Raw genomic sequence first — 72,089 nt, 5'->3', positions numbered from 1 at the left:
CCTCCTGGGACCAACGGGCCCGCCCAGGCATGTTCATTCCAGAGTGAAAGGACAAATGCCAAAGTGGAATCCCAAGTGCATTGGACATTTTAAACTTTCAGTATCTATCATCCCAAAGGCCAAGGAAAGTGACTGCCGCACCCAGTGTTGGAGGGTAGAAAAGTACACTTCATCCATGGAGGGTGGAGGAAGGGACAACAGTGAGAGGAACATATACTTCTGAACAACAATCCACCGGCCCTCAGGTTTTAAAACTTTTAGAAACAATGAGGAATGAAAAGAAAGATCCAGAAGGCAAGAACAAAGGTAGGTCTGATTCCATTGCTACTTTTGTCAGACAAACCACAGGTACTCCAACTTCTCCTCCAAGAGAACAGGGGACAGAAGTCAGATGTGAATACCTACTTTTTTCTTCCCATAACTGAGACCACATGACCCCCATGTGCGCATCTAGCTTTGCCCTCAAGAGAGACTTTAAAAGCTAACCTCACTTTCCCAACTCAAACATCCATGGCAATCCTATGATGCAAACTGCTCAGCTGTCACCATCCAAATAGTTGGCCCATTTCCCAGAAATAATTATTCTTTAAGTGTGGAGTAGAGATACATTTTTAAAATCAATTAAAGGTCAAGTATGAATAGAAACCATAAGGACTTGAGACCAGGGTAACATAGTGATCAGTGCTAGAGAAGTACTTCCACACACTTGCTTGGATCAGAATACTTAATGGTGATAAAGTGTAGAAGTAGGTATGTCAAATGACATTACTCAACTCACAATGAAACAAAAGTCTCCATGGATTAAAAGTAGAACAGAAGCCTAAGATACTGAACAGAAATGAAGTGGAGGAGCTGTTGGGCTTCAGATCCAAGAGACGATAGCAGTAAAAATGAAGGAATATATGGGACTTCTCTGGTGGTCCGGCAGTTAAGAATCCACCTTCCAGTGCAGGGGGTGGGAGTTCAATCCCTGGTGAGGGAACTAAGATACTACAAGCTTCGGGGCAACAGCCCACACTCTGCAACTATCCAGCCTGTGCACCATAACTGTGATCCGGCATGCAGCAGTGAGGACCCAGTGCTGCCAGACAAACAAATAAATACTTTTTAGAAATGAATGAATATGTGCATCAACATGGACGGGTCTTAAAAATATAATGATATGTGAAAGAAGTCAGACTCAAAAGTATATGAATGGTAATAATCCAGTATAAAATGAAGTTCAAAAGCAGGTAAGACCTATCTGTGGAAATCAGGATCATGGTTTGCTATTGTTTAGTGGCTAAGTCATGCCCAACTCTTTTATGACCCCATAGACCGTAGCTTTCCAGGCTCTTCTGCCATGGGATTCCCCAGGCAAGAATACTGGAGTGGGTTGCCATTCCCTTCTCCAGGGGATCTTCCTGACTCAGGGACTGAATCCACATCTCCTTCATTGCAGGCAGATTCTTTACCACTCTGCTACCTAGGAAGCCCTAGAATCATGGTTACCTTGGAGAGAAGTGGAGAAGATAGTGGCTGTTGGAGGCATAAGAATGATTTCTTGAATGCTATTAAAGTTCTGTCATGCTTAGTTGCTCAGTTGTGTCTGACTCTTTACAACCCCATGGACTGTAGCCCACCAGGCTCCTCTGTCCATGGGATCCTCCAGGCAAGAATACTGATGTGGGTTGCCACTTCCTTCTCCAGGGGATCTTTCCAACCCAGAGATCGAACCCACTTCTCCTATGTCAACTGCACTGTTGGCAGATTCTTTATCTGCTGAGCCATCAGGGAAGCCTCCTGGGTGGTGGTTACACAGGAATGCTCACTTCATAAAAAGTAATTTGTCGTGTACTGAGGATTTGCCCAATACACTATATGCACATTATGCGTCCATCAAAAAGTCCACCAAAAATTATTAAAGTGTAACCATTCTGCTTTCAGCAATTATGAACCATGTTATTTCAGGTTGACTAACTCATCTGCTGAACAATATTTATTTTTAAATCTAAATGCATCAGAGACCTCCCAAGGCAGAGGCTAAGAGTAAGCGCTGTGTGAATTTGGCACTGCACTCCATTGGTGTCAGGAAAGTGGTTAAAGAAAGCATTGAGTTCTATTATAGTTTAATAAGTCAGGATTCCATGCTGTGCATGCTAGAGTAACAACAAAAAGTATAATAAATTGATTGAATAGTCCAGTCAAGAGACAAAGATTTAGAGGCAATATCAGTTGCATCTCACAGATTTGGATTCTCATTTGTGTAGGGAAAAAAAATGGTAGAGGGCAGCAGGGAGACTCTAGTTCAAAACACTCTGTTGTATACTTGAAAGTTGCTAAGTGAGCAGATATTCAATGTTCTTACCACAAAAAAATGAAAATAATTATGCGAGATGATGAGAGTGTTAATGAACTTTATTGTGGTAATCATTTCACAATATACACATGTCACTGAACCTTGAGTTTACACAGTGTTTTCTATCCACTATATCTAAATAAAGTTAGGGGTGGATAAAGCAGTAGAGATGGGAATCTAATTCGAAATTGCTAACTCATTGTAGGTTATAAAAAGGTGAGAAGCCCATATGAATGGGTAGATGGATGGGTGGATGGATGGTGGATGGATGGATAGATAAAAAACAGTTACAGATAAAACTAAAAATTTTCCATTCATAAAATAATGCACTGAAGACTGTACAGAGGGAAGCTTGCAACGCATGTACTGTAGACTGAGGAGCCAAGAGTTTAGAATCTTGAGAACTAAAGAGTCAACCACAGGTTACACCATCATTGCTTGTCGGCACCTCAGAACCATTTTTACTGAGCAGTTTGTTGGTTTAATAATAGTTTCTTCAAGCACTACTGAAAAATAGCCTCCGGAAACACTTCATTGATAAGTACAAGAAGAACAACAGTGTTTTCTTTTATTCAGAATGAACTGGGCAGGGGCGAAATAAGGAGAAATGACTTCAGAAAGTATTACAAAGTAAAAACTGAAATTACATGATCAGGTACTATGTAGGAAGCATAATTCATGACTTCTGTGAGAACAAATGGAATTCAACATGTGGCACCAGCCACCCCTCTGTTCCAGGAAACAACACGAATACTCTGGTCCTTCTCATGTCAACACTGCAGACATTCCCACACATGCTACAGCACAGAAATGTGGAGAGCCTGTTCCTCTAAAATCGTTTAGCACAACAGATGCTCACATGCAAGCAATATTATAAAACATGAAGTTTAGCTTTGTGATAAATCTATCAGAACAGGCTTAACAATGACCACAGACTTTTATCTGTCCAAGCTCAGATTATTTGGCCACGTTTGTGAAATAGTCATGTTTCTTTTCAAAGTGCTTACAATTCTTAACCAGATTTGTGTTAAAGAAAAAAAAAATGTAGCTCTTGAGCCTCTCATCTTCCCATCTATCCCCAACTCATGTAGGATCATAGCCCATGGTGAAGTCTACCCATCTACCCCTACAAACATCATAAACACATTTGCACAGGGATTTCCCTGGTGGTCCAGTGGTTAAAAGTCTGCCTCGCAATGTAAGGAATGCGAGTTTGATCCCTGGCCTGGGAGCTGAGATCCTAGATGCTACAGAGCAGCTAAGCCCGTGCACCACAGCTATGGAGTCCGTGCGCTGTGGAGGTGGTGTGCCACAACTAAGACTCAACACAGGCAAGGAAATAAATATTTAAAAATAAGTAAACAAACACATTTACACACCCAACATGCCCATTCGTTTTGGAAGAACCCGGGAAGGTTCTCGAACATATTTGCAAATTCCATGTGTTATCACGTGGCAGCTGCAGTTTCAGCCCTCTTGTCCTGTATCTGTCTTTCCTCTTGAGTATGTCCAGACAAACCCAGTACCTACGAAGAAGAATCCTGTCTCTAATTATGTTGTGCTTCCTTATCTGTTATGCCCCCAAATGTCTTGCAGAGCTTTGTCTGAGCCAGCACTCTCAGATTTTAAGACCGGTCCTCTACCTTCCTCACTAGCACTCAGCTGAATGAACTGGGAGCCAGGTCTAAGTGAAAATAGAGCAGGCTTGACTCAGAATGGCCCTTCCTCACTGATAGGTTTTTCTTACTTGGCCGAGATTATTCTGTTTCTTTAAAGCGGATGCTCATCCACTAGGGTATGTTCTGTGCCAAGGAGCTTCTACATCTCTCAGGCACACTGGTTCCTGGAAGGGCTACCTTGTGGTTCTCCAAGTGGACAGGGGCTGAAACCCATGGGCTGAAACCCAGGGATGGGCATTTGCTTTAAAAGTAGCTCCTGCTTCAGTTTTATTAATGACTTGTTTTGGGTCACAATCTTAGTCCTGAAGGTATTTAAAGTATCTATTTACAGTAGCCAGGATATGGAAACAATCTAAATGTCCATTGACAGAAGAATGGATAAAGATGTGTTACATATTATAGACAATGGAATATTACTCAGCCGTAAAAAAGAGTGAAATAATGCCATTTGCATCAACATGGACGGACCTAGAGATTGTCAAACTGAGTGAAGTAAGTCAGAGAAAGACAAATATCATATGATATCACTTATATATCGAATCTAAAATAATGATAAAGAATAAATAAAATAACAAATGAACTTATTTACAAACAGAAATAGAGTCACAGATGTAGAAAACAAACTTACGGTTACCAGGGGATGGGGGAAGAGATGAATTGGGAGATTGGGATTGATATGTACACACAACTATATATATAAAATAGATAACTAATAAGGACCTATTGTATAGCACAGGAAACTACTCGATACCCTGTAATGGCCTGTATGAGAAAAGAATCTTAAAAGAGTGGATATGTGTATATGTATAACTGATTCACTTTGCTGCATCTGAGACTAGCACAACTACACTTCAATGAAATTTTAAAAAAACCTCTTGTGGGAAGACTTTTAAAACCTAAAATAGACAAATTACACTGGCCTACTTTTCACCAAATCCTAACAAGTCACCGACAATAAAACTTACAATTTTCTTCTGTTCTTCACCAGACTAGGGGAGTATTGAGGCTTGGTTTGCAATTTTCCACTAGTCAAAAAGATCACTCTCTTAAATGACAGCCTAGAGGTATGGGCACCTATGGGATCCTGGGCTCTGTGGCTTCCCTCCCCGCCCCCCAAAAGGGGAAGGACTGTAAGTGATCTCTCTGCCCGTAGCTAATAAATTTATCATCTAAGAGAAATATATCTTTGTTGGTCGGGTCTATGATTCCCCTAATGAAAAGCACATTTCTAGACCTGTTCTTAACAAGATCTCATGGAGGGCCTGTGAAGGATGGAGCAGCCAAAGCCTGCACAGCTTTCAAAGCTAACCGCCTCCAGGTGCACGGAAGAATATGACTTGAACTCAGCGAGCGCTATTTTCAACCTAGTGCCTGAGTGTCTTTGTTCCTACAAGTGTAAAGTTTCCCTCATTCCCCTTTTTATGGCCACAGGTTTCTGGGTTGCATAACACCCAATAAGAGAGCACCAAAGGGCTTAGTTTTATTGTTCTGTTGTGTTTTATTGACTCCATGTTTTATTCAACTAACGTGTGCAGTAGAGGCAGGCAATAACAGTTCAATTACACTGCTAGGGCGCTTCCTCTCCTCCCAGAGCCCGACCGCGACCCAGCATACTTTTATTACATCCACATGCAGACGAGAAAGGGAAGAATAAAGAGATGAAGGAGGACTGGGAGGTGCTTGGTTAAAGTGTTAAAGCTGGAACCTCTCCTGTCCCAAATGATCCTTGAAGGCCAAGAGCTTTACAAAGAAGAGCACTTTGTTCCTGCTGTGGCCATGGTGTCACTCACCCAATCTCTTCTTGGGAGCAGAATGCTGTTGCTCTTTGGAGAAGAGCCAGAGGAAACTATTTGGAGGGTTGGGGGCATTGGGATTGTGCCATGAGGGCCCAGCAATCCCTGAGCCAGTCTCGGAACCAAAGGCATCTCATTGAACATGGAGGAGTTCATTCACACCTCCTTAGGTTTTGCTAATACTAATTTTTATGATTTTTTTAAAAAAATTTTATTGGAGTATAGTTGCTTTACAATGTTGTGTTTTTTTCTGCTGTACAGCAAAGTGCATCAGCCATATGTATACATGTCCCCTCTTTTTTTGGTTTCCTTCCCATTTAGGTCATCACAGAGCAGTGAGTAGAGTTCCCTGTGCTGTACAGTAGGTTCTCATTAGTTATCTATTTTACGTGCATTCGTGCTAAGTCGCTTCAGTCATGTTCGACTCCATGTGGCCCTATCCTCTGCCCATGGGATTCTCCAGGCAAGAATACTGGAGAGGGTTGCCATGACCTCCTCTAGGGGATCTTCCCAACCCAGAGATGGAACCCACATCTCCTGCATCTCCTGCATTGGCAAGCAGGTTCTTTACCACTAGCGCCACCTGGGAAGTCCCATCTATTGATAAATAATATTAATAGCATTTATGCATTAATCGCAATCTCTCAATTCATCCCACCCTTTTTTGCTCCCACCCTGGTGTCTGTATGTTTATTCTCTTTGTTTGTGTCTCTATTTCTGCTTTGCAAATAGGTTCATCTGTACCATTTTTCTAGATTTCATGTACATGTGTTAATATACGATTTGTTGTTTTCTCTTTCTGAACTTCTTCCCTCTGTATGACAAGTGATGATCTCACCCTAACTTGAACTAATGTTTGAAAGTAATTCACAAGCGTCCATAGGCTTCCCTGGTGGCTCAGATGGTAAAGAATCTGCCTGCAAAGTGGCAGACTCAGGTTTGATCCCTGTGTTGGGAAGATCCCCTGGAGAAGGTAATGGCAACCCACTCCAGTATTCTTGCCTGGGAAATCCCATGGACAGAGGAGCCTGGTAAGCTTCAGTCCATGGGGTTGCAAAGAGTCAGATACCACTTATCAGCTGAACAACAGCAACAGCTAGCAGGCCAGGAACCAAATGCATCCAGCAGTCTGTTTTGATGGGGTCTGTGAGCTAAGATGATTTTTACATTACATCTTAAATCAGGTTTATGACTTCAGTTTCTGTAAAGGTTGGGGGGAAAAAAAACCCATAAAATGTGAGAGACATTATGGCCCACAAAGACTAAAATATTTGCTATCTGACCCTTTACCAAAAAAGTTTGCCAACCCCCCAGTAGATGATTTCTCAAGACTGATTTATTAAGCATATTTTAAAGGCTCTGACTCTGTTTTTGCATTTTAGATTCCCGCTTGCTTCTCAAATGTATGTACATTCTCAGTTCCATCTGACTGTGACTCCATGGACTATAGCCCACCAGACTTCTCTGTCCATGGGATTCTTCAAGCAATAATAATGGAGTGGGTTGCCATTCCCTTTTCCAGGGGATCTTCCTGACCCAGGGATTGAACCTGCATCTCCTGCATTGCAGGCAGATTCTTTACCATCTGAGCCACAAGGGAAGACGTGCTAGGAATAACATCACAAGCCAATTTGGATATACAAGAATGGGGTGGCACCCTTTACCACGATAGAAGATATGTGCAATGACATTTTATTAAAAAAAAAACAGAAGTGTTCTGCATAACTAATATTTAACCAAAGGAGCCAGGGCTGGGTGGTAAGTGAGAACATTGCAGAATATTTCCAAGAACAGAAGGAGCCCAATGATTCCAGATTGAAGCCCTAGTTTCATGGAGAGACATGCTGTTCCAGGAGCAGAGTGAGGTGAGCTCAGAACAAGACGGCTGCTCATTAAGGAAAAATTAAAAATAACAAAGGATGCAGTAAAAGAGTTCAGCGATTACATTTCCTATCATCTACATCTCTGTTCATATGCCTTCAACATATTCTTTTCAGAAATATGTATTTCTCATGTATGATGCTTGAGGTACAAGTGGAAGCAGGGAGGGGCTGCAGAGGGAGAGGATAGTAAAGAAGGGAACTGGAAGAAGAAATTTCTGTGGAAAATAAAACTAGAAGGATGAGTAGGTGCAGAGAGACTTCTAGAAGGGGAAATAGCTCCTAGGTGATGGTGATCTGGGTCTGCATTCAGAGGCATTCCCATCTCCCTCTGGTCTTCCAGAGGGATCTATATATATGGATCTTCCATCTATATATATGGATGTGAGAGTTTGGCTTTGCCAGGTGGGTGAGAAAGGCCAGGACCGACAATCTGACCTCCTCTTAGAGGCTTGGGCTTCCTAGGTGGCATTAGTGGTAAAGAATCTGCCTGTTCTGCAGGAGGCACAGGAGACCCCTGTTCAATCCCTAGGTCAGGAAGATCACCTGGAGAAGGGCATGGCAACCCACTCCAGTATCCTGGCCTGGAGAATCTCATGGACAGAGGATCCTGGCGGCTACAGTCCATGGGGTCTCAAAGAGTTGGACATGACTGAAGCTACTTGTCACACATGCATAGAGGCTCATCTTTAGTTTCAAGGAGATCTGGAGGTCTGAGTCTGGTCATGTCACTTGGAGTGCATATTATATAAACAACTTCCTGCTATGGAAACACTACTGAAATTTAGTGGAAGGGAACCTCATCTGAAGTTAGCTTCAATTGTCTTCCTTGAAGATGCAAATGCCCCAGGGGAGCATCTAGTTAGCCTCCTGTGGGTCCCATGCTCACCTGCTCACCAAGAACTCCAGCTTTGGCAGTCCCATTAAGACTGAAAAAAAAATTTTTTTGGAACAGTGACAGCCAGAAATGGGGTCATTAAAAGGCATAATGAAGGCTGAGTGCCAAAGAACTAGATGTTTTTGAACTGTGGTGATGGAGAAGACTCTTGAGAGTCCTTTGGACTGCAAAGAGATTAAACCAGTCAATCCCTAAAAGAAATCAACCCTGAATATTCATTCACTGGAGAAGGGAATGGCAAACCAGTATTCTTGCCTTGAGAACCCCATGAACAGTATGAAAAGGCAAAAAGATATGACAGTGAAAGATAAACTCCCCAGGTAGGGAAAATGATCTCTGTTCATTTCCAAGGCAAACCATTCAATATCACAGTAATCCAAGTCTATGCCCCAACCGTTAATGCTGAAGAAGCTGAAGTTGAACAGTTCTATGAAGATCTACAAGACCTTCCGGAACTAACACCCAAAAGAGATGTCCTTTTCATCATAGAGAACTGGAATGCAAAAGTAGGAAGTCATGAGATATCTGGAATAACAGGCAAATTTGGTCTTGGAGTACAAAATGAAGCAAGGCAAAGGCTAATAGTTTTGTCAAGGGAACACACTGGTCATAGCAAACACCCTCTTCCAACAACACAAGAGAAGACTCTACACATGCACATCATCAGATGGTCAATATTGAAATCAGAAAGATTATATTCTTTGCAGCCAAAGCTGGAGAAGTTCTATACAGTCAGCAAAAACAAGACTGGGAGCTGACTGTGGCTCAGATCATGAACTCCTTATTGCCAAATTCAGACTTAAACTGAAGAAAGTAGGGAAAACCACTTGACCATTCAGGTATGACCTAAATCAAATCCCTTATGATTATACAGTAAAAGTGACAAATAGATTCAAGGGATTAGATCTGATAGACAGAGTGCCTGAAGAACTATGGACTGAGGTCTGTGACATTGTACAGGAGGCAGTGATCAAGACCACCCCCAAGAAAAAGAAAGGCAAAAAGGCAAAATGGTTGTCTGATGAGGCCTTACAAACCTTCTTCTTTGCTGAGAAAAGAACAGAAGCTAAAGGCAAAGGAGGAAAGGAAAGATATACCCATTTGAATGCAGAGTTCCAGAAGGAGAGATAAGAAAGCCTTCCTCAGTGATCAATGCAAAGAAATAGAGGAAAACAACAGAATGGGAAATACTAGAGATCTCTTCAAGAAAATTAGAGATACCAAGGGAATATTTCATGCAAAGATGGGGTTAATAAAGGACAAAAATGGTATGGACCTAACAGAAGCAGAAGATATTAAGAAGAGGTGAAGAATACATAGAGGAACTGTACAAAAAAGATCTTAATGACCCAGATAACCAAAAGGATGTGATCACTCACTTAGAGCCAGACATTCTGGAATGTGAAATCAAGTGGGCCTTAGGAAGCATCACTACCAACAAAGCTAGTAGAAGTGATGGAATTCCAGTTGAGCTATTTTAAACCCTAAAAGATGATGCTGTGAAAGTGCTGCACTCAATATACCAGCAAATTTGGAAAACTCAGCAGTGGCCACAGGACTGGAAAAGGTCAGTTTTTTCATTCCAATCCCAAAGAAAGGCAATGCCAAAGAATGCACTCATCTCACACACTAGCAAAGTAATGGTCAAAATTCTCCAAGCCAGGCTTCAACAGTACGTGAACCGTGAACTTCCAGATGTTCAAACTGGATTTAGAAAAGACAGAGGAACCAGAGGTCAAATTGTCAACATCCATTGGATCATTGAAAAAGCAAGAGAATTCCAGGAAAACATCTACTTCTGCTTTATTGATTATGCCAAAGCCTTTGACTGCGTAGATCACAACAAATTGTGGAAAATTCTTCAAGAGATGGGAATAGCAGACCACCTTTTCTGCCTCCTGAGAAATCTGTGTGCAGGTCAAGAAGCAACAGTTAGAACTAGACATGGAACAGCAGACTGGTTCCAAATCGGGAAAGGAGTACGTCAAGGCTGTAAATTGTCACCCTGCTTATTTAACTCATATGTAGAGTACATCATGCAAAAAGCCAGGCTAGATGAAGCACAAGCTGGAATCAAGATTGCTGGGAGAAATATCAATAACCTCAGATATGCAGATGACACCACCCTTATGGCAGAAAGTGAAGAACTAAAGAGCCTCTTGATGAGAGTGAAAGAGGAGAGTGAAAAGGCTGGCTTGAAACTCAACATTCAAAAAATGAAGATCATGGCATCTGGTCCCATCACTTCATGGCAAATAGATGGGGAAACAAAGGAAACAGTGAGAGACTTTATTTGGGGGGCTGGGCTCTAAAATCACTGCAGATGGTGACTGCAGCCATGAAATTAAAAGATGCTTACTCCTTGGAAGAAAAACTATGACCAAACTAGACAGCATATTAAAAAGCAGAGATATTACTTTGCCAACAAAGGTCTGTCTAGTCAAAGCTATGGTTTTTCCAGCAGTCATTTATGGATGTGAGAGTTGGGCTATAAAGAAAGCTGAGCACCAAAGAATTGATGCTTTTGAACTGTGGTGTTGGAAAAGACTCTTGAGAGTCCCTTGGACTGCAAGGAGATCCAACCAGTCCATCCTAAAGGAAATCAGTCCTGAATATTCATTGGAAGGACTGATGCTAAATTTGAAACTCCAATATTTTGGCCACCTGATACAAAGAACTGACTCCTTGGAAAAGACCCTGATGCTGGTAAAGATTGAAACAGGAAGAGAAGGGACCGACAGAGGATGAGATGGTTGGACGGCATCACCAACTCAGTGGACATGAGTTGAGCAAGCTCCGGGAGTTGGTGATGGACAGGGAGGCCTGGCGTGCTGTAGTCCATGGGGTCACAAAGGGTCAGACACAACAGAGTGACTGAATGAAACCAACATGCCAAACAAGCAAAAACCACAGAGGTCCAGTACACTAGCCAGAAATCTCAAAGGCATGAAGTAATCTTGAGAAAGGCAAAATCACAACTTTTTCAGTCAATGGGATTAGAAATGAAAATCCATCAAAGGGGGATGATTGACTCTGGGAAAAAGGAGGAAAGGGGTAGTCGGTGGTCTTCCTCTGAGCTCACATACCAGGCACCGTGCCTTGAACTCTGTAGGCACCACCTCTTCTGTCCTGAAGACAACCCAGGAAGAAAAGTTCTAACATTTATCCCTATTAAACCAATGAAGAATGTGAGTTTCAAAGCAATAAAGAGATTTTCTTAGGATCACACAAAGAGTAAACAGATGAGGAAGTTGGAATCAGAGAGCTGATCACAGAATTAACAAGTCACAGAGAAAATCATAAACCCAAGGGTAATTCCATCATAGCCTTCCCTGTTGAGCCCACAGGTTTGGCCCTGAGCCATTGTGTTCTGTGTAAGATTTTTTCTTGCTCAACACACAGTAAACACAACAATGCTTTTAAAACCTCTGATGCAGGTAAAAGTATAGAGATTTCTAGATTCCAGCCCATGAAGAGATAATAGGTATTGTGTAAAGATTCTATGGGCTTCCCAGGTGGCTCAGTGGTAAAGAACCCTCCTGCCAATGCAGGAGACACGGGTTCCATCCCTGGGTCAGGAAGATCCCCTGGAGAAGGGCATGGCAACCTATTTCAGTGTTCTTGCCTGGAGAATCCCATGGACAGAGGAGCCTGGCAGGCTATAGTCCATGGGGTCACAAAAAGTCAGACACTACTGAACACTTAATCACAGAAATTGGTTTCAGCAAGTATTTAATGCCACAGTGGCAGGGGAAAAAAATCTGTAATTGGTTAAACTCTCATGTTAATTCCTTACAATTTGGCCACGGCTACAGCACATGAGTCACTGAGCATATTTTAGATTTCAATCCCAAGCACGGTAATGTATTATATAGTTTAAAGTTGAAGCTTTTAAAGACAGAGTCAAAATTAAAACCATTTTTTAAATAAAAAGGCTGAAAATTATTACATGTCACCTTGATGCTTTAAACTATATATTTAATGTTTTAGTTCTTATATCAATTATTGCTGTGAAATGTTATTTATTTGGCACCTTTTTTCAACTCATTGCACCCAAACTATATTCTTTAGTCCTCCTATTAATTGGAAATACCCCACTATATCCGAACTTGTGTGCCGGAACTCTACTCTCATAACAATGACAGTATTCAATTTTAAAACTCCACTGTATTATTGCAGAGGGTATAATTTGTGCCCCCAAAGCTTTTGTTAATATTTCCACAAACTGTGATTCTTTTATGTGGGCTTCATCATAGCACTGATCTCTAAAAGCTGAAATGTCTGTCCATGTCTTCCTTGTCTTTACCAAAGAATTCAGCTTTCAGAATTACTATTTCTGAGCCTAATTTCACCAAAGGAAACCTTTATCCAGCTGTGACACAGAGTGGCCCATACACACACAGTCTCAGAAGGAAGGGGATGGGGATAAAAGGTCTGTGACTGTTGTATTTTCTTTCTGGAGTCTCTGTGATCATTTTTAAACATGTGATGCAGTAGAGGACACATGATTGAGGGTTGGAAACTCATATTTTAGAAAACCATCTCCATGGCTAAGCTCCTTGGGCCTCAGTCTCTTTCTTTCTAGAGCTCTGTTCTAGCAGACCTATAATTTTTGTAATTATTTTTAAGACAGTGTGTTATGAAGATGAACTAAGATAAAGTTGAGATACTACATGGTGAAGAACGATATTAAAGCACATTTGCATGATATCTCCTTTGCAGGTGACAAAACAATATGACATGCATGTTCCTTTTTGATGGATTCAATAATTTCATGTGGTAGAGAGGAGACAGAGCTAAAAACATGGATTCACATGCCTCCTCCACAGGTAACAGCATGGCATGTGCTAAGTTCATAAGTGAAAGTCAAGTTCCTCTGTCCAGGGGATTTCTCAGGCAAGAATACTGGAGTGGTTTGCCATGCTCTTCTCCAAGGGATCTTCCTGACCTAGGAATGGAACCCACATCTCTTATGTCTCCTGCACTGGCAGGTGGGTTCTTTACCAGGAGGGTCACCTTACCTATCTCTTGCTTAAGATCTCAGCAGACTCCACAGCATTTTGTGATGGAAACAGCAAAGAAATGGGAGTCAGAAATTCTGGGTTCTTTTATCTTTGCATCCGTGGAAAAGTCACGCCCCTTCTCTGGACCACCATGTCCCAACTGTAAAAAGCCCACTGAGACAGATAGTCTCCCAAGTCCCTCAAGTTCCAACAACTTGAATGCTTGTGCCTTTTCTGAGCCAGGGAAGTTTCTTTCAGATGCAGCTATAATTATGTTTGTTGACGATAATTGAGATGGAACATGAGTGGTAGAACATTTGTTTTTTAAACTTGTTTATAACTAAAGGAGATTGAACTAAATATGGAGGTTTCTCTATCTCTGATCTAAGGAATTTAGGGGTGAAAAAAACAGACAAATTCTGAAAATGCCCACTCTGGAAGCATCTGATGGTCAGCCAGATGAAAAACATTGTATGCATAATTCCTATAGAATAAATAACTCCTAAAATCTAACTATTAGTAATAAAACACAAATGTAATTTTATAATTTGGCCAGCTGGCTTTTACAGGCTTCTGTCATCATCTTGAGGAAATAGAACATTTTTCAAATCTAAAGCCGAATAACACAGGCTGAAATTAAATTACAAGTGCAGTCTGGACATCGTGGTTTCCAGGGACTGATGAGGACAGAGAAGTAGTCAGAAAATCTGCTTCTCTTTCTGGTCCTGGTTCCTGTTGTATCCTTGTGGCTCAGTTGTGTCCATCACTTTGGGACCCTGTGGACTGTAGCCTGCCAGGTCCTCTGTGCATGGGATTCTCCAGGCAAGAATATTGGAGCACAGTCTAGGCAAACCAGGCCTACTGGTAAGTAGCTGAAAGGAGTCAAAAGTGCTGATTCAGACAAAGACAAATATCATCACTTATATGAGAAATCTTAAAAAAAAAAATTGATACCAATGAACTTATTTACAAAACAGAAACAGACTTACAGACTTAGAGAACAAACTTATGACTATCAAAGGGGAAAGGGCCAGGGGAAGGGATGAAATTAGGAAATTGAGATTAATAGATACACACTCAGTTCAGTTCAGTTCAGTCTCTCAGTCGTGTCCGACTCTGCGACCCCATGAATCGCAGCACGCCAGGCCTCCCTGTCCATCACCAACTCCTGGAGTTTACCCAAATTCATGTCCATTGAGTCAGTGATGCCATCCAGCCATCTCATCCTCTGTCATCCCCTTTTCCTCCCACCCCCAATCCCTCCCAGCATCAGAGTCTTTTCCAATGAGCCAACTCTTCGCATGAGGTGGTCAAAGTATTGAAGTTTCAGCCTCAGCATCAGTCCTTCCAATGAACACCAGGACTGATCTCCTTTAGGATGGACTGGTTGGATCTCCTTGCAGTCCAAGGGACTCTCAAGAGTCTTCTCCAACACCACAGTTCAAAAGCATCAATTCTTCAGCACTCAGCTTTCTTCACCGTCCAACTCTCACATCCATACATGACCACAGGAAAAACCATAGCCTTGACTAGATGGACCTTTGTTGGCAAAGTAATGTCTCTGCTTTTGAATATGCTATCTAGGTTGGTCATAACTTTCCTTCCAAGGAGTAAGCATCTTTTAATTTTATGGCTGCAATCACCATCTGCAGTGATTTTGGACCCCAAAAAAATAAAGTCTGACACTGTTTCCACTGTTTTCCCATCTATTTCCCATGAAGTGATGGGACCAGATGCCATGATCTTCGTTTTCTGAATGTTGAGCTTTAAGCCAACTTTTCCACTCTCCTCTTTCACTTTCATCAAGAGGCTTTTTAGTTCCTCTTCACTTTCTGCTGTAAGGGTGGTATCATCTGCATATCTGAGGTTATTGATATTTCTCCCAGCAATCTTGATTCCAGCTTGTGCATCTTCCAGTCCAGCATTTCTCATGATGTACTCTGCATATAAGTTAAATAAGCAGGGTGACAATATACAGCCTCGACATACTCCTTTTCCTATTTGGAACCAGTCTGTTGTTCCATGTCCAGTTCTAACTGTTGCTTCCTGACCCGCATAATGGCATACAATTTTAAAAGACTGTAATAGCAACAACTATATACGTATGTGTGTGTTTGTGTGTGTACACTAAGTCACTTCAGTCATGTCCAACTCTTTGCAACCCTATGGACTATAGTCCACAGGCTTCTCTGTCCACAAGAAGAATCTGGTACATCTTCTGATTGCTTTTCAGGTCTTCTCTGCTTTTTCCGTAAAGGTCTGTAGCTATTCTTTTTATTCATATGAGTCTATTTTTTATGATATACATAAGAATAATTATCACAAAAATAGATTCATATGAATAAAAAGAAAAGCTACAGACCTTTATTGAAAAAGCACAGAAGACCTGAAAAACAATTAGAAAATGCACCAGGTTTCTCTGTGGGAAGAGTCTAAATATAAAGATATCAGTTCTCCCCATGTTAACTCATTCATTCAAAATACCTCCGGTCTAAATTTGTAAGGGGTTTCTAAAAATTTTGTCCCACCCAAAAATTCTAATATTCACCTTGAAGAATAAATAAGACCAAAAGATACCAGACCATTTAACCTGCCTCTTAAGAAATCTGTATGCAGGTCAGGAAGCAACAGCTGGAACTGGACATGGAACAACAGACTGGTTCCAAATAGGGAAAGGAGTATATCAAGGCTATATATTGTCACCCTGCTTATTTAACTTATATGTAGAGTACATCATGTGAAATGCCAGGCTGGATGAAGCACAAACTGGAATCAAGATTGCTGGGAGAAATATCAATAACCTCAGATATGCAGATGACACCACCCTGATGGTAAAAAGTGAAAAAGAACTAAAAAGCCTCTTGATGAAAGTGAAAGAGGAGAGTGAAAAAATTGGCCTAAAACTCAACCTTCAGAAAACTAAGATCATGGCATCTGGTCCCATACTTCATGGCAAATAGTTGGGGAAACAGTGGGAACAGTGACAGACTTTATTTTTGGGGGGCTCCAAAATCACTGCAGATGGTGACTGCAGCCATGAAATTAAAAGATGCTTGCTCCTTGGAAGAAAAGTTATAACTAACCTAGACAGCGTATTAAAAAGCAGTCCATCTAGTCAAAGCTATGGTTTTTCCAATAGTCATGTATGGATGTGAGAGTTGGACTGTAAAGGAAGCTGAGCGCTGAAGAACTGATGCTTTTGAACTGTGGTGTTGGAGAAGACTCTTGTGGAGAAGACTTTGTACTGCAAGGAGATCTAACCTTTAAGATCTAACCCCATCTTAAAGGAAATCAGTCCTGAATATTCATTGGAAGGACTGATGCTAAAGCTGAAACTCCAATACTTTGGCCACTTGATGTGAAGAACTGATTCACTTGAAAAGACCCTGATGCTGGGGAAGATTGAAGGTGGGAGGAGAAGGGGACAACAGAGGATGAGATGGTTGGATGGCATCACCGACTCAATGGACATGAGTTTGAGTAAATTCCGGGAGTTGGTGATGGATGGGGAGGCCTGGCGTGCTGCAATCCATCATGTCGCAACGAGTAGGACACGATTGAGTGGCTGAACTGAACTGAACTGAACTAAAACAAAAGAGATAGCCTGCTAGATATTAAAATCTTAATAAAATAACTGCAATAATTAAAATACTGTGACACTGCTGTTGGACTAGACAGAGAACACAGACTAAAAACAGAACAAAAAAAAATACAGAAAACAGTTTACAAATTTAGTACAACCAAAAGATTTCATTCAAGTAAACAAAGAAACCAAACAAATATATTGAATTAAATATAGCTTTGGGGCTATTGCCCAATAATTTAGAAAACAGGGAATGTAAATCTTGCCATCTTTTCATACCTTTTAAATAAATTTTCAACAAAAATAAGATTTAAATTAAAAAAATGTTTATATATACTTCAAGTAAAATGGATTTCAAAGCAGGATAACAAAAATAGAAATAATAAATGAAAAAATAAATAAATGCAGATTTGAAATTGAATATATAGAGACTTCCCTGGCAGTCCAGCAGTTAAGACTCCATGTTTCCAATGCATGGGTTTGATCCCTGGTCTGGGAACTGTTGCTCTTCAGACATTTTGTGACCCCTTGGACTGCATCATGCCAGCCTTCCCTGTCCTTCACTCTCTCCTAAAGTCTGTTCAAATTCATGTCCATTGAGTCAGTGATGCCATCCAACCATCTCATCCTCTGTCGCCTCCTTCTCCCCCTGCCCTCAATTTTTCCCAGCGTCAGGGTCTTTTCCAATGAGTTGGCTCTTTGCATCTGGTGGCCAAAGTATTGGAGTTTCAGCTTCAGCATCAGTCCTTCCAATGAATATTCAGGGTTGATTTCCTTTAGGATTGACTAATTTGATCTCCTTGCAGTCCAAGGGATTCTCAAGAGTCTTTTCCAACACCACAGTTCAAAAGCATCAATTCTTTGGTGCTCAGCCTTCTTGATGGTTCAACTCTCACACCCATACATGACTATGGGAAAAACTATAGCTTTGACCCTATGGACCTTTGTTGACAAAGTGATGTCTCTGCAATTTAATACAATGTCTAGGTTAGTCATAGTTTTTCTTCCAAAAATCTGGAAACTAAGGATCCCACATACTGTGCAGTGTGGCCAAAGAAAATAAATAAACAATAAAATAAAGTAAAATTGAATATATAATTTATCAGCCATCTCTTGAATGCTTTGCCAGGTTTGCCCTAAGTACCTAGACTCTACTACCTGCTTCACATCTGGATAGCTCATATGACTAGTCTGGACAATAATATGTGGCTGGAAGAGATGTGAACCAATTTTTGCCTGGGTCTACTTAAGAACAATCAACAACAAACCTCTCAGTCTTCTCTCGCTCCCCTGTTTGCAGCAGTCTTGGAAGCCACATGTTGAGCTCTCACACGATAAACAAAGACTTGATCCCACAGTCACCACTGGAAAAGGAGCTGCCAATCCATGAATATCCCCTTGGAACTTTGCATGAGTAAAGAAGAAATCATTCTTATATTAAGCCATTGAGACTTGAAGCTGTTTGTTATAGCACTTCATCTTAACTGACTAATACAACAATTATTACTGAAATTGGGATTGGCTGAGCAGGCAGAGGCAGTGAGGAAGCCCATGGCAGGCTAGGGGGTTGGATATCCATGCTATACAGAGGTAAAATATTCAGAAAAGACTGTCATCTGGAGTGACTCAAAAGGTAGATCATGCATGCATGCTCAGTTGCTTAGTTATGTCTGACTCTATTTGACCCCATGGACTGTAGCCCGCCAGGCTCCTCTGTCCATGGGATTCTCCAGGCAAGGATACTGGAGTGGGTTGCCGTTTCCTTATCCAAAAGGTAGATCTGGAGCCTGTTGATACTAGCAGAGAAGACAGAAGACACATCAGCTGTGTGTGTTGGTTGTTACCTGCTGAATCTGGGAAGGCCTGATAGGAAAGGGCTGACCCAGGAAAGAAGTAGTTGGTTTATAGGGAAAAACAAAAGAGAATAGAAAGATTTCAAATATTAATATTTGCAACAATGAGGGGCGATAAAGCCAACTGCTTCTCGATTCCAAACAAGAACAAGATGGGATTGAAAAAAGCTCTTAGTGGCAAAAAGCCAGTAAAACGTTGTGGGGGAATCAAATGACCCCAGGCAGTGACTGCAGTAAGGCTGTATCCTTCTTCTAGAATGCTGTTTTAGATAGACTGGGGTGTGTGTGTGTGCGTACGCAAGTGCTCAGTCGTGTCCGAATCTTTGCGACCCTACGGACTGTAGTCTGACAGGTTCCTCTGGTCATGGGATTTCCCAGGTAAGAATACTGGAGTGGGTTGCCATTTCCTTCTCCTCCAGGGAATCCTCCTGACCCAAGGATCAAGCCAGAGTCTCCTGCATTGGCAGGCAAATTCTTTATAGCTGAGCCACCAGGAAAGCTCAGATAGATTCAGTGGGGCTCCCTGAATCAATCCCTGGGCAGGGAAACAAAGAAACCAAGAAAGAAATTGGCAGGGTGGTGTGGCGAGATTGGGGTGTGGCGAGATTCATATGTGGCGAGCACCTAGTATTGAATGAAAGCAAAGTCTTCTAAGTTTTAAAGGGAGTTATGAATTGCTGAGGAAATTAGTGTTTGTTTTTTTTAAAGAGAGATTTGGTCAGGATACAAAACTTGGTTTTTCAAGTTTCAGGCAATATGAAGAAGGTAGTAAAGCTGCATAGCTCCCACAAAAGGTCACCACTTCTATATCACTTCCTATATAGCCAAGGAGGACAACAGAAAAGGAAAGGTTTTCCAAAGCGTGCAGTCAGGGGCCCCAGATAGCATCACTTGCACACCGTGCTCTCTGTATATCTGTTTCTGTCTCTCTCTCCTTTCCCAGCCAGGTTCCCTTCCAGGACAGAATTAAGCCCTAAAGCCCCAAGGCATTGCTTACCTTGTAAGGGGCTTCCCAGGAGGCTCAATGATTAAGAACCCGCCTGCCAATGCAAAAGACAGGTTTGATCCCTGGGTGGGGAAGATCCCCTGGAGAAGGAAATGACAACCCACTCCAGTATTCTTGCCTGGAGAATCCCAGGGACAGAGGAGTCTAGCGGGTAGTCCATGGGGTCGCAAAGAGTTGGACATGACTTAGCAACTAAATAACAATAAGGAATGAATTAACTTCTTTCCAGTTTACCTACAATGGTTCCAGTCATGCACCAACCATGGGAGAATTGGAAATGGTCACTCAGGTCGTTTTCTGTATGGCTTTATTCTCTCACGGAACCCCAGTTGAGAAAGAATTTCAGGGAGTTCCTTCCAGAAAGTCAAACCAGGGTTTAATAAGGAAATGTCCACCAGTAAGGCAGGAGAGTTCAGGATTTTGACATTGACAGGGACCAGAAATTGCTGTGTGGAGAAGGAACACTCCTAAATTATACTGACGGGTGTGAAAACTAAGTCAATATTATTTGAGTGTAATGGAAAAGGCCTTCAAAAAGATACAGCTTTTAAACATTTTTAGGGTTGCATCTCAAGAAAATAATTATAGATACGTGCAAAGTTATTCACTGAAATGTTAGTGCTGGAGCAAGTTTCTTAACTGTGCAGATTTGAACATGTGAGAAATTTCGATACATTTTGTCATTTAAAAATAGAAATCAGGATGTGGGGAAGGGATAGTTAGGGAATCTGGGATGGACAGGTATACACTGCTATATTTAAAATGAGTAAGCAACAAGGACCTACTGTATACCACAGGGAACTCTGCTCAATGTCATATGGCAACCTGGATGGGAGAGGAGTTTGGGCGAGAATGGATACATGTATATCCATGGAAGGGCTGAGTGCCTTTGCTCTTCACCTGAAATTGACACAACATTGTTAATTGGCTATATACCCCAGTACAAAATTAAAAGGTCAAAAGAATTTTTAAAAAGAGAAAAAAAACTGCCACAACCAAGCTACACATCAATAAAAAATAAAAATTGATCATAAAATAGTTAAGCAATCTACATAGCACAGGGTAACAACCTAAATGGGAAAAGAATTTAAAAAAGAGTAGATATACGTACATGTATAACTGAATCACTTTGCTGCATACCTGAAACTAACACTACATTGTTAACCAACTGTACTCCAATATAAAATAGTTAAAAAATAAAAAATAAGTAAATAAATAGAAATAAACATGGTGCCCCCACCGATCATACCAGGAAGGTGGAAAACCTGTCCTGTCTTTTTTTGAAGACTCTTCTCTCTTCTTGGGGTCTCAAGTCTAAGGAATCAGGAAGTTTGCATTGAGTCCAATCTTGGTGGATGCGGGTGACCTTTTCTAAGCTGCAGAGCCTCATGTAGGCGGCACCCCCTTGATTCTGTGCCTTGTTCGGAGACAAGAATACTTGCCAGACTGGGAGTAACCCCTCCCTCCCGCCCCTCCCATGCCCCAGCCCTATGTCCGCCCTGAGCAGCTATTCCTAGGGATGTCCTACACCTCCTCCCCACCCCTGGGGTACTGCCAGACCCAGACTCAATCCTTCCACTCTCTCCTCTCCTTTTTATGACTCCAGCACTCCTCTCCCACACAAAGCCATTTTGCCCTTGCTCTTTACATAATCCCCTCAATAAACTGAGACGTGCCCAACAAAAGCCAAGGAGAGAGAACTGTCTTCACGCGGGGCCACAAAGGCTCTCAGAGGCTTTGGGCTCCCTTCTTAAAAGGAGGAAGAGTGAAAACCGGGGAGTCGGGACACAAAGAACCCGTGTCCTTTCATATCCCCTACCAAGGTGAAAAGAAAACGCCAGTGGTCTTTGTAAATGAGCGTACACCTTTATGATAGCAAAGCTACTGGAAACAAACTCTATGATTTACAAAGTGAGGATGTTAAATTCATTACCATTTATTTAGTGCAAGAAATAGTACAAAAGAAGTAAAACAAAAAGATATAGAAGATTTTTTTTTAACTTTTAATTTTATATTGGGGTATAGCCAACTGACACTGTTGTGATAGGTTCAGGTGGACAGCGAAGGGGCTCAGCCACGCGCATACATGAGTCCATTCTCCCCAAACTCGCCTCCCGTGCAGGCTGCCACGTAACACTGAACAGTTCCCTGTGCTCTACCGTAGGTCCTTGTTGCTTACTCATTTTAAATATAGCAGGGCATAGATGTCCATCCCAATCTCCCTAACTAATCCCTCCCCCCATTTCACTTTTCCTGCCCCCCATCCTTCCCCCCTGCCCAGGCAGCCATAAGATTTAATAACAGAAAAATGTTTTAAAAAACAGTAAGTGGGGGGCAGGAAAGGTGAAAATGGGATCACAAAAAAGTATTTAAATATATCCCACTTCTAAAAACCCAAAATCATAATGTAAGGATGTGTGTATGTAGCTGAGCCTACACACATGAATAAAGACGCTATTCCAAGACACATGGCATTGTAACACTGTAGTGTGTGGTACAATGTAACATCTTTTGTCTATTTGCTTACAGGTATGTAACATAGCTTTTATAATGACACGTATTTTCAGGATCGCACGTTTATGGAGAACCTACATCCTCCCCCCGCGGCCACCCTCTCTCGCTCCGTTCCTGCCTGGCTTTCAGATCTGGCAGCTGCCATCAGCCTGCTCGCTCAGACTTCGAACAGAGCCTGAGCTCTGTGAATTATAATTGAAAACATTCTTCAAGGGCTTTAAAAGCATTATTGGCTCCGGAGTTTGTGCTGAGGATGAGCCAGCCTAGACTTCATGGGAACTGAAGGGCAGACAGAGAGCTGGTTTCCTGTCAGATCTGGAGGGAAGTGGGGGGAGGAGACGGGGGTGGGGGCGGGGTGGGGGGGGAAGGTGAGGAAGGTGGGGGTGGGGAGGCAGAGGGCAGGGCCAGGTGCTTCCCTGGAGCAAAGTGCGGAAGTGTGAAAGTGTTAGTTGCTCAGTCGTGTCCAGCTCTTTGCAGCCCCATGGACTGTAGCTCACCAGGCTTCTCTGTCCATGGGATTCTCCAGGTACGAATACTGAAGTGGGTTGCCATTACCCTCTCCAGGGGATCCTCCCAACCCAGGAATCAAACCTGGGTCTCCTGCCTTGCAGGCAGATTCTTTACCATCTGATCCACCAGAGAAGCCCTTGGAGCATCTTCTTTAAAGAAGAAGCCAAGTATGTGGATGAGCCAGGTTTGGATCCTTGTGAGTCTTCCTTAAATAAGACTTGATTCATGTGAGGTGTTGAAGATCTTACAAGAGCCAAGTCTGGACATCTACTATTTACACTGCTCCCAGATTCAGCTTACTGTGCATTAACCTGTGGTTCCTTAAGTCTCATTAGTGGATCCTTTAGGGCCTAACCAAACAAAAGTCTTCTGAACTGTGCTCCAGGAAAATGACCGTGGGCAGGGCACCCACGGGAGCAAGATGGGCTCTGCTACTAACAAGATGCCACTTCCTGCAGACCTGTGTTCCCCAGAAAAATAGACGCTGGCTGGGCTGAATTAGGCTCATCAGGGTCAGTGCAGAGACCCCTGAAAGGGGGAAATGGGGTGGGGGCATCACCTCACCACTTGCGCAGCTCCTGATGGGTTGGCTCAGTACATGTATGTCTATGTGTGTGTATCTCTCCCTGTGTGTGTATCTGTGTTTTTGTATGTGTATATATATTATGTGTGTATCTCTCCCCGTGTGTGTGCGTGTGTCTGTGTGTGTGTGTTTGCATCTCTCTCTCATACTTCATAAATGCTTTCGTGTCATTTTTTTTATGTTCTACAGCTGGAAAATGGTCCAGAACTATGACCCTTGATTTTTGCATTCCTTTTCTCTTCTATCATTTGGTGATTGTTTTAAAAATCAGTGCAGCAGCAACAGCAGGATAATTCAATACCAGTGTGGGAAATACACCTAGCATAATGCAGGAACGGCAGAGGGGTCTCTGCCACGGTCAGCCCTGGGCTACTCCGCTGACCGTCTCTCTCCGTCTCCTTAGAAAGGTTAGCACTTCCTGTGTGGGTGTTGAACAAGGACTTGTAAGAACAAAGGAGAGAAATATAGAAAGTGGGAGATAGAGAGGCCCAGGGAAGAGGGAAAGTGGGAGGGAGTAGGGAGAGAGCCTGCGGCTTTAGGTGGTGATAGAAGACGGATTGTATTATCACCTCCAGGGGCTCTCTGTGCTTTTGACTTCTTGGGCTCCTTCCTCCATAAAATGATGTTGTTGTTGTTGTTTAGTCACTAAGTCTTATCTGACTCTTTGCAACCCAATGGACTAGAGCCTGCCAGGCTCTTCTGTCCATGGAATTCTCCAGGCAAGAATATTGGAGTGGGTTGCCATTTCCTTCTCCAGGGGATCTTCCCGACCCAGAGATCGAACCTGCGTCTGTGCATCTCCTGCATTGGCAGGCGGGTTCTTTCCCACTGAGCCACCTTGGAAGCCCATAAAATGATATTAAAAGTTCTATTTTACAGCTTCACTGATATGAAGACACATTTAATCTAGCTTTGATTATGTCCATGGTCTTTCTTCTGACTTCTGATTTTAAAACAAATGAAGGTGTTCTGCATGCATGCCTGCTAAGTCACTTCAGTCATGCGCGACCCCTGGACTGTAGCCCACCAGGCTTCTCTGTCCATGGGGATTCTCCAGGCAAGCATACTGGTGTGGGTTGCCTTATCCTCCTCCAGAGGATCTTCCTGGCCCAGGGATCAAACTCCTTTCACTTGTGTTTCCTGTATCAGCAGCGGGGTTCTTTACCAACAGCGCCACCTGGGAAGCCCAAAGGTATTTTCATGGCCTCTAAAATTACCCTGAGCCCCTGGCATTGATCCTGCTTTTGCCTGATGGGGAAATAGCCCCAGAGCCCCACCAGCCTCTGCCCCTTGTCCATGATCAGCTCCTTCTAGGATGTGCTTGTCCCTACCCTGACCCCACGCTGGGTGCAAATTCCTGAAAGAGGGATCTAGTTTTAAACATCTGGGAGATGGAAAGTTAAGCATAATGTTCTGTAGGAATTATTAAGGCCTCTCTGGGGGAAACCATTACAGAAATGGTAAATCCACTGGAATGAACAAATTCCCCCTCCTCTTCCCCTCTCAACCCCTTCACCCTCATCACGAGAAAAGCAAGCAAATAAATAAATAATCACTTGGAAGAAATTCGCAGATCGTTATTGAATGGTTTTGCTGGGTTTCAGCAAAGTGCAGTCGGCATTCTTTCTAGTGTAACAGGCAATTAACTGCACAGCGGAGACAAGAGGCAGAGGCTCATTATAAAAATAAAAGAAACGTGTGACCTGGGTGCCAAAAAGGAAGAGACACGGCTGCATGTCATCCCAGCCTGGGGTTTTGAAAGTAACTGGCCCTCCATCTGAGTGTCTAATACACGAAGTGAGCTGGGGGCCTGGGACGTGCATGCCATACATGAGTGCATGCTCAGTCGTGTCTGACTCTTTGCAACCCCGTGGACTGCAGCTTGCTGGGCTCCTCTGTTCATGGGATTTCCCAGGCAAGAATATTGGAGTGGGTAGCCATTTCCTTCTCCAGGGGATCTTCCCAATCCAGGGATGGAACCTGGGTCTCCTGCATTGCAGACAGGTTCTTTATCATCTGAGCCACCAGGGATAGGGTACTTTAAATAGTTAAATGAGGATGTATTGTCCTAAGTCTGACTTACTCACAGGACTGAGTGCAGTACAGCCTCAGAGAACCCAGCCAAAGCAGCATGCTAAGCAGACGCCTGTGCAAGTGAACAGAGGTAGACAGTTTCCGTTCTCTGAGCTCTGGCTGATCGAGAAGGAGCAGGATAAAGTCTTGACTCTGTAAATAAACAAACAGATCCTCAGCTATATAAAGTCCAGGGCATGGAATAGAGGTCAGTGGGCTGGGCAAAACCCAGATGTGGATAAACTTTGAGGATAGAAATAATCCAATAAACAGAGCAGGCACGGTCACGACGTCTGCAGTGAGAGACAGGCTGTGTCTGCCCTAAGCCTGGGGTCCACAGAAAGCCCAGAATCTGGCTGGAGGCCAGGGACCCGTGAAGCCGGATAAGTCCTAATGACTGATGGTGTTGGGTGAAGTTTAGACTTGAGAATCGCCAGGCTCATCTCTGTGCGGCACAGCTGTTCTCCACTGTTCCCTTTCACTGCCTGGCCAGTGGCATTGCCTTAAGCTAAGTTCTATCCCCCACCCCAGGGGCAGAAACAAACTAATCCCTCTGATACCTTCCTCAGAAGATGACGAGTGGATCCAGTGTCTATGTGGTGCCACTCATCTGTCAACTTTCTCCCAGGACTCTTTTTTGTTCAGTTGCTAAGTTGTATGAACTCTATGTGACCCCATGGGCTGAAGCACAACAGACTTCTCTGTCCTCCACTCTCTCCCAGAGTTTGCTCAAATTCATGTCCATCAAGTTGGTGATGCCATCCAACCATCTCATTCTCTGTTGCCCCCTTATCCCCCCTGCCCTCAATCTTTCCCAGCATCAGGGTCTTTTCCAATGTGTTGGCTCTTCACATCAGGTGGCCAAAGTATTGGAACTTCAGCTTCAGCATCAGTCTTTCCAGTGAATATTCAGGGTGATTGGCTGGTTTGATCTCCTTGCTGTCCCATGGACTCTCAAGAGTCTTCTCCAGCACTACAGTTCAAAAGCATCAATTCTTCAGTGCTCAGCCTTCTTTGTGAACCAACTCTCACATTCGTACATGATTCTTTGTTAAGTGTTAATCACTCAGTCGTGTCCGAATCTTTTGCGGCCCCATGGATCTTTAACCCACATCAAAAGAAGTTAGATTTTGTCCCCTTTCAGGAAGGCGGCTGTAAGGAGCTTGCACTGCTCCACGGAGCACTGGGGACTCCCAGGGTCTCCTTAGGCTCTGAGACCCACCTTTAAGTTCTCTGCACTCGTCTTTACAACCTGCAATGTCACTTGAATGAATGTCTCCACCTTGTTAAAAACTTTGAAAAGCCCCAGGCATATGGTCAGTCAAGTCCCTTCCTGCTGTGTTCACCCATCATACTGTGACAAGTCTCTTGAGCCTAAAATTGCAGGCACCAGGTGTGGGGGCCCTGCAGGCACAGACCAGCCTGGATTGATTTCTCTCTGGCCCCCAGCCAGGATCTGGCACGGTCATTGCACCCCAACACTCCAGGGACCAGCCGTAGGAGACGCTCTGGCTAGCTTTCCAGCTGATGGGCAACAGCTGGCCAGATGTTGGCAGCAATCTCATGGAGCTGACGGCTCAGCTTCTCCCCTCCTGCTTTCAGTGACCCAGGCCACCAAACTGAGGCCAGCTTCCTCTTGGCCAATAGCGCCTCGGCAAAGTTAGAAAAGACAGACTCAGTCGGAGGCTTTCTGGGGGTTGCCAGAGTAGCCAGTGAGCCCCAGGGAGGGTGAGGTGAGTTTACACAACCTCAGGAAGCCTTTACCATGACCAGCATCATCCCCTTCTCAACCAGTTTCAGGTGAGAAGCCCAACTGAGGATGGGAACACCAGCCCATGACCCCTTTCCCATACAGGGGCGAAGCCAAGGCTCAGAATCACATTTAGCCTCCTTACCTGCCTGTTCTCATGCAGACCTGCATTTGGACAAAGATGCATTTGAATCCTGGGTCTCCACCTTACCAATTAGAAGACTGTGAGGATTTATTGATCCTCTCTGTGCATCCATTCCCTGAAATGGAGGTATTAACACCTACCTGACTGGGTTGCCAAGTATCTGATGAACTGTTGTTGTTGTTTTAAACTTTTTTTTTAATACTGGGGTATAGCAGATTAACAATGGTGTGATAGTTTCAGGTAGAGAGCAAAGGGACTCAGCCATACATACACATGTATCCATTTCCCCCAAACTCCCCTCCCATCCAGGCTGTCACATAACATTGGAACCGAGTTCCCTGTACTGTACGGTAGGTCCTTGTTGGTTATCCAGTTTAAATATAGCTGTGTGTATATGTCGAGAAGATCTGATGAACTATTAGAAGAGCATAACACAATGCCTGCACCTTAGAATGGGTTTTATATTATTATTAAATTTTTAAGGAGCTGTGTGCATCTGAGGCTATTCAAAAATGCAAAATCTCTTTCTGGGTGCACGCTGGGGAAGAATCTATCATTTAAATGTTGATCACAGACTCCAGGTGACCTCACTGCCCCATCCACCTTCAATTCCATCTGTGCCATGAATTAGCTGAATGACCTGGATCGGGTTTCTAAAACGAAGGACTTGGATTAGTCAGTGGTTCTCACACTTTAGCATGTGTCAGCTGTAAAACATGGATGTCGGGGCCTTACCCACAGAGTTTCTCTTGAGAAACTGTATTTCTAGTTCCCCAGCAACACCGATAGTGCTGGTCTGGGCCATACTCTGAGAACTACTGGATTTTAAATGTCTTTTCCAGTTCAAATGTTTTATATTTTATCTATATTCTACATAATTATATTTTAAATATTTATATTTTATGCTTTTAGGATTTTATAGTCCAAGACTATATGGGGTTTGGACTGGATAGGTTTCTCCAGGAAGACACTGCAATGTGGTATTAAAGAGCTGACAGCTGGAGTTTGTTAGTCAGCCTTGGGAAGCCTGGCTGCTTGTAAAGATGTGTGCGTGTGACCTTGAAAAAAATTACTCTTTTACTACATCCTTCTCATTTGGGAAATGGGTGTGATAACAATATCCTGCTTTATATAATTTGAGGTGCAGACTGATGGTACTTCCTCTGGACCCCCAGGACAGAATACTTGTTTCATACCCAACCTCAAGGTATGGATCATAATTAGTCAAAGCCAGTTACGTTCTCTTTTGCCAGAAACTGTTGAGGGGATGATCACATGATAATTCTACAAAGGGAAAGTCTGTTGGGGCCTTCTAGAAAAGACATCACCCCTCATTAATGACAAGAACTTCTCAAAGGCAAGTCTTTTTTTCCTGTAGTTTTTCAGTGCTTTCCTGGCTTGTGCTGATGTCCTGTAAAGATATAGTGCTAGAGCTGCAGAAGCCACTTTGCACTCATGAGGCCTCCACCAATGAGTCACCGAAGATGGCACAATGGAAAGACAGAAAGCGCTTGGGTCCTTGAGTGGGCATTTGAGTTGCTGGGCCAGCCTTAGGTCCATCAACTTCCAGATTCTTGTTCATAAGAGGCCACACTGGTGAGCACTTACTGCATTTACTATACATCAGATGTACTATCATATCAGATGATACATGTGAAGCGTGTTTTTATACAATGCCTGGGACATACTTTGTAATCAGTAAATCTAAGCTCTGGGCAATGATGGAAACCCCAATAGTTTCCTATAGAATCTTCTTTCATTTTTAATAAAATCTTTGCCTCAAGGAAACTTATTTTGAGAGGCAATGTACATTTACTCAGAGAAGGCAATGGCACCCTACTCCAGTACTCTTGCCTGGAAAATCCCATGGATGGAGGAGCCTAGAAGGCTGCAGTCCATGGGGTCACTGAGGGTCGGACACGACTGAGCGACTTCACTTTCACTTTTCACTTTCATGCATTGGAGAAGGAAATGGCAACCCACTCCAGTGTTCTTGCCTGGAGAATCCCAGGGACGGGGGAGCCTGGTGGGCTGCCGTCTATGGGGTTGCACAGAGTCGGACACGACTGAAGCGACTTAGCAGCAGCAGCAGCCATGTGCTATACAGTAGGTCCTTGTTGTTTATCTGTTTTAAATATAGCAGTGTGTACCTGTCAGTCCCTAACTCTCAGCCTACCCCTGCCCCACAGCCTTCCCCCGGCAACCATAAGTTCATTCTCCAAGTCTGTGGGTCTGTTTCTGTTTTGCAACTAATTTCATTTGTACCATTTCTTTTTAGTTTCCACTTATAGCGTTATCATATGATATTTTTCTTTCTCTGTTTGACTTACTTCACTCAGTATATGACAGTCTCTAGGTTCATCCTTGTTGCTGAAAATGGCATTATTTCATTCTTTTTAATGGGACCCTCTCCCATTTTCTTTATGACTGAGCCCAGAAGTTCCCTGGAGCGTCTGCATTTTAACCATAGGTACATCCGGGCATGCTGAGAACAGCAGAAGGATAGGGAGAAAGGAAGAAAAGGGAAGACTTAGGCTCCCCATTTTCCCCTTTGTTACTTGTTATTAAGGTAACTGAAACTAACCTCCTCATCCTGACGGCCCCTGCACCCTCAGGGCAAACCTCATGTGCAATAATACAGGATCTTCTTCTTTCCCGCGTTAGCACCCAAAGTTGTTATTTTTCCCCCCTCAAGTCAGAATTGGATGCTATATTTGTAAGATTTCATTACAGGGATATTCCACCTGGCGACCAAATCAGACTGGCAGCGGAGTAAGGCTGATTATACAAACCCCCATCTGTCCTCATTAATCTGGGTAATGATGTGCACAGCCCCAGCCGGGTACCCTAGAAGCTGGCACCGAGGGCCTCTGTGCAGGTGAGCCCAGGCAGTGACACTGCCTCCCTCTCTGATCTGCAGGAGCCACATCAGAGCGATGACAGCCTGAGGTCTGAACATGGCCACAGAGACAAATCATTAGCTGGTGTCAGAGGAGACGGGACCAGTTTTCTACAAAATTCAAGTCCATCCCATTTTCAAAGGCTCAGGTGGCTCAGTTCACCCCTCCTTCCCTCCCCTCCCTGCTCCACCATCACCACCCATCAAAAAATAATCTAGCTTTCTTAAAATGTGGTTTTATAACCTTGTGGATGTTTAGAAGTCGAAAATACAAATTCATAGGCTGCAAACTTTGTCAGCACCCTCGCTGACCAGCTCACAGGCAGACTGTACATCCTGGAGTTACCCCATGGGTTGCCATGGCTGGGACCTGGCTGACAGGCACACTAGGCATATACTCATGACCCCAGCCCCAAAAGGAGCCCAGACCTCCCTGTTTTCTGACAGTAAAGCGCTGCCTGCTCAGCTCTCCTGCACCACCTCATCAGAGGCCCTGTTCAGTACCAACCCAGACATGCTACTAAGAAGGCTGACAATACAAGTGGTTTCAGAGGGTGCAGCTGTTCATCTAGAGTAAGGATTTGTCCTAATCTGCAATTACTCAGATGTCTGCCGGACTCGCCACTTGAATGTCCCCTGGGGCCATCAACTCCGCTTATCTGAAGCTGAATTGCTACTCTCCACCCCACCCCCAACATTTGAATGAAGTTCTCCTCCCAACACTTGAATTTTTATCCTGGCACCACTGCCCACAATTCAGGAGACCCAGGCTCAAGTGTTGGGTCAAGAAGAACCCCCAGAGGAGGAAATGGCAACTCACTCCAGCGTGTTTGCCTGGAGAATTCTGTGGACAGAGGAGCCTGATGTGCTACAGTGCATGGGGTCACAAGGTGTCAGACACAACTGAATGACTAACACCAACACCACTCTCCTGGAGTTCACGTTCTCAGAACTGGAGCCTCGCATTCCTCTGCTCCCTCTCAGAGCCATTGTCCCCACTGCATCAGCTTCCAAGCTCTGGCATCATCTGGCTCCTTCCATGTCTACACTGATGGCAACCAAGTTCAGCCATTCATTGTGCATGCGTGCTAAGCCGCTTCAGTCACATCTGACTCTTTGGGACCCCATGGATTGTAGCCTGCAAGGCTCCTCTGTCCATGGGATTCTCCAGGCAAGAATACTGGAGTGGGCTGTCATGCCCTCCTTCAGGAGATCTTCCCAACAAAGGGATCAAACCCAGGTCTTTTATGTCTCCTGCACTGGCAGGGGGGTTCTTTACCACTAGTGCCACCTGGGAAGCCCTCCTTCTTGTCTCCCCAGTAATATGGATGCTCACAAAAGTATTTGCTATTGACTGACTGATTCCCTGGCTCTGTGAGATTGAGGCAGGAATGTCCTGACCCTCGGAGAAGGCAATGGCACTCCACTCCAGTACTCTTGCCTGGAAAATCCCATGGACGGAGGAGCCTGGTAGGCTGCAGTCCATGGGGTCACTAGAGTCTGACAGGACTGAGCGACTTCACTTTCACTTTTCACTTTCATACATTGGAGAAGGAAATGGCAACCCACTCCAGTGTTCTTGCCTGGAGAATCCCAGGGACTGGAGAGCCTAGTGGGCTGCCGTCTATGGGGTGACACAGAGTCGGACACGACTGAAGCGACTTAGCAGCAGCAGCAGCAGCAGTCCTGACCCTTCCTTCAGTGCATCCAGGGTTACTTGGGCTGGTAAGGGTTTCCCCAGGTCAGTTCTGCTGAATGCCACATCCCCTCTGACTGGCTGTTTGCCCTTCCAGTGTTACTCTGAGCTATGTTTCACAGTGTAAACAAGCAGGTTCTCTGAGGCCTGAGTTTTAGTTTGGAGCTTCATTTTGATCTCCAGCAGCCTTAAATTCAATGCATCACCAGGAAGAAAAGCCATCTGTCCAGCAACCCAGCCCCCAACTCTCAAGCCACCATTCTTGGAGACAGAAGACTCAGACAAAAAAGAAGGAAAGATCAGCTTGGAAAATCAACCACATCAGTGGATCAGTGTGCCACCCTTCCCCAAAAGGGAATTTGGGACTTTAGTTACATGGTGCAGTATCTCTCAGTTCCAGAAAGCTCTTTGTTGTTGTTGTTGTTCAGTTGCTAAGTCATGTCCAACTCTTTGTGACCCCATGGACTGCAGCACCCCAGGCTTCCCTGTCCTTCACCATCTCCCAGAGTTTGTTCAAATTCATATCCATTGAGTCAGTGATGCTATCTAACCATCTTATCCTCTGCTGCCCCCCTCTCCTCCTGCCTTCAATTTTTCCCAGCATCAGGGGCTTTTCCAGAGGGCTCAAGTCTTGTTAAAATTTAGGGTCGGAGTCCCTAATGTTCACAGCATTGCAAAATACAAAGCCTGCTGCGTAAGCACCTTGCCCTTGATTAGAAATTGCCAGAAAGCAGCTGATTGCAACAACATCAGCAACATCCCTTCTCTGATCCACCTAAACAATAGATATAAATATCTTTATGTGTATAAATATGTTGCACAGTTATAGGTATAAACATTTATCAGACTAAAGAAACTAAGGAGACTAGTATCATTTAATTCCCACCCACATCCCCAGCTCTAATCAAGATGAATTTTTTGGAGTCTGCTTTCAATTCCAATTAAGGGATGCTTTTATACCTTTTATTGGGGAGCAACTATATTTAACACTACCATTCACTCAAAGTAGTAATTGGGTTTTTTAAGATATGAAGCTTTTAAAGCTACCTTGAGGCTCAAAAACCTTCTTTCTGCTGCTCATGAGCCAAGTTGACTGAACTCGAGATACAGAGCTATCAGGAGTTTCCTGGGCACCATAGAACCCACATCATGCCTCTGTGCACAGAGATTTGGGCATCTAACAGCAATTTCCTTAAAAAAATAAGTAATTTGAAGGAATTGGCCCATTGAATTTTTTAAGAATTCAGAGTTAGGTTTTAAACAGGACAACTGTAAAAGAAGGAGGAGAAATATGCAGAAATATATTCTGTTAGGAAAAATATATCCATTGGTGGGGGGAAGAGGACTTGTACAATATCCACTGAAATTAATCATGATGTGTCCCATCTCTGCTTTCATAACAAATCAGAATTTCTACATCTCAAACAATTATCTGTGCAAAATTCAAATAAAAGCAACAGCAAAACATCCATTGTGTCAACAGGATAAGTTTACAAAACTAAACCTTCAGATGTAAACCTGCCTTTATTACAGCCCAGGCATCTGCTAGTGGCTCCATCACTTTCCTCCACAGGGTATTCAAGAGCTGATGTGCATCCAGACATATTTGCTGGATCCTGGGAAGATGGTAGAGTAGGAAGCACAAAGAATCTGTCTTTCCATCTAGGCAACAATTGCACTGGAAGAATTTGTCTGCTGTAACTATTTTGAAATTCTGGAGTTTTCTGAGAGCTTGCAACTTCTATGGGAGAAGGCTTACAAGGTATGTTATACTTGGGGGTGTTGTTTAGTTACCAAGTCGTAACTCTTTGCGACCCCATGGACTATAGCCCACCATGTTCCTCTGTCTATGGGATTTTCCAGACAAGAATACTGGAGTGGGTTACCATTTCCTTCTCCAAGGGATCTTCCCAACCCAGGGATCAAAACTGGGTCTTCTGCATTGGCAGGCGGATTGTTTACTGCTGAGCCACCTAGGAAGCACTAAATTACACTTATGTCTTGTCACTTTCAGCTTGTAAGTCTTTAATAGCCACCATCTCCGCTCCAGTCCCATGGCAGGCCACTGTACACCTATTCCTAGAGTAGTTGGCATAAAGTTTTCAGAAGTCAGAGTGGACAATAAGAACCCTGTTCTCCCCAAATTAGGTATCCATGTTCTGATCACCAATGGACCATTCTGATCACAGAGGGGCAAACAGAAGCATGCAGCCATTGTTTCAGCCCCATCGTTGTTGTAAGCTCTTTTCCATCCTACTCAAGTAACTTCCAGAGGATTTAAAGGGCTGGCTTTCCCCTCCCCAGTCCATTTCTCTCTTTTTCTCCTTTAGGGAACCAAGCATTAAAGACTAGATCATTCAAAGGCAACAGCTGTATACAGTGGAAATTACAGTCACTAGGTATGCCCAGGGAAAGGTTTAGGCTCAGAAGAGAACTGAGAAGACCTTTAAGTTTACACCTCAACATTAAGAGAACCTACAATAATTTTTTAAGGCAAAATAAAAACAGCAAGCCCTAGAGAAAGGGAAGAATTCTGACTTTCCTACCACATTGTTAGCTTCAAGTGTCCAGTTTTCAACAAAAAATCAGACAATTCCCAAAGATGAAGGAGTTTGTTACCACTAGATCTGTTGTGTAAGAAGTACTAAAAGAAGTCTTGCAGGTTGAAATGAAAGGACACGAGAGAGTAACTCAAAGCCGTATGAAAAAATGAAAATTTCTATAAAGGTAAATACACGGACAATCTTAAAAGGTAGAATTGTTGTAACAATGAATTGTAACTCTGCTTTTTATTTTCTACATTATTTAAAAGACTAATGTATTTCTAAAATCACTTATTCAGTCATTCAGTCAATTCTGTTGGGCAGTTGTATCCGACTCTTTGGGACCCCATGGAAATCACTTATTAGCTTACCCTTTTGGAATACAATATATAAAAATGTGACTTTATGACAAAAATGACTGAAAGAAATGTAAACAGAGCTCTGAAGGAAGTTTTATATTTTCTTGAACTTCAGCTGGTATAAATTCAAATTAGAGTTGTATAACTTTAGGATGTTACATGTAACCCCCATTATAACCACAAGGAAATAGTTGTAAAATATATACAAAGGAAACTAGAGAATTAGAATGATTTACTACAAAAATCAACTAAGCACAAAAGAAAACAGAAATGCAAGAAAAAGAGGACAAAAATGCTATACATATAGGAAACAAATTATAAAATGACAGAACTCTCTCCTTATCAGTAATTACTTTAAATATAAATGGAATACACTCTCAGAGAAATTGAAAATCAGAAATTGGCAGAATGGATTAAAAAAATATGATTCAACTATACGCTGTCTAGAAAATATTCATTTTAGGTCCATAGACGCAAATAAGTTGAAAGTGAACATGGAAAAGGTTATTCCATGCAATGGAATATCTTCCACCTTAAAGAGAAAGGAAATTCCCACACTTGTTATGACATGGGTGAAACTTAGGGACATCTTACTAAATGAAATAAGTCAGTCACAAAGAGACAGATATTGTATGATTCCATTTATACTCGTACTAAGTCATTTCAGTCGTGTCCGAGTCTTTGTGACCCCATGGACTGTAGCCCATCAGGTTCCTCTGTCCCTGGGATTCTCCAGGCAAGAATATTGGAGAGGATTACCATGCCCTCCTCTAGTGGGTCGTCCCGACCCAGGGATCGCACCCCCATTTCTTATGTCTCCTGCATTGGCAGACAGGTTCTTTACCACCAGTGACACCTGGAAAGCCCTCCAATTATATGAGGTACCTACAATAGTAAAATTCATAGAGACAGAAAGTAAGATGTTGGTTGCCAAAAGCTGGGGCAAAGGGAGAAGGACAAGTTACTGTCTCATGGGTACAGAGTCCCAGTTTTGCCACATGAAAAGAGTTCTGGAGATGAATGGTGGTGATGGTTGGGCAACAATATGAATGCACTTAATTCCACTGAACTGCACACTTAAACATGGTTAAGATGGTAAACTCTGGGTTACATATATCTTACCACAATAAAAATTAAAATGTAAAAAGAAAACAGATTTCCTGGTGTTGGTTGGACTAAGCTCACAGTTTATGAACCCAATTCCACATCCTCCTACAATGTCATTTCCCCATTCTCTTGGTTTCATCTCAGTCTGGTTTTCATTGCTGTGCTGTGCTTAGTCACTCGGTCGTGTAAGACTCTTTGTGACCCTATGGACTGCAGTCTATCAGGCTCCTCTGTCCATGGGGATTCGCCAGGCAAGACTATTAGAGTGGGCTGCCATGCCCTTCTCCAGGGGAACTTCCTGACCCAGGAATTGAACTGGGGTCTCCTGCATTGCAGCCGGATTCTTTACCAGCTGAGCTACCCAGGAAGCCCTTAATCTGGTTTTCATTACCTGGAAATATTACAGCTGAAGGACACCACCCCAACTCTGATTCCCCCAAGTTTCATTCTCCATGGACTATGTTGTTCAGAGGCTAAGAGGACCGGCTCTTGGAGCTCGACCACCTGGGTTTGAATCCCAGCTCTGAAACTGAGTAGCTGGATGACATTGGGCAATTTATTTATTCTCTCTATACCCTCAGTTTTCCTACTTGTAAAGTGGAGATGATCATGGTCCTTTTCTATCAGAGTAATTCTCAGAATTAACTGTTAAATCGCATGTATAAAGCCGATCATAATTTCCAGTCCATACTGGGTGCTCAATGATTCATGTTACCAACATCCCACTAAAACAAGCACTGAAAAAAAAAAAAGTCAATCAGATAGATAACTAATGAGAATCCACTGTATAGCACAGGGAATTCCATTCAGTGCTCCGTGGTGATAAAGAGTGCCTATACGTATATGTACATGTTCATATACATTCACTTTGTTGTACAACAGAAACTAACACAACATTGTAAAGCACCTAAACTTCAATTTAAAAAAAAGAAAATCATACAGTCCACATTCATCTATTTCCCAGAGCACCTACCTTAGCTTTGCAGTCTTTAAGTGGTCTCCCTTCCTTCAGTTTTGTCCCTTTCCAAAATCCATTATCCCCCTCCAGGCTAAGGAGATCTTTCTAAAACACAAATCTGGCCAAGCCCCTCTCCTGTTGAAAATCATTCAACCACCATGGCCATGGTATGGTTCCTGTCTTTTACTATTCTCCAGAATTTTACCCACACTCCAATTGCACCGACCTGCTTGCAATTCCTTGAATCTGCAGTTTTTAATTTTCCATCTCAGTGCTTTGTCCACACAGCTCCCCCTCCTGGAAAGTCCTTTCATGGTTGGTCCACCTGGCAAGCATCAGTCATATTTGAGGCAGTTTTGCAACCTCTGTTCCGTGAGGTGTTTCCTGGTCACCTTGGCATCTGATCCCAGCAGTTCTAACATTTGAGTGACCTCAGTTATATCCATCTGATGGGACTGATGTTTATTCCACCTCTCATTTCCAGTTCCCGCCAGGGTTCTGGCTCAAGATAGACAATTTGGGGTAAATGGACCTACGTGCACAGCAGACAAGGAGACGTGAGTCGTGATGTCTGCTCTCAAAGAATTTGGAATTATATTAAGCTTAGAGAATGCAGTCAATGTGCAGGTAAATGTCTCATTAAGGGTGCAGATAGAGCCTCACGTTCAAAATGAGGACATCATCTGGGGAGATTTTACAAACATTCAAACGGGCTTCCCTGGGGACTCAGATGGTAAAGAATCTGCCTGCAATTCAGGAGATCCAGGTTCAGTCCCTCGCTGGGGAAGATCCCCTGGAGAAGGAAATGGCTACCCACTCCAGTATTCTTGCCTGGAAAATCCCAAGAACAGAGGAGCCTGGTGGGCTACAGTCCATAAAGCTGCAAAGAGTCAAACATGATAGAGAACAACAACAAGCAAGCTCTGTTCCAACTGCAAGGCAGGTGGCCTAACATATTGTAGCTTCAGCTTCAGCATTAGTCCTTCCAGTGAATATTCACTGGGCTGATTACCTTTAGGATAGAGTGGTTTGATCTCATTGCTGTCCAAGGGGCTCTCAAGAGTCTTCTCCAGCACCGCAATTCAAAAGCATCGATTCTTTGGCAGTCAGCCTTCTTTGTGTAGTCACTTTGCTGAAGCTCAATACATAATAGCTCTTTCCCTCTTTTCCTTCCTGTAGAAGTCGTTGGTTCTAGTCTGCATTTCTTCAAGTTCTAGGAAAGGGCACATCTGTTTTCACTGAAAGGAAGTCACTCAGTGGAATCAAATCATTACTTTTCAATGGGACCTTAAAGAGCAGCCTCTCCATCTTTCTGCTCTTCTCATCACTGTGGAAGTAGGTATCATGGCTATTGCATTCATTTCTACTGCCTTCCTGATCAACAGTCACAGGGGCAAAGGAGCCCATCACGAATAGATCAGTGTGTATTGGTAAAATGCTCTGTGTGATTCTGGCTAGTTCCAGTATTAACTTCCTCTAAAATTCAGAACCCCTACCCTGTATTCACACAGGGCTTAATATTCTCTGCCAGCAGAATTCATTGCCATTGTCACTAAGTGGCTCTGTGTGGGACTAGAACTTAAGACTCCTGGCTTGAGAGAGCAATTAAGATAGAAACTTGATAATACTGAAGAAGAATTTTCTGTTTCTAGTTCATTATTATTCAACTGTAATTGAATTTAAATGTTAACAAATGTCATTTTTGCTACCATTGAGAGGTGTATTTTTTTTTGACTTATGAATACATATTATAGTAAAATATTTCTGACATCCAATCATTATTGTATTTCTGGAATGTTGTTAATTTGGTCATGAATTCATCTTCACTTAATAGAATGCTAGTCTCAATTTGCTAGTGTTATAATCAGGAGTTTTTGCTTATTTTCATAATCCAAACTGAACTATATATTTTTTTGTATTGATCTAGGCATCATCTCAATTCTGTTACTAAGGTTATTAACACATGAATAAGAAAACTTTCCATATATTTCCTTATTCTGTTTCTTGTATATTTAATGAAACCAACCAACAAAGCCATCCATCCAGGCCCACGAGTTCTTGATTTAAGTGTAAATGTTGGCATTACTGGAAATCAGTCTTTAGTTATTTTATCTTTCAGAACTTCACTTCTAATGTAAATTTTTACGGGTATACTTTCCTTAAAATTAGGCTGTTTTGAGTTGCTCAGATTTATTTTTCTAATTACACAGAAAGTTTTCTATATTCTTTTCTTTCTTTCTTCACCTAAAAAGAATTAGAGATTAGATTAATTTCTTTATAATTTCCATAGTTTGCTGCTGCTGCTGCTAAGTCGCTTCAGTCGTGTCCGACTCTGTGCAACCCCATAGACGGAAGCCCACCAGGCTCCCCCGCCCCTGGGATTCGCCAGGCAAGAACACTGGAGTGGGTTGCCATTTCCTTCTCCAATGCATGAAAGTGAAAAGTGAAAAGGAAGTCGCTCCGTCGTGTCCGACTCTTAGCGACCCCATGGACTATAGCCTACCAGGCTCCTCCATCCATGGGATTTTCCAGGCAAGAGTACTGGAGTTGGGTGCCATTGCCTTCTCCGTTCGATAGTTTACTGTCTTTTAATTGTTGATTTTTGGCTTAATACAGACAGACCTTGGAAATATCATAGGTTCAGTTCCAGACCACCACAGTAGAGCAAACATTAGATATAAAGCAAGTCACAGCTTTTTGGTTTCTCAATTCATAAAAAAGTTACGTTTATACTATACTATATTCTATTCAGTGTGCAATACCATTATGTCTAAAATCAATTTACATACCTTAATTTAAAAATACTTTTTGATAAAACAAATTGCTAACCATCATCTGAACCTTCAGTGAGTCATAATCTTTTGGTGGTAGAGCCACACTGGCAACCTGTTTGGTATACCCACCTTCATTAATTATCTTAGTCAGGTGTACTGGATGACTTGCCACAACTTCTACATCAGAACTTGCTGCCTCACCTTGCACTTTTAGGTCATGGAAGTGGCTTCTTTCCTTAAGCCTCATGAACTAACCTCTGCTAGCTTCCAACTTTTCTTCTGCAGCTTCCTCACCTCTCTCAGTCTTCATGGAATTGAAGAGCATTAGGGCCTTGCTCTGGATCAGACTCTGGTTTAAGGGAACATTGCGACTGGTTTGATCTTCTATCCATATCACTACAGCATTCTCCATATCGACAATAAGGCTGTTCTGCTTTCTTATTAGCCATGCGTTCACTGGAGAAGCACTTTTAATTTCCTTTAAGAACTTTTCCTTTGCATCCACAACTTGGTTACGATTTGATGCCAGAGACCTAGCTTTTCAGCTCTCCTGGCTTTTAACATGCCTTCCTCACTCAGCTTAAGCATTTCTAGCTTTTGATTTAAAGCGAGAGACATGCAATTTTCCTTTTGTTTGAACACTTAGAAGCAACTGTAGGGTTACTAATCCACATAATTTCAATATTGTTGTGTCTCAGGGAATGGGGAGGCTGAGGAGAGGGAGCACGATGGGAAACAGCAGGATGAAGGAGCAGTCAGAACACACACGCTTACCAAGTTTGCCACCTTCTATGGGCACAGTTCATGGTACCCACAAAATACTCCAATAGTAACCAGTGATTACTGATGACAGATTAGTATAAAAATATAATAATAATTAAAAAGCTTGAAATACTGTGAGGTTTTCCAAAACGTGACGCACAGACAAGAAGTGAGAAATGGCGCCAACAGGCTTGCTCTGCATAGAGTTGCCACAAACCTGCATTTATAAAAATGCAATATCTAGGAAGTGCAGTAAGTATTTCCGTATTATTTTTTCCTCTTGTTTTCATCAGATTTAGCTTATCTTTCCTTTTCAAACTTGGATTTAATCTATGATCAACTGAATTCATTTCTCATTCCTATCATTTATTTTCACTTTTGAGCCCAAAACCTTCCTTTTATCACTGCTTCCACAACACCTTTATGTCTGATACGGAGAATTCTAATTTTCATTCTTTTCTAAGATGTTTGAAATCACAGATTCAAGCTGACTATTTTTTTAGGTGATTTCAATTTTTGGTTTGTGTGATTGACATTTGTGATCACAGAAAATGGACTATAAAATTTCTCCCATTTGAAAGGGGTTAAGGTTTTCATTGCGATCTAATTACATTTTATAGTTGTTCAATGAACTCTTACCAAAGGGTATTCAACTGCTTGTGAGGTACAAATTCCAATTTGGTCTACTTAATTAAGCTCAGTAATGTTATTATCCAGATTCTCTATATTCTCACTTAGTTTGGCTACTTGATCTTTCAGAAATGTAGAAAACTGTGCTCAAGTCTTTCTTTTCTCCTACCTTACAAAATTTTTCTTCTTGTGTACCTAATGCAAAATATTTTGCACTATGTCAGTGACATGCATGTATATATCCTTATGTCTGTAGGGAGCCTTGTACTTTTTCTCAAAATAAAATAACCTCCATCAATTTAAGTGCTTTTATATGTTTAATTCTTAATTACATAGTACTTTTATAGCAGTCTTTTATTTGAGATATTTGCTTTTTTTGTTTATTTACCTGTGTGTATTAGCCCATAACTCCGAGAGATAGAGAAGGACAGAGGAGCCTGGCATGCTGTAGTCCATGGGGTCGCAAAGAGTCAAACACAACTTAGTGACTGAACAGTAACAACATCAATTAGCCAAACATTTTGGTTTTACTCTTGTGGTTTTCTTTCCCTTCTTGGATAGATACAGACATACTTCAGGGATGTCATGGGTTTGAATCCAGACCATAGCAATAAGCAAGTTACATACATTTTGGAGCTTCCCAGGGTATATAAAAGTTGTGTTTATACTATACTGTTCTGTATTAAGTGTGCACTAGTATTATGTCTAAAAAACCAATGCACATACCTTAATTTCAAAATATTTTATTGCTAAAAATCCTATCATCTGAGCCTTTGGCAAGTTTTAATAGTGACACCAAAGATCCCTAATGAGAGATCCCCATAACAACCAGAACTAATCATTTTAAAAGTTTAAAATAATGTGAGAATTACCAAAATGTGACACAGAGACACAAAGTCAGCAAATGCTGTTGGAAAAATGGTGCTTGTTAGACACAGTTGCCGTAAATCTTCAATCCATCAAAAATGCAGTATCTGTGAAGCACAGTAAAAGGAGGTACGCCTTACTTTACAAGTAATACGTGCAATTTTATTTACTGTTTTATTGTTTTTCATAGTTTTATATCATGTCTTATTTATTTTGTCTTCCATGATGTTATTAAAATTGGTAATATTAAAAATTCATATCAGTAATTACTTCTAAATTTTGTAAAACTGTACTTGAAAATATACTTCTTAACTATCAAAATCAAAAATAAAATCTCTTGCATGGATAGATGGATGGATAGGTGATAAAACAAGTATAGTAAAATGTTAATGGTAGAATCTAGGTAGCGAGGATATTGATGTTCATTATAAAATTCTTTCAACTTCAGTGTATATTTCAAAATGTTCAGAAATAAAATGTTGGGAAATTAATTCACTATCAATTAGACAAATAAATAATATCAAATAAATAATAAAATCTCTTTCACTACTCCTCTATAAGATGGCACATTTGGTTCACAATCACCAAATGACTGTTTCTTTTTTTAAGTCTTTATTGAATTTGTTACAGTACTGACTGCTTTGTGTTTTGGTTTTTTGGCTGTGGTATGTGGGATCTTAGCTTCCTGACCCGGGATCAATCTGGCACTCCCTGCATTGGGGGTGGATTCTTAACCACTGGACCACCAGGAAAGTCCCAGCCTATCTGTGACTCTTGCCTACTCTCTTCACAGTTTAGTTAATAATGCTTAGAATGTTTTGAAACACTATTACAATGAAATATTAATTTATCCATTTTATTTGTTCTATTTTTGCATTTAATTTACAGAGTATATATAAAACAATTCTATTTAACTCATTTAATTCTGCAAGTGAATACTTCCATACTATAACAACCACATTTCTACTTATTTTGATTCATCTCTGGGCCAACTTCCATGGTTTTGTGGAATAATATTTTTTAAAGAGAGTTCATGGATATTTTACTTTCTGGAAACTTTTAGCCTCCTTCTCCCACATCAAAAAGAGAGACTATTTTTCTTATCTTTTCTTTCAAGAGTGGTTTGGAGAAGTCTGAATTAAACAAATAGATTAATTTTTTAATCTTTATTTATATTTTGCTGTGCTGTGTCTTCATTGGTACACAGGCTTTTCTCTCGTTGCAGCGAGCAGGGCCTGCTCTCTAGCTGTGGTGCTCAGGCTTCTCACCGCAGTGGCTCCTCTTGCTGTAGAGCACAGGCTCGGCGGTGCATGGACTTTAGCTGCTCTGTGGCACGTGAAATCTTCCAGGACCAGGGGTCAAACCCACCTCTCCTGCATTGGCAGGCAGATTCTTTACTGCTGAGCTACTAGGGAAGCCCAATTTGTGGCTTTACTATTTCTATTATCGATTTTTATTTGATGATTTGATTTTTAATGCCCAATACTATATTTAGTTTATTAGACTCATTCTAAACTTCGTGAAGTTGTATACCTAATTCCTCTATACACCTGTAACTTTCCAAAGCTTAAACTCTACATTTAATTGGCAGCACAGGCCAAGAGGTCTAAAAGTCAGATTTATTAACACTTGGAGCAGTTTTAATGGCACATTTGGCATTCATTGACATTGACATTTGACATTGAAAAGCCAAAATAGTAAAGGAGGAATTTAATTTATAATTTTTTTCTCTTAAAAAAAAAGCTAAATATATATTTTAAAAATAAATTTTGAACTACTGAAAACATCTGTCCAAAGGCAGGAGGAGTGCAGGATGTGGAATCAACTCTGACGACCACATAAATTGAAAAGGAATGCAATATTCTGTGCATATTTGTACCTTTTTTTGCATCCAGATCTGTTTCAACCATTTAAAAAAGTCATTAAATTTGAGTTTCTTTAAAAGCTTTACTTATCACAACAATCTCTCTTTTCATCAAAGTCTATTGTGTTTTTATCTCATTCTCGGCTTCCTGAAGTTTATGGAGCTCAAGTTAGATATTTTCTAAGCATTTTCTGCTCTTTCCTATCATAATTTTTTTCCCCCTAAAGTATACTGTTCCCAGGCCTCTTGAGTCCCTCATTCTCTCTCTTACATGTTCAGTCCTTTGATCAGAACGAGATCTCAGTCTTGATATTTGCTCATAAAACGTGTGTGCTGTTCTGCTCTGTCCCCCCCGCCCCGCCCCCCTTCCTCCCCCATGTATGTGTCTTCCATGGGACTGCACATCTCTAACTAGTCCAAGCCTACTTGCCTGGGATTCGCAATTTACTTAACCTGAAGAAGGAGCTGCATGGTCAACTTTCTAAATCTGAAACAGTGTATATTTATTTCCATGTTGAAACACTAAATGAAAAACAGAGTCTCCTGTTTGCGCTAATACCACAGTTTTTCCAGTCACTAGATTCTCATTTCTCCTTTAGCATATTAGGAGTTGTAGCCCAGGAGTTAGCTGGAGAGACTGAAAGCCTCTATAATGGGGAAAGAATTTCCTATGACCGCCTTTTCCCTGTATAGCGTTACTCTGTTACTTAGCGCGTCTTCTGAGTTCAGTAAAGCAGAAATTCCTCCTGGCTTCTCATAAGTTTTTTAATCATATTTCTGGCTCCCAGCGTTGTTGAAAATTTGAATCTCCTTCTGTATTTGTATAATTATGTCAGTGGGAAAGTGGGAGAGGGGTAGATTGAGAGTCATTGGTTTTCGGCCATCAGAACGCACATATTAGTACAGTTATTCAAATGCATTAGGCCACTGATCAACACTGCAATCGTCCTTGAAATTATATGGAATGACTGGTAGTGTTGGTTTTTTTAACTTATTTATTTATTTATCTGCGTTGGGTCTTAGTTGCAGCATGTGGGATCTTTCGTTGCAGTGCACGTGTTCTGTAGCCATGCCACGTGGGCTTAGTAGGCCCATGGCAGGTGGGATCTTAGTTCCCCCAGCAGGGATCAAACTGAATCCCCTGTATTGGGAGGCATATTCGTAACCACTAGACCATGGGGGATGTCCCTGAAATGACTGGTAGCACTGAGACTGAATTTGTCCCTCGAATGCTAGGGAGTCAGTGGAAATCTTTTGGGTTGACATATGCATATGTGTGTGCCTATTCGTGGAACATGGACATGGACATATGTACACATGGTATAGAGGTGGTAAAATAATCAAGGGAGGGACAAACAAGAAAGGTCACTGAATTTAAAATTGGAGTCTGTTTACTAATCTCTGGGGTGTTCCATACAGCGATTGCTAATGATCAGTTATTTTCTCTCTACTTTGGACTCGATTCTACTTGGTGCCTGGCATTGTATGGTGGTTGTTGGTGGTTTCTCAGCATCTACTCACCTCTTCTTCTATTCTCAGTTCAGTTCAGTTCAGTCGCTCAGTCATGTCTGACTCTTTGCAACCCCATGAATCACAGCACTCCAGGCCTCCCTGTCCATCACCAACTCCCGGAGTTTACCCAAATTCATGTCCATCGAATCGGTGATGCCATCTAACCATCTCATCCTCTGTCGTCCCCTTCTCCTCCTGCTCCCAATCCCTCCCAGTATTAGGGTCTTTTCCAATGAGTCAACCCTTCTCATGAGGTAGCCAAAGTATTGGAGTTTCAGCTTTAGCATCATTCCTTCCAATGAACACCCAAGACTGATCTCCTTTGGGATGGACTGGTTGGATCTCCTTGCAGTCCAAGGGACTCACAAGAGTCTTCTCCAACACCACAGTTCAAAAGCATCAGTTCTTCAGTGCTCAGCTTTCTCCACAGTCCAACTCTCACATCCATATATGACCACTGGAAAAACTATAGCCTTGACTAGATAGACCTTTGTTGGCAAAGTAATGTCTCTGCTTTTGAATATGCTATCTAGGTTGGTCATAACTTTCCTTCCAAGGAGTAAGTGTCTTTTAATTTCATGGCTGCAGTCACCATCTGCAGTGATTTTGGAGCCCAAAAAAATTAAGTCTGACACTGTTTCCCCATCTATTTCCCATGAAGTGGTGGGACTGGATGCCATGATCTTCGTTTTCTGAATGTTGAGCTTTAAGCCAACTTTTTCACTCTCCTCTTTTACTTTCATCAAGAGACTTTTGAGTTCCTCTTCACTTTCTGCCATAAGGGTGGTGTCATCTGCATATCTGAGGTTATTGATATTTCTCCCGGCAATCTTGATTCCAGCTTGTGCTTCTTCCAGCCCAGTATTTCTCATGATGTATTCTGTATATAAGTTAAATAAGCAGGGTGACAATATACAGCCTTGACGTACTCCTTTTCCTATTTGGAACCAGTCTGCTCTTCCATGTCTAACTGTTGCTTCCTGACCTGCATATAGGTTTCTCAAGAGGCAGGTCAGGTGGTCTGGTATTCCCATCTCTTGAAGAATTTTCCACAGTTTATTGTGATCCACACAGTCAAAGGCTTTGGCATAGTCAATACAGCGGAAATGGCTCACACTACCCAATTTTATTTCAGCTCTTCAATGCCTTTATATTAACAGTTCCCTTACAGTTTGGGGAAAGTTGACCCAACCCTCAGTGCCCTCGGTGTATCCTGATGGATCTAATCCATTGGGGGTCTGACCCTCTCCCCTATCACAGGGTTTGTTCAGGTAACTCACCTAAGCCAATCAGTCCCCATCCTTAGGGACTAATCTAAAATTAGCAGGTGAGGACTTCCCTGGTGGTCAAGTGGTTAAGAATCCTCCTGTCAATGCAGAGGACATGGGTTCCACACCTGGTCTGGGAAGATCCCACATATTTCAGAGCAACTAAGCCCATGTGCCACAACTTCTGAGCTTGTGCTCTAGAGCCTGAGAGTCACAACTACTGAAGCCCATGTGCCTAGATCCTGCTCTGCAATGAGAGAAGCTACCTTAATGAGAAGCCCAAACACCTTAATTAGAAAGTAGCCCCCAACTTGTCGCAACTAGAGAAAGTCTGCATGCAGCAATGAAGACCCAGTGCAGCCAAAAACAAGTAAATAAGCAAGCAGGTAACCTGATGAGATATCAGGAGGGTTTTCTGAGAAATTCTGGGAAAGGAAAAAAGAGAACATACTGAAAGAGATGCTTTTTCTTTATGTATATGGTATATCTATATGAAACCTAGAACAGTGAAGACAGTCTTGCAAATATGAGGGGAAGTCACCTTGAAGTTGAAGTTGATGCTGCAAAGAGTTGAGCAGATATGGGAAAGGTGGCTGGGTCCTTGAGAAACTGTCAAATAACTAAATCAATCCCATCCTGAAGTCTCTCCATCTTTGGAATTTCCAGTTTCATGAACCATCGACCTTGACTTTTGTTGTTTAAACCATTTTGAGTTGTTTTTTCCTTATCTCCAAACAGAAAGTCCAAGCTAACTCAGGGATGAGGTGTCATGTTCACCTCTGTATCCCTTCCCTTAAGCATGACATCAGCTGTTTCACTCCATCTGTTTCCAAAAGGTTCACTTTCAAGGAAGGAACAGCACAATGATCCAGAGAAGCCCACAGTGTCAGCACCAGAGTACTGTTCATCTCTGCAGGATGGAACCATGCCCACTGCCCTGCTCAGAGGACAGCCTCCTGATCAATTCAATCACCTTGGTTTCTATTTTATGGCACACACAGCATTATCAGTTGAGACCATAATCCTTCCCACAGCAAGAGTACTTGCTATATCTTTGACATTTCCCTCCAGGGTATTCTTGGCAGGTTCTCTCATAGAAAAGGAGATGACTGACTCTGTAAAGGAAGATTTTCTCTGATTGGACTCAGATCACTGTCGATGGGACCCATTTCTATGTCCCCAGCTTTAAACCCAAGGCCCGATTCACAGATTGCATGCCAAGTGTCTTGTCAATGATGACACAGGAAACACAGCCTTCTGGAAAATGCCTGATCTCTGACATGTTGTTGCTGCTCAGTTGCTACATTGTGTCTGACTCTTGGTGACCCCATGGACTGTAGCCCACCAGGCCTCCTTGTTCCTCACTATCTCCCTGAATTTGCTCTAGTGATATAAATATCCCTTCTTACAATGCTGTCACCTAATCAAAGCTAATTGTCTCCAAATGGTAGGATTCACTGCAGAGATGTTGTAAGAACAAAGGAACAAGAAATAGCCAGTCCAGTCAGAAGTAACCAAAACAGGTGAAGAGGCAACCAGGATGGCCTCTGGATAGATCACAGCAGGGAGACATGGTCAAGAGGCCTGGCTCACAGATATCTTTCTGTTGATGGACCGTGTGATTCTGGCTGGTGACGTATCTCATTCTCCCATTACACAGGAATTTTCAAAGAAGCCATACAGAGTTGTGGAGATAAGAGGAGGTTTCAATGGCAACACAAATTAGAACACATTCTAGGTTCTGGGAGCAGGCAAGGTGAATAAGGTTTACATGGAATTAATTTTCAATCCAAAGAATTGACCACTCAGAAACTTCCTTGTGACGTTGGAAATTTGAATGGACAGCTCTTTCCATTTCCATTCACCTTGCCCACCTATATTCCTATTAAAATAACAAATGGAAAATATATTAAAAGAGACGAATATCTTAAACATATGGAACACTGACATCCACAGTTCAGTATTTCATGATATATTCTAGTATAACTATGTGGGAAAACATAAAATAAGATCCTTACCACAAATGATTCTTCAAAATAAATTACAAATTTCATTATATTATATTAAGTATGTTACAATAAATGAAATCAAACAACTAGGAGACAATGTACTCATTTATTTTTCCAGTCATATTTTTTTTAGTTTGACTGTTTTTTAAATTTATTTTATTGAAGTATAGTTGATTTACAATGTTGTGTTAATTTCTGTGATACTTCAAAGTTATTCAGTTATATACATATACATTATATTCAGTGGTGTACATACACAATATATATACATATATATATTTTCATATTCTTTTCCATGATGGTTTATTATAGGATATTGAATATAGTTACCTGTGCTGTATATAGGACCTTGTTGCTTATCCTATTTTTCCAGTCTTATAATGGATAGCTTCTTCCTTAAACACAAAAGAAAATAAAGATTTCAGAAGAGAAAAAAAAGACTGAGAAGTGTCACTGTATTTAACAGAATTGTCATATTTCATCTGTTTTATGATATTTTCAAGCAGCTCTAAAAGTGGGATCGGTGACATTGTTAAATTATATTCAGACACAGTTGTTTTGAAGTAGTTGTCATTACTTGCATGTGTCCAAGCCTGGTTATCACTATTTGCATTGTCTTTGCTTCAACTGAGTCTGTTCATTATTTGTATTATGTGGCCAAGTAACATAACTGAAAATAAAAAAATAAAAGTTGCCAAATTTTCAAAGCATCAAGAGACTGGCACTACCAATTAACACATCAAGCAGGCCTGTACTTAAGGTGTTGAGCACTGGAAACTTCCTTCAGACTTTGAATAGAATCTACTTAACTTTAGTGACATGTGGTTCAATTAAAGAAAATACTAAGTCATGAATTAACTCAAATAGAGAAGTGACAACATAAAAACTTGCAGTTTTGGCAAGGTAGGGGGCGTGAATAACAGCTTGGAAGAAAGTCATTAAAATAGCCAACGAGTATGTTTTTTAAACTACTTATCACCAAATTGGTCTTGATAGTACAAAGGATAATATTGTATAGAAAACATAGATATCAATAAAAAGTTTTAGGTTCTTTGAAAAAAAAGCAACTTGTCAAAACTGACACTAAGGAGAAATAAAAATGAAAACACTCCTTTATCTGTGAAAGAAGTTGAATGCCTAATTTTAAACCTTCCTATAAAGAAAGCTCCAAGCTCAAATGGCTTCTAGAGTAAATTCTTCACATTTAAAAAAGAACTCCTATCTTACACAAACTTTTCCAGAGAATAGGGAAAAGTTGAAACACCTTCCAGTTCTTTTATTCTTCATCCAGCATTTTTTTTTTTATTTTAAAACCTATAATCCAATGAACATTGATGTAAAAATCAAAAACAAAATGTTAGAAGATCAGATGATCCGGTGAAACAAGAAAAAGAAAATGAATAAGGATCAAAAAAGTTGGGTTTATTCTAAGAATGCAACTTGGTTTAACATTTAAAACTTAATCACCAAATTAACATAAAAGTGGAGAAGCCTTTTCTCGAATAAGTGAGAAACACATTTGGGAAATTAACCACTCACTCATGATTTTTTTTTAATTTTAGCAAATTGGGATATAAAAGGAAACTTTTTAAATCTGACAAAAGGAATCTGCAAAATATAAATATACAGTAAACTTAATTAATGGTGAAATTTGAAACTGATTCACCTAAGTTTGGAAATGAGACATATGCCATTATCACCATTTCTATATAAGCTTCCCAGGTGGTGCTAGTGGTAAAGAATCTGCTTGCCAGTGCAGGAGACCAAGAGACAGGTTCAGTCCCTGAGTCTGAAAGATTCCCTGGAGGAGGAAATGGCACTTCACTCCAGTATTCTTCCTTGGAAAATTCCATGGATAGAGGGGCCTGGTGGGCTACAGTCCATGAGGCCACAAAAAGTCAGACACAACTGAGCACAGAAATGTTAATTAAATAAATAAAGCAAGAAAAAAAAAAGTGTTAGGGAGAGTTTTGGAAGTAAGTACTCTTCTGTACACATGATGTAACATCCAAAGAATCTAGAGATAAGAAGTAAAAGACATCTATACAGAAAATGATAAAAACTTACTGAGAAGGATTTTTTTGAGACCTAAATTACTGAAAGAATACACCATGACTATGGATTTGAAAATTCAATATTGTAAGGATGTCAGTTCACCCAAATTTATCAATAGATTCAGTGTCATCTTAATCAGATTCTAGAAGACCTTTCTGTAGAAATTGACAAGCTGATGGCAAAATTTATACAGAAATGCAAAAGGGGCAACTACATTGGAAAACAAACTTCAAGACAAAGAACACGTTTGAATGATTTATGCTTCCAGATATGACAACTTATTATCAAGTTCCAGTAAGTAAGACTGGGTGGTGCTGGCACAAGACTAGACAAAAGAATTAATGGAGCTGAACTGAGAGTCCAGAAATCCATATATATGTTCACATAAATTTCAACAAAGAGAAAATTGCAGTGCATGTGGAGAGGACGATCTTTCTCATAAATGTTGCTGGGTCAATTCGCTATTCAGAAAAATTAGAATATCTGAATCCCTTACTCTTAAAATAAACAAAAATCAATTCCACATGGGTCATAGACCCAAATATATAATAGGTAGAATAATAAAGTTTATAGGTAGTAGCATGGGAGAACACAAAGTCTTCATGATCTTGGGGTAGGCTGATATTTCCTTATAAAGATACCATCTGCCTTCTCCCCCAAAATAGTTCAACCCTAGGTAAGAATTCCTTATGATCCAGCAATCCCACTGCTGGGCATACACACTGAGGAAACCAGAAGGGAAAGAGACACGTGTACCCCAATGTTCATCGCAGCACTGTTTATAATAGCCAGGACATGGAAGCAACCTAGATGTCCATCAGCAGATGAATGGATAAGAAAGCTGTGGTACATATACACAATGGAGTATTATTCGGCCATTAAAAAGAATACATTTGAATCAGTTCTAATGAGGTGGATGAAACTGGAGCCTATTATACAGAGTGAAGTAAGCCAGAAAGAAAAACACCAATACAGAATACTAACGCATATATATGGAATTTAGAAAGATGGTAACAATAACCCTGTGTACGAGACAGCAAAAGAGACACTGATGTATAGAACAGTCTTATGGACTCTGTGGGAGAGGGAGAGGGTGGGAAGATTTGGGAGAATGGCATTGAAACATGTAAAATATCATGTATGAAACGAGTTGCCAGTCCAGGTTCGATGCACGATACTGGATGCTAGGGGCTGGTGCACTGGGATGACCCAGAGGGATGGAATGGGGAGGGAGGAGGGAGGAGGGTTCAGGATGGGGAACACATGTATACCTGTGGTGGATTCATTTTGATATTTGGCAAAACTAATACAGTTATGTAAAGTTTAAAAATAAAATAAAATTTAAAAAAAAAAAAAAAAAGAATTCCTATTTATTCAAAGACATGAGTGAAAACATGAAAGACAAGCCAGTGAGTGGGAGAAGAGAACATTTACCTAGCATGTATAAAGCATGCATAAGGATTTTTCAGTTTTTTAAACTTCCTTAATTTTTAGTTTGGATGCGCTCCATCTTCATTGTGGCACATTGGCTTCTCGCTAGTTGTGCTGGCTTTTCTAGTAGCGGCGTGTGAGCTTCTCTTGCTGTGGTGCTTGGGCTCTAGAGCCCAGGGGCTCAGTAGGTGCCATGTGCGAGCTTAGTTGTTCCACGGGCATGTGGCATCTTAGCTCCCCGACTAGGAATTGAACCTGCCTTCCCTGCACTGGGGAAGGTAGATGCTTAACCACTGGACCACCAGGGATGTCCTTGTATTAATTTAAAAGAGTTAACAGTTCAACCCTAGGTAACACTCTTAAACAGGAGATTCACAGAAGAGAATCTCCAAATAGCTAACAAATTTTGAAAAAAAAAATGTTCTCAACATTATCAATCACCAGGAGAATACATATTAAAACACAAAGAGACATCATTATGCACCTGCTAGAACATTAAAAAAAATTTTTTTGATGAACTAATTCTCAGTGAAGTTCAGTGAAGTTGCTCAGTCGTGTCCGACTCTTTGCGATCCCATGAACTGTAGCCTACCAGGCTCCTCCATCCATGGAATTTTCCAGGCAAGAGTACTGGAAGTGGATTGCCATTTCCTTCTCCAGGGGATCTTCCTGACCCAGGGATTGAACCCAGGTCTCCTGAATTGCAGGCAGACGCTTTACCATCTGAGCTACCAGGGAAGCCTGCTAGTAATAATGCTAGTTATAGGCAAAGACATAGGATAGCTGGAACTCTCATAGGCACCTAGGAGAAGTGTAAACAAAATACAATCATTTCATAAAACTGTCAATATGTACTGAAGAATAATCTATAAGTTTAGCTATACTTTATGCATAGTATGTGACCCACTGGGGCTTCCCTGGTGGCTCAGATAGTAAAGAATCCGCATACAATGCAGGAAACCCAGGTTTGATCCCTGGGTCGGGAAGATCTCCTGGAGAAGGGCATCACTACCCACTCCAGTATTCTTGCCTGGAAAATCCCATGGACAGTGAAGCCTGGCAGGCTACAGTTCATGGGTTTGCAAGAGTCAGACACAACTGAGCAACCAAACAGCAAGACAGACACGTAGAGATTTCCCATGGCTCACACAGATACTAAGCGATCAAGTTGAGATTTTAATCTAGGTCAACAGTATTACAGATGTCCTGCTCTCCTGTTTCCAAGCACTTATAAAAGTTGAACCTTTTCCCCTCACAGTAGGGAATCCAGAGATGTAAGTTCAGTGATAGAAATGCCAAGGGCTCACTCTGGACCATGAGCAAGTCACTTTTCATCTCAGGGACTTGGTTTTCTTATCTGTAAACTAAAAGGCTCAGCCTAGATGATCTCAAAGGCTCCTTTTCACCCCATCATCTAATAACTCCCGAACAGAGAAAAAAGGTATTAATCTAAGTCACTTGCAATATGTTTTTGCTGTTCGGTACAACTATTTTTAGACCATCACAGAATAAGAGCTCATTTCATGGAGCCAGTCACAGATTTCCCACAATCTTTGGGGGAAATCCAGGCATGAGGGATTCTAGTGCTTAATGAGATGATGTAAGGCAGGAAAATATATAGCTGGAAGAAAATTTTATTAGTGTGAGTAAATGTACATTTTCAAGTGAATTACAAGACCTTAAGAAGTAAATGTATATGCCCCATGGGGGAAATCACCTAAGACTTTAAAACAGAGCATGTAGTGTTCATTTTCAAGCATTCTGAGAACCTCTGCAGATGTGAGTAAAAAAGGAAAATTGTGTAGGACGTTTAACCCTAGAAAGAAAAACAAATGACTTCAGAAAAATATCTTAAATTAAACAAATTAAGGACACTTCTTGACAGGTGCAATTGTTAGATAAAGGGGCTTTAAACATAACATGAGCTAGTATATTCATTCAGCAGAATCACATTTAGGTAAATCTGCTGATGTGAAATCTACAGGATTAACAACGTTTAAGAATAATGTATGAAACTGGTCTGGCATTCAAACAGGGAAGCTTGCACCCTCCAGCTCAACATGCTTATTTTTAAAAAAAAGAAAAGCATGTTGGCTCATGCAAATGCAACATGTAACACTCTGGGTCATATAATTTCTTGAAGTGTTTTTAAGGTGTCACACACCTATCCTATGTTTGACACATGCATCCTGGCAAATTCCAATCCTGTGATGTCGACTTCAGAATTTATATCTGTGACAGGCTGTTAGGGACTGGGGAGTATGGTTCTTTCCATTATTTCAATAGCTAATCTTAAATGAATAAAATAACAGAGACATGGTGTTCCAATGAGAAAGATGCCCCAGAGATATGCTCTTTTGACCTGCCTTACCTGTTCTACCTCTTCAGAGGTGCTCCTGGTATTTTTCAGTCATTAAACAAGAATTAATCAGTGTGCAGGCCGTGGCTTAGTCTCTAAATCATGTCTGACTCTTGGAATCCCATGGATTGCAGCCTGCTGAACTCTTTTGTCCGTGGGATTTTCCAGGCAAAAATACTGGAGTGGGTTGCCATTTCCTCTGGCAGGTGGATTCTTTACCACTGAGCCACCAGGGAAGCCCAGTATGGCCACACAGCAAACTCTAATTCTTCAATAAATCTTGGTTCCCTCTTCTATTGGAAACTCTAAAATGCAGAGGATGTGGTTAAGACAAAATCCCCCCTCATCGAAGGGTTAATGCTACCAAACTCTGAAACTAACAGTCTGGTATTTAAATAATTTGTTAGCAGATGACTTTGAAAAAGTCAAGCTTTAAATTTGAAACCTCTGTGTTGCAGGGTCAGCCCTCAGTCTATAAAACCCTGTAATCCAGAGGGGAGAGAACAGGATGGTATTCTGTGCAAGCAACATAAATGTGCCACAACCCCCCAGAGTCAAAGCTTTATCAAAACAATGCAATTCTCTTACAAGCCCGAGATCCCTGACAGCTACATTATAGCTCTGTAATTATCTATAAAATGCCTGCAGATCATAATGGCCCTTCTTTCTTCCTCATGTCAGTGGCAGCGTTTCCCTGCCATTTGGGGTCTTCACTTGAGCAGACGAGAGAAGTCAGACAAGACAATGCACTGAATTGTTTTAAAATTTTTTCTTTAATTGGAGGATAATTGCTTTACAAAGTTGGGTTGGTTTCTGCCATACAACAAAGTGAATCAACTACATGTATACATATATCCCCTCCTTCTTGAGCCTGCCTCCCACCCTTTATCCCACCCCTCTAAGTAATCACAGAGCACCGAGCTGAGCTCCCTGTGTTATACAGCATGTTCTTACTAGCTACCTATTTTACACATGATAATGTATATATAGAGCTTCCATGGTGGCTCAGATGGTAAAGAATCTAGCTGCAATGCAGGATACTCAGGTTTGATCCCTAGGCCAGGAAGATCCCCTAGAGAAGGAAATGGCAGCCCACTCCAATATTCTTGCCTGGAAAATTCTATGGACAGAGGAGCCTGGCAGGCTACAGTCCATGGGGCCACAAAGAGTGTACATATGTCAATGCTACGCTCTCAATTCAGCTTTGAGGGTCCTGAATCAGGGAGAACTCATTCATCCTAGTGCCTCTCACCAGCCCTTTTTACAAACTTTCTGCGACAGAAATCTAAATGTGTTTAAGCATCACCATCATCAGAGCAACGATAAAGGGTGGGGGAGGGGATTTTTCCTTTGGAACAACTGGGAAGGACAGTGTGGAGTTCGAGTACCTGCTCTCCAGGCTCCTAGATTCTGCTTCTCTCTGGTCACCAACCTCCTTTTCTCTTCCTGCACATAGCCTTCCTCCTGGTGCCTCCCACATTTATCATCTGATTTATTTTCCCTTTGTGGTCAGATTTCATGAAACGGGAGCTGACCAGAGATAGCTCCATGTTCTCCTTTCACCCTTTCTCCCCAAACCATCCTAGACTCATTTCTGTCCTCACCCACTCTATTTTAAAACTGTTCTTCTGTTGCATTTGCTTCTTTGGCTCACTCTCCATCCTGCATCTCTTACCACATTCTCTCCTGGGCTCTTCCTGTCCGCCTGGCTGACCCTTCTTGGGGTCCTTTACTGGGTCCTCTTTCTCTCCCCATCTCTTAAATTGTGTTATTCCCCAAGGTTCCATACTGAGCTCTCTCTTTCTTTTCACATCGTTTATTTTCTTTGAATGTGACGTATCTACATTCTGGGCTTTAATTGACACCCCTAAGTGATGTCTTTCTATCTCCAACCCAGATCTTTCTCTTGAATTCCAATCGTCTACCTGATAATTGACTATCTCCTTCCCAATGTCCAAAGGCGCCTGAACTCAACATGTCCAAACTATACTCAGCACCCATTCCATGAACATCATTTCCTTTCTTATCTGTATGGCACCATTCTCCCCTTGGGATCCCAAGCTAGACATTTCATGACCCTACAGGCATGCATGCATGCTCAGTCGTGTTCAACTATTTGCAACCCCATGGACTGTAGCCCATGGCTCCTCTGTCCATGGGATTTCCCAGGCAAGAATGCTGGAGTGGGTTACTATTTCCTTCTCCGGGGATTGAACCCAAGCCTCCTGCATTGGCAGGTGGATTCTTTACCCCTGAGCCACCAGGGACAAGACATCTGATAAACATTCTCTGTTCCTAGTTTAATTAACCCCAGGTCTTCTTCATCTCAAGACTAGATTCTTCTCCCCTCAAAATCACTGCCACTGCCTTAGTTTATAACTTTGTCATTTCCTACCTGGACAACTGCAAAGACAGCCTCCCTAGTGGTACCTGTCCTCAGTCTCCCCTTCCTATCTCCTTCTAGTCCAATCTCAAAACTCCATCTGAGTGAAGTAAGTCAGACAGAGAAGCAGAAACATCATATGACATACTATATTTACAGAATCTAAAAAGACACAATGCAAATGAACTTATTTACAAAACAGAACAGACTCACAGACTTAGAGAAGGAACTTACGGTTGCCAGGAGACTGGGGGGCTGGAGTATGGAGAGATGGGATAGTTAGGGAGTCTGGGATGGACATGTACACACCGCTATATTTAAAATGGATGACCAAGAAGGACCTACTGTATAGCACAGGGAACTCTGCTCAATGTTATGTGACAGCCTGGATGGGACAGGAGTTTGGAGGAGAATGCGGACATGTATATGTATGTCTGAGTTCCTTTGCTGTCCACCTGAAACTGTCATAGCATTGTTAACCGGCTATATTCTAATACAAAATTAAAATTTTAATAAAATGGAGAAAATGGAGAAAACCCCCACAAAACTCCTACAAGTGTGCTCTTTTCTAAAATATGACATAATTGTGATCACATTAACCACACCTCCCACTTAAATTCTTAAGTTGCTTCCATTGTTTTCAGAATAGTGTGCATGCTAAGATGCTTCTGTCGTGTCTGACTTTTGCAGCCCCATAGACTGCAGCCTTCCAGGCTCCTCTGTCCATGGGATTCTCCAGGCAAGAATACTGGAGTGGGTTGCCCTTTCCTGTTCCAGGGGTTCTTCCTGACCCAGGGATCGAACCTGCATCTCCTGGGTTTCCTGCATTGGCAGGTGGATTCTTTACCACTAGCACCACTTGGGAAGCCCTCAACATCTCTTAGGGGGAAGGCAATTCAACTATTACTTATAGTAATACTCCAGATCCACATATAAGCACTTCCCCATAGACTTTAGACACTTCTTCACCCAGAAATTTACAGGTCAAAACTAAGCAAAAGACCAGGACCCAGTGAGGTCATCTAACTCTTCCCTGCCATTTGTTCTCTCAGAGGAACGAAACTAGTCTTTTCATTGCCTTCCAGGCCAAGAGACAAAGCACTGATGTTAAAGCTAAGGGTCACCCATAGTGATGGGTCTGACGTGGCCCTTCCATATCCCGCATTCTGCCACAATGGTGAAAAGCCACTCCCTTGGGGTAAGAGTGAGCCAGAAGTACATTGGACTCCCTGCCACCAACTCAGCAATGCAGGGAAAGTTGCTTTGGTGCTAAACAAGAAAGGGAGAGAGGTGGTAAACTGACATTAGCCCTTATGCAGAACTATAGCCCGAATTTGCATCACCATGTACTCTAAATTCCTCTTTCTTTGTCTTTTGCTTATATCAAGCTACTGAAAAATGAGAAAGTATCTGTTTGTCCAAAAAGATGGACGAAGGGACAAAACTGAAATGATTGGTGGAAGAAATATACAGCATCTTTAGAACAAAACACAATTTAAATCAAAACCATGTAATATTGATAAAAGTACACTGTTTTTTTTTTCTAAAAAAAAAAAAAGAGAGAGTGAAAAACTCTTCAGATTTTTTGGCTTGACACTTAAAAAATTTTTAAATATAGTCTAACGGTGTATCATATTTGCTATTGAAACTATATATAATGAAAATTCTGCATTGTTCTGACATCTGATTAAATTTCTTCACTTCTTTTGCTTTTTGTCTTTTGTTTAAAAAAAAAACTATCTGGGCTTTTTGGACAGGAGGGTATTATGACATTGTTGGAGAAAATTGCATTGCTTGGAATTCACGGGTTTTGAAAACATTAAGAAGCAGCAATGTTTTCATAATGTCACAGTCAAAACAATTCTCAGGTCAGGAGTTCTACCACCAAGAAGCCAGGCATGGCATCCGTGGCCTCTGAAAGTTTGAAACCCTCTTCTTCACCTCAACACTGCAGTAAAATGTCATCCTCTTTGTAAAAAGGCAGGTGGTAAGTGAGATAACAGGATGGCTGTCAAATAAAATGAGGCATTTCAGGACTTGAAGGAGCCTTAGAAATCAATGTGTGTGACAGCTTAAGTGGATCCTTTTGTAGGACATAGTCACTACTGAGCTGTTTGTCACACAAAAGAAGGCCAGGTAAAGGAAATCAGGGTGAACAGTACGGAGGACAGCTTAGGAAGCTGTAGCACTGCCGAAAGATGTCCGTCCACGGTTTGATCAGGCCTTCAGATGGTGCTTAGCTTCCAGGGTCCCCTGATCACAGAGGGCTTTACCTCTAGCCAAGAGGTACAAAGGCCCAGGGTGTAAACATCTTCTAGGAAGGACAGGCAGAGCAAGTATTTTGCAGAAAACTGGTTGAAAGAGAAAAAAGGCATCTCTACCTCCTCCAAATGTCACACCTAGTCTGACCTAGAGGTAGCATATTAGAAACTAAATAGCTGTGCTTATAAAAATACAGCTAGTAAAGACTTTGTCAAAGAAATGAAATTCGAGTTGTCACAGATTAAAAGACTGAAAATTGATTTTTTATTGGACTATAATTGGTTTACAATGTTGTGTTAGCTTCCAATGTACAATTAAGTGAATCAACTATACATATACATATATCCCCTCCCTCTTGAGCCTCCGTCCCACCCCCATCCCATCCCTCCAGGTCCCCACAGAGCACTGAACTGAGCTCCCTGTGCTATACAGCCACTTCCCACTAGCTATCTGTTTTATACATGATAGTGTATATATGTCAAAGCTGCTCTCTCAATTCATTCCACCCTCCCTTTTCCCCTCCTGTGTTCATAAGTCTGTTCTCTACATCTGTGCCTCTATTCCTGCCCAGCAAATAGGTTTGTCCTATTTTTCTAGATTTTTAGTACCATTTTTCTAGATTCTGCATATATGTGTTAATATATTTGTTTTTCTTTTTCTGACTTACTTCACTCTGTATGACAGACTCTAGGCTCATCCACATCTCTACAAATGACCCCCCCAAAATTTCCTTTTTATGGCTGAGTAATATTCCATTATATGTATATGTATTATATCTTCTTTATCCATTCATCTCTCAATGGACATTTAGGCTGCTTCCATGTCCTGGCTGTTGTAAATACTGCTGTAATGAACATTGGGGTGCATATGTCTTTTTGAATTATGGTTTTCTCAGGCTATATACCCAGGAGTAGGATTGCTGTGTCCCATCCATAGGTACAAGTGCAGGTTCTGAAACAGGTCGTGGCAGCGTGGAGGGGTAGGTGAGATGTAACAGGAAGCATGTGAATGAACTGAAGCCACGATGATTCAAAAGTGGGAGAGAGTCATTTCCCCTGGCCACGCCTAGCTAAACTGGTCCAAGGTCCCCTAATGAAGTTCTTAACTGTTAACACCAGACCCACCAGTGCAAGAAAGGAAGCCTGCTAAAAGAATTATACTGTTAATGAACTGTGCAGGGTTTTTCCATAGGATGAATTCACTCATGCTCTTGTCATTTAAGGAGGCGCTAAGGGACTGTCAGAACAACACTCTCTGGACCAGTTGGATCCAATTGGCAGACACAGCCAGGTCTTCACCAGAGTGGACAGACCTGTATTGCACACCCTTGCCCCATGAGGTTTATTTCTTCCTGAGCATCTTCCCAAGGCGCTTTTGTCTCTCTGGGCTTCAGAGTTCTTCATATAATGAAGGGGTTGGACAACATCATCTGTGCTGTCCCTTACAGCAGCCCAACAAATCACCACAAACATAATGGCACTTAAGCACAACTTCGCAGTTGTGAGGACAGAAGTCTGAAATGAGTCTCACTGGGCTTAAATTCATTTGCCAGCAGCGTTATGTTTGCTCCAGATGCTTCAGGGCACAATCTGCTTCTGCGCCTTTTCCAGCTTCTAAAGGACACAGGATCTGCCCGCAATGCAAGAGACTGGGTTTCATCCCTGGGTTGGGAAGATCTCTTGGAGAAGGAAATGGCAACCCACTCCAGTATTCCTACCTGGGAAACCCCATGGACAGAGGAGCCTGGCGGGCTACAGTCCATGGGGTCACACAAAGTCAGATATGACTTAACGGCTGAACCACAACAAAGGGCATAGAGCAATTCAAAGAGAATGGAGGATGGGGGCTGGGGTGCAATTTAGCTTCCTACAACTGCCTAAAAGATCACCCCAGATTTAGACACTTCAAACAGCTAACAGCTTTTGTCTAGCAAGTCTGTTGGTCAGGAATCTGGAAGTGGTGTAGCCAGGTGGTTCTGGGTCAGGGCTTCCGATGAGACTGCAGCCGAGACGTCAGCCGCTGGGTTCTGACACTCACTCACGTGCTGTCAGCAGGTGACCCCTGGCCTCTCTATGGGGCTCTTGCAGTGTCTCTAGGACCTGGTAGCTCGCTGCTCTCAGAAGGAGAGAGCCGAAAGAGAAAGCAAGGAGGAAGCCTTTGAGTCTTTCATGACTGAGTCTTGGAAATGGACACCATCATTTCCACTTTACTCTTTTCACAAAAAATGAGTCACTGAGTCCAGCCCACACTCCCAGGAGAGGAATAAGACCCCAAAGCATTTGTTCATATTTTACAACCACCATAGACTGGGTGGTGATTCAGGAAGGGAGTGCTGGCGGCAAATTCTGTTGTGCACATTACTTGGCAATAAAAACACTATTTTTATTGTGGTTTTTATTTTTTTATTTTTGGTATGTGCACAATTTATTTATGGTTTTGCTATATTAACTGCTAAACAACAGAGATACATAGAGAGTGGCTTACGATTAATATTATTCTAGTAGTTTCTTAGTACCAGTTAGTATTTCAATATTGTATCAGTTTCTGATATCCTTCAAATGTGAATTAAAGGGAAGAAGGAAAGTCTTTCATGGGTTATCATTTTTAACTTCTGAACAAAATAGACACCATACATTACTCACGTTCCTAAGAATTTAAGAATGCAAATGCCTAAGAAAATGTAGTGAAAAGTAAATGGCAGCTGAAAGTAGTGAGCTGCCAAAAATAAGAATGACATTGTCATTATTAGCAAGAACCAAGATGTTTGAAGAAGAGCAGTTTATACATTCTGAATGTAAATAACTTGCATGTGTTGTGACTCAGACAGTATAGAATCTGCCTGCAATCAGGAGATTTGGGTTTGATTTCTGGGTCAGGAAAATCCCATGGAGTAGGAAATGGCTACCCACTCCAGATTCTTGCCTGGAGAATCCCATGGACAGAGGTGCCAGGTGGGCTACAGTCCATGGGGTCACAAAGAGTCAGACATGACTGAGTGACTTTCATGTTATTGTTAATATTAAAAATAAATACAGGAACTTCCCTGGTGGTCCAGTGGTTAAGATTCCAGGCTTCCAATGCAGGGGGTGTGGGTTTGATACCTGGTTGGGGACCTAAGATCCTACATACTGCACAGCATGGCCAAAAACATAAATAAATTAATCAAATTATATTTTAAAATATATAAATAAATACAGACTTGAATGATCCAGTCATCTATTTTGTTGACCACCTAATGGATACAAGGACCTGTTACAGATGTTCAGATATACAAAGAGAATCAAGATTTAGCACTGCATGACCTGGCCCTTTAAGGACTTGTTTGAAAATGCAATTCAACATGGAAAATTAAATCAGTTAAAACAGCCCTTTAGGTAGAGCTGCTGTTAGGCAGAAGTTTACTTTCTCACATAGTTGCTTCCAGATGGCCATTTCAACATGGCGGCTCCTTGACACGAATGTAGCATCACTTGTGTCTCTAGGAAACTTTGATTCTGCATTAGCACAGCCCTTCTGCTTGGGTGCTCAACACCAAGAAGCAATTGTATCGACTTACTAGGAAGGTCTTGCAGGTCATGGGCCTTTTGGGGGACGCAAGCTTAGCTCACTGCCCCCAGACTGACCCCAAGGCTGGCCTGAATGTAGCAAACTAAGCACAGTATGTTGAACCCTTTGCATATTTGTGCTGCAGTTTAAATTCATATAATTTTGTAGCAAGAGATCAAGCTTTGTCCCTGCAAAGGCTCCCTCATTCCATCTCCGATAAAAATAAGCAAAGCTGCTTTTAGAAGCTTTGTATACTTTTTCCCCTTCTGACAGCCTTCAAGTGGCAGCATATGATTTGGTCCCCGAGACATACAAAGTGTTTTAATTAAAGGTTGTCTAAAAATACAGAACGTTTTCACAACCACATCTGCCATTAACTCTTCTGACATTCTGGCAGCATTAGGTCCTGGAAAATTCTTTACATATGAAAAAGTATCCAAGTGTGCTTGCACACTGCTGGCTGTTTGCACCAACAAAACCAAACGGTATGTTTACAAGCCAGTGACCACAATGATTAGAAGCACTGCCGGGCCTGTGGCAATTTGTTCTTACAACTTGAGAAACAAGCTGAGAGATTTTGTGGCATATTGCTGAATGACTGTAAACATCCTGTAAGGAGAGGTAACAGCCTAAGTGTCCATTAGAGCAGAGGTCCCCAACCTCCAGGATTTCTGATGCCTGATGATCTGAGGTGGAGTTGATGTAATAATAATAGAAAAAAAGTACACAATAAATGTGATGTACTTATATCATCCCCAAATTATTCCCCCACCACACCCCTGTCCATGATAAAATTGTCTTCCATGAAACTGGTGCCTAGTGACAAAAAGGTTGGGAACCACTGCCCCAACTCAGAGAACTTTTTTTTTTCCTACTATGCATGCTAGGTCGCTTCAGTCGTGTCTGACTCTGAGATGCCATGGACTGTAGCCCACCAGGCTCCTCTGTCCATGGGATTCTCCAGTCAAGAATACTGGAGTGGGTTGCCATGCCCTTCTGCAGGAGATCTTCCCAACCCAGGGATCAAACCCAGATCTCTTATGTCTCCTGCACTGGTAGTCAGGTTATTTACCACTAGTGCCACCTGGGAATCTCCCAGTTGGGTGCCAACTATTTCTGTGATCTTGAACAAATCAGTGAACTCTTAGAGTTTTCATTTTTTATCTATAATAGCAGCAATAGCTATTGAGAAGGAACAACATGCCAAGAAATATACAAACTGCTTTACGTTGATGATGAAACCTGATCCTAACTACATCCCAATCAGACAAGACCTATTATTATGCTCATTTTATAAGCCTCCTTCCTTTTGCTTGTTTATGATTTGTATGATGGCAAAGAAAGCTTTTCTCTGAGAGGTGATGGAGGGTCATGGTAAACAACACACACTCAGACAAAGAGTGCCTAGTTTCTGTCATTTACCAGCTGTGTGATCTTGGGCTAACTACTTAACCTCTCTGAGCCTTCTTTTTTCCCTGCAGCAAATGTGGGTAATAATAGGATCTACCTTATAGGCTTATTAATAAGAATTAAATAGTTAATATGCACAAAGTACTTGTTTGTATATAACAAAGAACTTGCTTGTTCTACACTGTATAGAACAGTGTTTGGTATATAATAAGCTTGGTGAAAAAATAACAAATCTGGATGATCTTGGGTTGGGTCTCTTCTAGACAGAAGAATTAGGTCAGGGAATTGGATCCTTGATGAGTCAGGGCAGAGAAAAAAGACTTGCTTTTATGAATGGTCTCTGTCCAGATGGGCCTCTAGAACCGCCAACCTGAGGCAAAGAGCCTTAGGGCTGCCCCAACGAGCCAGGTTGGAAGATGCAGAGCTGCCCTGTGGTCTCTGTCTGTATTTGGAGACACCTTCACAAATGGTAGCAAAGCTCAACCAAACACACAGCAACAAGAGCCACATTCAGCAAGGGGCAGAAGTCACCAAGCTGCATGCAGAATTCCAAGCTGCCAGTCCCAATCAGGCACAACTACGACCCTCCTTTCCTCCTTCTCTGCCAGCCCTACAGCAACCTTGCCAATAATCTATCAGAACCCAAGAGCTTAAATCCAATGTTTGTTCTTGGTCCACCCTGACCCACATATGGACAGCAGCCTTGCAGGAACAAAGTATTAGCTCTTTCATTCCTTCTTCAGCCTAAATATTCTTCTCTTACAAATGAGAGGCTGCTGTACATATATCCCAAGGCTACTGTGGGTATCATAGGAGTTCTCCTCTTTGAGATCACATGTTGAAGATCTTTGTACCCAGGAACACACCTCATGTATCTTTTCATTCGTCAGAACTTAGGGAGTAAAGTGAGAAGTATGCATCAAGGAGAGAAAAGCTGTTCATATGGAAGATGAGGGGCTTATGGCAGCTGGAGGTCATGAGTAGAAAGTGGATCTGCATTGAACAGGTTCAGGTGAATCAGAGGGAAGAGAGTAAGAGAACAGATAGGATGTCAAAGAGAATCTGGGGCTGAGCATTGTTTCATGGGAGTAGCTGCAGTCCATGTGGGGGACACTCAGAGGAGACACTGAAAGAGAAAAATTTTAAGAAATGTTGCTAAAGGGACTTCCCTAGTGGTCCAGTATTTAAGACTCCATGTTACCAATGCAGGGGGCACATGTTCAATTCCTGGTCAGGGAACTAAGATATCACACCCGTGCAGCCAAAAACAAAATAAACATTTTGTAAATAAATAAGTGAGAGGAGCTGAGCCAGAGCATGCAGCCTTCCATGGTGCAGGGAGGGACTGGGTGAGTTATCTCTTCTACCCTTCGTAGCATCTCCTCTTCTCCCCTTCACACACAAACACTCTAGATTTCTTATCGAGGCCATCACCCCAGCAATGATATCAACAAGCCCCATGGTGATTCCTGAGCTCCCTTCTAACGAGGCTTCACACAGGCTTCTGTGCTGGCTGGGACTCTCTCTGGTGGAAACCTTTGCCCCTCCCCCCTTCACCTTCCATGACTTCACACTGCCTTCAGTAATCATCCTCATCCTCCGATTGTGCCTTCTCTACTTCTCTGCAGACTTGCATTCCCCTACACCCTATTTTATTTTTCCTAAGGTCTCCACGCTAGGGTCTCGGTGTATCACCGTGCATCCCTTCCCTGAGTAGCCTCATCAACACACACAGCTTCACTACCATCCAGAATGTAAGAGTGCTCTTCAGAGCTCCAAAGAGCCCTCTCTGATTGTGCACTTTACATCTCCACTTGGATATTTCAAAGATCATTCCTATTCAGTGTGTCCCAAACGGAACGTGTTATCTTCCCTTCAGACGTGGTTCTCTTCCAAGATCCCACCTCTCGGTAAATATCAAAAATAATAAGAGTGAGAGCAAGCAGACACTCTCTGCTTCCCAGATCTGCAACACCATGCTACACATATTAAAAGTGACTTCTATAAATCTCTCACTTTGCACCGGAATCCTAAAGTGTGGTTCTTTATTATCACTTCTTTTACAAATAAACAAAGGAAAAGAGAAGTTAGATTACTTCTCTCCTTTAATAAGTGGTGGCTCACGACTACTGAGCCTGTGCTCTAGAATTGGGGAACGGCAGCTTCTGAGCCCATGCACTGCAGCTATCAAAGCCCACCTGCCCTAGAAGCCATGCTTCACAGCAAGAGAAGCCACCGCAATGAGAAGCCCACACACTGCAACTAGAGAGTAGCTCATGCTTCCTGCAACTAGAGAAAAGTCCAGGCAGCAACAAAGACCCAGAATATCCTAAATAAATAAAGTAATTTAGAAAAAAATTTTAAGTGGCGGCTCCAAGAGGTGGAAGCAATACAAACATTCACTAATGGATGAACGGCAGAAGAAAGTGTGGTCTATACACACAAGGAAAAGTTATTCAGTCTTAAAAAAGAAAGAAATTCTGACATAGGCCACTGCATGGATGAACCTTGAAGACATTATGCTAAGTGAAATAAACTAGTCCAAAAGATAAATCACTTTGCCAACAAAGTTCCGTATAGTCAAAGCTATGGTTTTTCCATAGTCATGCACAGATGTGAAAGTTGGACCATAAAGAAGGCTGAGCATTGAAGAATATATACTATGGAATTGTGGTGCTGGGGAAGACTTTTGAGAGTCCCTTGGACTTCAAGGAATCAAACTAGAACATCCTAAAGGAAATTAATCCTGAATATTCATTGAAAGGACGGATGCTGAAGCTGAAGCTCCAATACTTTGGCCACCTGATACGAAAAGCCGATTCATTAGAAAAGACCCTGATGCTGGGAAAGATTGTGGGCAGGAGGAGAAGGGGGCGACAGAGGATGAGATGATTGGATGGCATCACCGACTCAATGGACATGAGTTTGAGCAAGCTCCGGGAGATGGTGAAGGACAGGGAAGCCTAGTGTGCTGCAGTCCGTGGGGAAGCAGAGTTGGACATAATTGATCAACTGAACAACAACAACAAAGAGATAGATATCATATAATTCTGCTTATATCTAGTGCAGTCAAATTCATAGAGACCCAGAGTAGGACTGTGGGTGCTTAGGGGCTGGGAGAGGCAAGTAAGGGAGTGGTTGTTTTGTGGGGACAACGTTTAGGTTTTGCAAGATAAAAACATTCTAGAGATCTAGTGAAAGTGAAGTTGCTCAGTCGTGTCTGACTCTTTGCAACCCCATGGACTGTAGCCTACCAGGCTCCTCCCTCCATGGGATTCTCCAGGCAAGAGTACTGGAGTGGGTTGCCATTTCCTTCTCCAGGGGATCTTCCCGACCCAGGGATCAAACCTGGGTCTTCTGCATTCCAGGCAGACGCTTTAACCTCTGAGCCACCAGGGAAGCGTAGATATAGTCAACACTAGTGAATTGTGCACTTAAAGCCATTATGTTATGTAAATGTTATCTTCTGTGGCATTTGCCACAATCAAAAACAAGCAGATACATTAAATACATAAATGGTGGCTCCACTTTCTACATGGTTGTCAAACCAGAAGCCAGGAAGACGTCACTGATGCCAATGTCTGATGGAGGGATGGATGATGGAGGGATGGATGAATGAATGGATGGGTGGCTGATTAACCAAGAGGGACAATCAGAAGCCGAACCTACTTGCCCCTGTTTTTGTCCTCCACATTTATCTGAAAGATAATATTTTTTGTCCTTTGCACACTCAACCATGTCTTCAGTATACTACGTGGGTGTTAAACACCAGAAGTCAAGTGATTCTTATAAACCTAAAAAGAGGCCAGCTGCCAGACACATGCTAGCAATGAATAAAACTGAGAGGAGAGGAAAACAGAGTTTTAATCACAGCACAGGTGACAGTGTAAAGAGCACTAAACTGACGTCTAGAAACATGCTTCCAGTCACAGCTTTCTGGCACGTGATTCGTGACCTCAGGGAAATCTCCCTGCTTTCTTAGTTTCTCCAATGCTATTTTTTTTTAAAGTTAGCCACAATGCTGTCTTCATAGCTCAGAATCCTTCAGTTCAGTTCAGTAACTCAATCGTGTCTGACTCTTTGTGACCCCATGGACTGCAGCACACCAGACTTCCTTGTCCATCACGAACTCCTGGAGCTTGCTCAAACTCATGTCCATTGAGTCAATGATGCCATCCAACCATCTCATCCTCTGCGGTCCCCTTCTCCTCCCACCTTCAATCTTTCCCAGCATCAGGGTCTTTTCCAATAAGTCAGTTCTTTGCATCAGATGGCCAAAGTATTGAAGCTTCAGTTTCAGCATCAGTCCTTCCAATGAATATTCAGGACTGATTTCCTTTAAGATTGACTGGTTTGATCTCCTTGCAGTCCAAGGGACTCTCAAAATCTTCTCCAACACCACAGTTCAAAAGCATCAATTCTTCAGCGTTCAGCCTTCTTGTGGTCCAGCTCTCACATCCATACATGACTACTGAAAAAACCATAGCTTTGACTCTATGGACCTTTGTTGGCATAATAATGTCTCTGGTTTTTAATATGCTGTCTAGGTTGGTCATAACTTTTCTTCCAAGGAGCAAGCATCTTTTAATTTCATGGCTTCAGTCACCATCTGCAATGATTTTGGAGCCCAAGAAAAGAAAGTCTGTCACTCTTTCCATTGTTTCCCCATCTATTTGCCATGAAGTGATGGGACTGGATGTCTTGATCTTTATTTTTTGAATATTGAGTTTTAAGCCAGCTTTTTCACTGTCCTCTTTCACTTTCATCAAGAAGCTCTTTACTTCCTCTTCACTTTCTGCCATAAGGGTGGTGTCATCTGCATCTCTGAGGTTATTGATATTTCTCCTGCCAATCTTGATTTGGAATCCTTATTTGGCTTATTAATGAGCTTCAGTTTATTTTGATTACAGCATTTGAATTCTTAGATGACTTCTCGTGGGGTACAAAAGGAAGGCTTAAAATCAGAAAATTCATTTAAGAAATAAGTATCACCTTTAATTTCTATCTGGTGTTGTTTCCAGACCAGGGACTAGTGCTTTGCTGCATTTAAAAATATCAGTTTTAATATTCTCCTTTTATTCACTGTAGTCATTTATTTGGGGCCTCCCTGGTGGCTCAGATGGTTAAGAATCTGCCTGCCATGTGGGAGATCCGGATTTGATCCCTGGGTCGGGAACATCGCCTAGAGAAGTGAATGGCTACCCACTCCAGTTTTCTTGCCTGGAGAATTCCATGGACACAGGAGCCTGGCATCATTTATTTGCAGTTTTATAAACTCCTTGGAAGGAAAGTTATGACCAACCTAGACAGCATATTAAAAAGCAGAGACATTACTTTGCCAACAAAGGTCCGTCTAGTCAAGACTATGGTTTTTCCAGTTGTCATTTATAGACTATATTTATTGGACTATAAGGAAAGCTGAGTGCCGAATAACTGATGCTTTTGAACTGTGATGTTGGAGAAGACTTTTGAGAGTCCCTTGGACTGCAAGGAGATCCAACCAGTCCATCCTAAATGAGATCAGTCCTGAGTGTTAATTGTAAAGACTGATGTTGAAGCTGAAACTCCAATACTTTGGCCACCTGATGGGAAGAACTGACTCATTTGAAAAGACTCGGTTGCTGGGAAAGATTGAAGGTGGGAGGAGAAGGGGACCGCAGAGGATGAGATGGTTGGATGGCACCACTGACTCAATGGACATGAGTTTGAGCAAGTTCCAGGAGTTGGTGATGGACAGGGAGGCCTGGCATTCTGCAATCCATGGGGTTGCAAAGAGTCGGGCACAACTGAGCAACTGAACTGAAACTGCACTTTAAATTAACATAGAGGAAGTCATGGTCATTTCATTATTAGAATGATTACTTTCTCTTCATCATAAATGCTACTGAGTGAAGTCATTTTATGAACTGCAGTTTATGACTGCAGCATATCATATATGTGTTAGTCATCAAAACACATTTTCTTTAAAAAAAGTTAATAAACTATAAGTACCACAAATTGAGCTTCATCTTTCTATAATCACTGAATTCTATTTGTGCCCTTTCCAGAAATTACTTCTGCAAAGGAAGAAAACCAAGCTTCAGATCTGCATTAAGTCTAATTAAGATAAGTACAGTGGATGACTTGAGTGAGGCCCATACCACCAGGCAACTTCGGTTCATTTCCTGTCTAAGTGTAAATAAACACATCCACTTTGCTGTTAATAAAAGCAATGGCAGGGCAATAAAAAGCTTAGCTGACATGAATAAAGATGAAGTTATGAATATTTAATGACAAAATGCCCCAGTTAAGAGACACAGACCTGGAATCTGTTAGTCCAAATGCATGTGAATTTCCACCAGTGAGGAAAGAATGTGTAAGTTTCACAGTGATGCTGAGCTTCAGATGTGTGAGTTGCATAAACTCAACCTCAACCAAGACTTTGGGGTTTATTTTAGATTTGGTATTTTAAATGTGGGAAAGAAGCAATGCTCATAAATGGTAGATGCAGTGTTCCTTTGTCAGGGGGTGGGTGAATGTGGTTGAACAGAAGCCAAGTTATAGATTTAAAGAAATGTAATCTTTATAGTCAAAACTATGGTTTTTCCGGTAGTCATGTACAGATGTGAAAGTTGGACCATAAAGAAAGCCAAGCACCGAAGAACTGATGCTTTCGAATTGTGGTGCTGGAGAAGACTCTTAAGAATCCATTGGACTGAAAGGAGATCAAACCAGTCAATCCTAAAGGAGATCAACCTTGAATAGTCATTGGAAGGACTGATGCTGAAGCTCTAATACTTTGGCCACCTGATGTGAAGAGCCGACTCATTGGAAAAGACCCTGATGCTGGTAAAGATTGAAGACAACAGGAGACGGAGGTGACAGAGAATGAGATGGTTAGATAGCATCACTGACTCAATGGACATGAATCTGAGTAAACTCCAGGAGATAGTGAAGGACAAGGAAGGAAGCCTGGCATGCTGCAGTCCACGGGATCACTAAGGGTCAGACACGACTTATCAACTGAACAACAACAAAAATCTTCTTTCCTGTAAGGGTTAACTCCAAAAGTACAATTTTTAAACTCCTTTTGAACGTGTTTATATTCCAAAAAGCCAAACAAATATTTTATCTAAAGGAGAGAAAAAAAAAAGAGATGCAGGTGGTAACCACATTTTGTTTAGTGCTCAGGCAGCCATGCAGATTGGAGACCAGATTTACATACGTCATCAGGCGACCCTGGGCACATCCCTTTCCTATTCTGGACTCAGTTTTCCTGGCTACACGCTTTAAGATGGAAGTCCTCCAAAGTCTCATTAGCTTGGGACCTCCCTGGTGGTCTAGGGGTTAAGAATCTGCTTTGCAATGCGTGGGATGCGGGTTCAATTCCTAGTGAACTAAGATCCCACATGCCATGGGACTCTGCCTGCCACAAGGAAAGAACCCACATGACCAAACGTGATCCTGCATGCTGCAACTAAGACCTGACACAGCTAAATACATAAATTTTTTTTAAAGAATTTGGAATAATAAAGGGAAGGTATCTAATTCAAATGGATTAAGTAAGAAAATTTCACTTTAAAAAACAAAACAACAACAACAACAAAACACAAAGTCTTTTAAGCTGGTATATTCCAGGTTTATATTCAAAATCTCATCGAAGCATAGGTTGAACTTTTCCTGCTTCCAAATTTTCATAAGTGAACATTTCCCTTCGGATTTGCATGTGTGCTTAGTCGCTCAGTCCCTGATAGCTCAGTTGGTAAAGAATCCGCCTGCAGTGCAAGAGATGCCAGTTTGATTCCTGG

General features: G+C 41.9%; 1 non-coding gene across 1 annotated transcript; it reads right to left on the bottom strand.

Moving 5' to 3' along the window:
- Positions 1-67,629: 67,629 nt before the first annotated feature.
- TRNAS-GGA lies at positions 67,630-67,701 on the bottom strand. Its single transcript has one exon. It is a non-coding gene; the product is annotated as a tRNA-Ser (tRNA).
- Between the last annotated feature and the right edge of the window lie 4,388 nt (positions 67,702-72,089).

This window comes from Bubalus bubalis, chromosome 20 (genome assembly GCF_019923935.1).
Source record: "Bubalus bubalis isolate 160015118507 breed Murrah chromosome 20, NDDB_SH_1, whole genome shotgun sequence".
NCBI lineage: Eukaryota > Metazoa > Chordata > Mammalia > Artiodactyla > Bovidae > Bubalus > Bubalus bubalis.
The sequence above is the reverse complement of the archived record's forward strand: the minus strand, read 5'-3'. Positions and strand labels throughout refer to the sequence as shown.